The 69995-nt window shown below is 32.2% G+C and overlaps 7 protein-coding genes across 9 annotated transcripts in view; 2 read left to right on the top strand and 5 right to left on the bottom strand.

Annotated features, from left to right (window-relative positions):
• The window catches only part of LOC107922063 (serine decarboxylase), a 3112-nt gene extending 1731 nt beyond the window's left edge, over positions 1-1381 (bottom strand). Inside the window, exons 1-3 of the mRNA XM_016851893.2 lie at positions 626-1381; positions 148-379; positions 1-65 (exon numbers count right to left, since the gene is read on the bottom strand). The exon at positions 1-65 is cut by the window's left edge and continues 129 nt beyond it. Coding sequence (XP_016707382.2) covers positions 1-65; positions 148-379; positions 626-935 — 607 coding nt within the window. The 5' untranslated portion in view covers positions 936-1381. The remainder of the gene's footprint in view (positions 66-147; positions 380-625) is intronic.
• Positions 1382-12701: 11320 nt separating this feature from the next.
• On the bottom strand, positions 12702-17011 carry LOC121214010 (dihydrofolate reductase). The gene is made up of 4 exons (XM_041087593.1): positions 16701-17011; positions 16181-16414; positions 15849-16080; positions 12702-13222 (listed from the first exon to the last, which is right to left on the bottom strand). Exons 1-4 carry the CDS (start codon positions 16821-16823, stop codon positions 12882-12884), a joined length of 930 nt encoding a protein of 309 aa, XP_040943527.1. The 5' UTR covers positions 16824-17011; the 3' UTR covers positions 12702-12881.
• A 2858-nt stretch (positions 17012-19869) lies between these two features.
• Positions 19870-23765, bottom strand: LOC107922504 (5-formyltetrahydrofolate cyclo-ligase-like protein COG0212). The gene is made up of 6 exons (XM_016852577.2): positions 23238-23765; positions 23049-23139; positions 22239-22465; positions 21476-21551; positions 20507-20632; positions 19870-20168 (listed from the first exon to the last, which is right to left on the bottom strand). Exons 1-6 carry the CDS (start codon positions 23673-23675, stop codon positions 20011-20013), a joined length of 1116 nt encoding a protein of 371 aa, XP_016708066.2. The 5' UTR covers positions 23676-23765; the 3' UTR covers positions 19870-20010.
• Positions 23766-25766: 2001 nt separating this feature from the next.
• On the top strand, positions 25767-27694 carry LOC121214009 (uncharacterized). The gene is made up of 3 exons (XM_041087592.1): positions 25767-26279; positions 26399-26546; positions 26897-27694. Exons 1-3 carry the CDS (start codon positions 25893-25895, stop codon positions 27130-27132), a joined length of 771 nt encoding a protein of 256 aa, XP_040943526.1. The 5' UTR covers positions 25767-25892; the 3' UTR covers positions 27133-27694.
• LOC107920919 (cytochrome P450 98A2) lies at positions 27605-29611 on the bottom strand. Its single transcript, XM_016850749.2, has 3 exons — positions 29100-29611; positions 28496-28893; positions 27605-28414 (listed from the first exon to the last, which is right to left on the bottom strand). Exons 1-3 carry the CDS (start codon positions 29581-29583, stop codon positions 27770-27772), a joined length of 1527 nt encoding a protein of 508 aa, XP_016706238.2. The 5' UTR covers positions 29584-29611; the 3' UTR covers positions 27605-27769.
• Positions 29612-33815: 4204 nt separating this feature from the next.
• Positions 33816-37629, top strand: LOC121203048 (transcription factor MYBC1). 3 transcript variants are annotated; one of them, XM_016852147.2, is made up of 3 exons: positions 33827-33990; positions 34117-35159; positions 37282-37629. In XM_016852147.2, exon 2 carries the CDS (start codon positions 34209-34211, stop codon positions 35145-35147), a length of 939 nt encoding a protein of 312 aa, XP_016707636.1. In that variant the 5' UTR covers positions 33827-33990; positions 34117-34208; the 3' UTR covers positions 35148-35159; positions 37282-37629. The 3 variants fall into 3 exon arrangements, with proteins under 3 accessions (XP_040943525.1, XP_016707636.1, XP_016707637.1); XM_016852148.2 differs by lacking the exon at positions 37282-37629 and adding an exon at positions 35436-35930; XM_041087591.1 differs by lacking the exon at positions 37282-37629 and having other exon boundaries at positions 33816-33990; positions 34117-35930.
• A 3635-nt stretch (positions 37630-41264) lies between these two features.
• LOC107944032 (villin-3) lies at positions 41265-54692 on the bottom strand. Its single transcript, XM_016877844.2, has 24 exons — positions 54202-54692; positions 52170-52324; positions 51810-51909; positions 51578-51646; positions 51246-51482; positions 50928-51105; positions 50636-50768; positions 49704-49863; positions 49474-49624; positions 49292-49392; positions 49047-49205; positions 47755-47823; positions 47618-47686; positions 47372-47509; positions 46813-46941; positions 46134-46281; positions 45979-45989; positions 45760-45900; positions 45557-45682; positions 44824-44886; positions 44078-44176; positions 42339-42597; positions 41942-42171; positions 41265-41857 (listed from the first exon to the last, which is right to left on the bottom strand). The coding sequence occupies exons 2-24, from the start codon at positions 52223-52225 to the stop codon at positions 41744-41746; spliced, it is 2940 nt and encodes a 979-aa protein (XP_016733333.1). The 5' UTR covers positions 52226-52324; positions 54202-54692; the 3' UTR covers positions 41265-41743.
• Between the last annotated feature and the right edge of the window lie 15303 nt (positions 54693-69995).

Genomic DNA, 69995 nt, shown 5'->3' with positions numbered 1-69995 from the left:
CTTTAAAGACAGAGTAATGAGACTCTCGTGAAGCATACAAAATTCCATCGGGAAACACTTCCCTCCTACAAAATTCAATCATCAGTGATTTTTTTTTCAATTATAATAGTCAAAATGTAAATAACCAAGTTTTAAACAAACACTAACCCAACTAAAATTCCATGAAGATTGCCTTCTGTACCACAATTTGTAATGTAACCCCAGTATTCATCCTTTTCTATTTCCCACAAACGGGCAAACCAATCTAGCACACCAACTTCAAACTGCCTTGAATGAACTCCATAGTTGCTTTCAATGAATGGGTCTCCAAGATTGTTGATTGAGAAATGTTGCAACTGTGCTAATGCACCGTAATCGAAGTCCAGATTATAAGGATAACCTGCAAAATTCGCACTTCAATCACTAGCCCATAAAAAAATATAAGCTACGATCTGGTTGTAGACAAAAGCCGAATCTGATTATGGATGCAAAAAAACAAATAAAAATTTCGAAAAATTAACAGTTAAAAAAGATTTCTTCAATATTTTAGAACACAATACAAGATTTACATTTACCGGCGTCATATTGTATTAGTTTCTTCATTTTTAGTTAATAATCACAAGTTTTGCTTAGTTACACATCATACCTAAATGGTACTTTGTCCGCTCCATAAGGTTTTTGCGATATCGAGCCAAGACGCCAGCCATCTGAGCTTCCTTGTCACCAGTGACTTCATCATTAACTTCAGGCTCAGTTATGGTCAGACACGTGGAGTGCACGTTCCTCCCCAACACAATGTTCCTGCTTTTCTCCGACGGCTTCTCCACGCCATTCTCCGGTACAACGGGAGTCAACGGCTCCACTTTAATAGCGGTAGGTTCAAAGTTACCCTTCAAAATCTCTGCCTTCCCATTCACGTTAGGCGACGGTGCCTTGGTCTCGGCGCCCCCAGCCATGAATACTTAGATCGGAAATGAGAAGGGTTTGGTAGTTTCTACACTGATTATAGATCAGAAAAATATCAAAGACAATGGAGATTGAGATTGAGATGCAGATGGTGATGGCGAAGAGATTCTGCAAAGCTTCGATTACATTTATAGGCGGCAGCCATCGGCATTTGCCTAAATTTCCCATGCTTAATGGAGATTGGCTCGTCTACTGCCGAGTCGTGCCGAATCTGCTTTCTTCTTTTTTTTACAGGAACTATTCAATTTGTATTATTAGTAGTTACAGATTGAAAGCAAAAACAATAATAATATTAATAATATTTTAATCTAAAAAAACAGAAATTAAAATAAAGTAATGGTAGTGTCAGTGCCGCGTGAAGGTAGGTTTACAGATACTTTGGATTGGATGGCTGAAACTGATTTGTGGAGATCCATTAAATTTGGGGAACAGAACCCACTCTCCCTTTCAATTTGCATGTAATTATTACTTAATACGGGAGAATATGAGTTTTAGTGTATCGGAACACATTTATGCATAGCGTCAAAAAGAGTGTATATGATCAAAACATATAATAAGATTATATAAAAAAATTGTAATTAGTGGGTTTTAGTGTTGAGTGCTACAACTATTATTCCCGAATTTATCATTTCATTACTATTTAAAAGTTTATTTTGAATTTTTTAAGGTAGGACGAATGTTTTATAATATATAGTAAAATATTGAAATAAATATAACATCTGTCATACTTTTAATTGTTTAAAAATGTTCAAGAACGAGATAATTTTGAAACTATTATTTCTTGAATTTTTTAATTTTAGAAACGGGATTAATATATTATCATGTGTTTCATTTATTTTTTAAACATTAATTAAAGATACATGACAATATCTTAAACCCGCTTGTGTCTTCAATATATTAAATAATTCACCTTTCATTTAAATTCAATTAATTTATGATATTATCTAAGTAAATTTAAATAATTTTTTAAAGGGTAAATTACACCTACAGTCACTCAACTTTGGGGTAGCTAACAAAACAGTCATTTAGGTTTCATTTCAGTCACTCAACTTTTAAAAAATAACAAAACAGTAACTAACGTTATAAAAAAATGATAAAACAGTCATTGGTTAACAATTTCCGTTTGTGTCTTAAAGGTATCGCTGATGTGGCAAGTTAACTAGCTAATGTGGCCAGTTAACTTGCCACGTTGGATGTCCACAGTGAAACCCACCCAAATTAAGAAGAAATAAAAAAAAACCCTAATAATAGAGAAGAAGAAGAAGAAGAAAACATCGAATGATTTGCTAAGGTTTGAAATTTATACTTACAGGCGGCGTTCGACACCGGTGCCATGGTTACAAAAGGGACAACTGAAAACGGTATCAAGCTTATCCATTCGCTTCTTAGGAGCACGCTTTACTCTTGATTTCATCTTTCCCATCCTTAAATCCCTTCAACACATCAAATTACAACCAAAATCAGCATGAAATTTTCTAGAATTTTGCAACAAATTTAAAGTTCTTACTAGAAATCAGATTCAAATTTCAAACCCTAGAAAATCATTCGATGCTTTCTTTTTAAAGATAAATAATTAGATTAAGCAGCAAAAAAAATCAATTTTCTTAAATTTTCTTTCTCCGGAAAAAAACACAGCAGAAAAAATTGGGTTTTTCCTTCTTATTCTCTATTATTAAGGGTTTTTTTTCAACTTCTTCTTAAATTGGGTGGGTTTCCACTATGGACATCCAACGTGGCAAGTTAACTTGCCACATCAGCGGTCCCGTTAAGACACTAACGAAAACTGTTAATCAGTGACTGTTTTGTCACTTTTTTATAACGTTAATGACTGTTTTGTTATTTTTTAAAAGTTGAGTGACTGAAATAAAACTTAGGTGACTGTTTTGTTAGCTACCCCAAAGTTGAGTAGCTGTTGGTGTAATTTACCTTTTTTAAATGCATTCGTGTGTTATTTTAGATTAAGAAATTATTTTTATCCAATAATAATAGTATTTTTGTAGTCATTTTATTTTATTCGAGTCTACGATTTTAATCTTGAAGCTCAAGTTGATTTGATGTTTTATTATTTATTAATCTTTATTTGTTTTCTTGCTATGTAATTTGAAAAAATGTTTGATACATTGTTAGTGGAGATTTTAGACTCCACAAGCAGGTGGCAAATGTTTTACAAAGGTACGGTAAAATATTAAAAAAAAAGACACATAACAATTTTTTTACGATTGTTTGTAGAATAAAAAGAATAGTGTACCAAATACTATCTCATATATTTTTTATTTATTATATTCAAAAAGTTTAAAATTAAAAAGCATTAAAAATCTTGAATTTTGTATGCAGATAAATACACATAAATAACATTTGTAATACATATTATACTCCTACCTTTTAGAACGTGAACGAAAACAATTATGTAATAATTACATTAAAAATTAATTTAAAATTTAAATATAATTTTAATTAAAATGATAAAGATCAGAGAATGAATGCTTAAATGAGTTCTGTTTATTTTTATTTTCCTAATCTGAACACAAATTATTGTTCCTTAAAATATCAATGTTAATATATTTTATTATTAAAATTAAATAAAAATTTTAGTTATTAAATAGAAATTCAGATGAAGTCCACTCAGAATATTGTAGTAATAATTTGATGGTCGAAATTAAGTGGAGCATACTTACAAAGAAGCTTCTAGTTTCAAGAAACATTTCTTTAAGTGCATATATATTTCAAAACCTAAATCACCTGTCATTTCAGTCAATATTTACAACCACTCTAGTTACTTATTTTATTATTAGAAATATGTTACAATAAATATATTAAAAATTTCATCTATTTCTACCGTTAAATGATGGTATCTGGTTGTTTAGAATTAGTTCCTCCACGTCATAAAAATTCATTCATTTTTATTGTTAAGTGATGATATGTTATTGTCTCGTTCCTTGAATTAGTCCTTTTACGTTAAAATTTTATTTCCGTCATATTGCATCATCAACCACCACCTAACAATAAAAATAGATAGAATTTTTAATAGAATGATGAGTTTGCTCTAAATTTGTCCAAGGGTTGAGTAGCCCGCCTACGCCGGTAGATTCAACTCAATTTTAACAAGTATTTTTATCCCTTGGGTCTAGCCCGAATTCAAGTTAAATAATAAAAAAATATTTTTAAAATTTAAATTTAATTATATAATATAAAAACTAAAATACATTTATGATATTTGATTAATTTTTGAACAGTAAAATGAACTTTGGGTGGATTAAGTCTAAAATAGGCATGAGCTTTAAATTTTTTTTAAACCAAACTTCAATCCAACTCAAAATTTTTTTATACGATAATTAATTTACTTATTTTTTAATAAAAATAAAATAATCTAATTTTTAATATAAAAATATTATTATTATTATTGTTGTAGTATTGAACGTGATTTGAATAGAATAGAATAAAATTTGATTCAGCTAAGCTTTTGGGGATTCTGTATGACCCAAGAGTAGATTCTTTGAGATGTAAATGGTGTCACGTGGTGAGTGTGTCCCCCCCAACAAATAAGAACCACATTGTTATAATAATTATTTAGTTGCCACGTATTCTCCCAACTTTGCCTTCATTTGTGCTTTGATGCTCGGTGTCGGTTCTTACCTTCCTGCTTTTTGCCTCGTAAAATCTACAAAGGAGTGGATCACAACTAACGCGACGGCTCGGAAGGAAAACTCCTCATCCCCGCACCAAACACTTATCTCATTTTTCTTTTTCTTTATCATTACTCTATATTCACTATTCGGCTCTCAATTATTTTTTAAGTAATTCTTTTTTCTTTAAGGTTGAACACATACATAGCCAACCAATACTTTTTAATTTCTTTTTATAATATCACTTTAGTTTAACATATGAAAATAAAAAGATAGTGGTTGAATGTAATGATAAGTCATATTATATTTCTAAGAAGAGGACTTAGAGAGGACCTAGGTTTGAATCTTGGAAACAATATATTTTAGAGGGACAATCACGAACCCCGAACCCCGAACATGAACCGTAAAATGAACATGAAGAATATCAAAAAAAAAGTCAAAAGATAGTTGAAGTGGCAATTTTTCGTTTCCACTATCTTTACCCCTCACTTGACCTTTGCACTTGTTTTTCCTCTTGTTTCGGCCATGATACTTTAATTATACTTGTCAACAGTACGGTATCTTCAAGTGATGGTGCAACCAATAATTTTATTGTTCGACATTCTTAGGATTTCGAATTTGGCAATTAATATTTACAATTTTGATTGTTTCATCAGGTTGAGTTTTTCACGAGCAATCTCAAAAGATTAATCAAGTTTCATAGGCAATAGTGTATTTAGAAATCTTTTTAAACTCTAGACTATCAACACCATAAAAGATTGCATTAAGAGTCTTTGAGTTTGCAATTTGCAAGCCTTTATTCTTCGGTGGTCTAAGTAGTTTCAGCTTTGGGAGTTTTTTGACACCAACAACATAAAAAATGGGGGCTCCCAACATTGAGAATCGATTACCATACTTTCTGATCAACGGACTTTATGAAAGATTTGATTATTGCTTTCGAATAAGCATAATTTGCTTTGTCTAACATACGGTGTCGTATCAATGAAGAATGATCTTCTATCTCAAGCAAGTATCAACACTAGGAACAACACTAGCTACATTAAGTGGGAGGCTAATTTGATACCAATTGTTTGTCTCCACTGGTCTATGATTGCAAGAAATAAAGTATGAACAGAAGTGACAGCGGAAGTGGGCACTTCCGATAGCACTGTGAAAAACAAAATAAAAATAAGGGGACAAGAAATCATTTAAGCAATTCAGTTTCCCTACGACTGCGAAGCCTAGCTAAGTGAGTAAATCCACTATCTTTAACACCAAATACAACAAGTGATTCAAATTCTATCACTCTCCTAGTAAAGAAATCTCACTTTTGTATCTTAAAAACCTAGATCATTCACCTCTAAGTTCTCCCCCTTGAGAACTTAGGTTGTAAAGACAACTTGTTTAATCTCAATTGCACTCACAAATACGCTCCTTGATGAATAGTAAAATCCTCTCAATATTCACCATTGGGGTGAGCATTCAATTAAATCGAGTGAAAAAATTTTGAGTTAATTGAGTTGATGAGTCCTATTTTAGCATCCTAACTTGATTTGAAATTTTTTTGAATCGAGTCGAGTGAAATGAAAGTCAAGTTTAGTTGAATAAGTGAATTGTTTGAGTTAAATTAAAAAATTAAATATGTCAAATTAAAATCTTATTACAATATTAACTAATTCCATATTAAAGCACATAAATTTGAAACCATATATATGTAACTTATTCAAAGCAAAATAAAAAAAATACATTAGTATGATAAACCTGCATCATTAATTAACTTATTTAGGTCCCCAAAATTATTATTTTAGAAAATTTTTAACTTTCTCTATATATTCTTTAGATTTTTTTATAATTTTTAAAAATATAAATTTTGGAATTTTTATAAATATTTTGAATTTTTAAAATGATTTTGAATTATTTTGTATTTTTTGTTGAGAGAGAGACCAATTTGCTCGTTTTCAAAATTGACAGAGACCAAAAAGGTATTTACACCAATCTGTTATTTGAATTATTCGAGTTATTCGAATTTCAAAATTCAACTCGATTCGAACTCGAAACTCAAATTACTTAATTGAGTTGACTCAAAAAACTCGATTTGATTAACTTGAAATTAAAAAAAAATATTCAATATTTTTGAATCAAATTGGGTTTTGCTCACCCCTACTCGCCATACCTCAACCTATAGAAGTTTCTGAAATATATAGAAGTTCGAGCCTTGCTAATATATTAGAGATCAATTATAATCCTAATCTCTATTAAAGAGTCTCTAAAATAGCTAAATACAACATATTAATAAAGACCAAACTAAAGTGGACTTTTGAGAGATATGTCTTCAATGCTCCCGATTCGATCTCCATTAAGTAAGGGATTTAATTGCTTGATCCAATCCAAACTCCAAAGATTTGTTGTTCCGCAATAGTAGTCTTAATATATTGGCCAATAAATATCCACAAAATCATTGAAGCTATTGCCCAACTGATTTGATTGAAAAGATTTTCATCACCAGGGCTAGTTATGTTGCCTATCGAAATGCTAGTCGGAGTGGTCACTTTCATTGGCACTTCGACAGACAATTAAAAAAACTTACCTCAATAATAAAACCTCTATCGTGGTTGATCAAGCTTTCTATATTTAGAGCGTAAATTCATCTTCACAAAGTAACTTTTAATTTATTTTGATTTACTCAAATCTTATCAAATCAATTATCCTTAATAAAAGGATACAAAAAATCATAAAACCAACTCATATTTTCGTGAATTGCATATCTCAATATATAATAAATTATCCTTAATATAATGATACAGATGATCATAAAGTCAACTCATATATTCATGGATTGCATTTTCAATACATAAGGTAAGTAGATCATATAAGAATCCTTAAACAGTAATTTTGCTTGATTGGATATTTCTTTAATAATAAAGAAATCCTCAAAAAAATGCAAGCAAATCATCAACATATTTTAGTCAAATTACATGCTAATAAATAAGACAAGTTATGTATAGTGGAAGTGGCTACTTCCAATGGCACATAGACAACCACTTCAAAAACTTGCCTAATACTTGAGTTTAATTTTAATGTTTTATTTGGTACCTAGACCAAATGACCCAATGAGTGTCTAATATGTATACTCTGGTAAGAAATATATATAGATACAAAATCGAGACAAAGGAAAAGTTCATATATCAAATTGAACAATAAAAACAAATTAAAATATTAAACTGAGACAAAAAAATTTTAAATATTCAAATACCATATAAAAAATTTCTAATTTAGAAAAGCTACCCTCTATCAGACCCTCTAACTCCACCCCAATAAAGTGGCTAATCAAATACCTGAAACATCAAAAGGTGTAATAACTCTATTTAATCTATAGAGGGACAATCACATCAATTGTGTTTCACACAAAGTGGGATGCCCACAGCTGAGTCACTAAGAATTTGAAATGTACAAGTTTGTCCCTTTCTAACCATTGAAGTTTATCCTTAACTAATGGCCATAAGCATGGGTCCTAATAATTGGATGTTATGAATATGTGTTGTGCTATTGTTTTGATTTTATATTTATAATGAACAACAAACTTCCATATGAAGCAACTATCAACATGAGGAATAACACTAGTTACCTTAAGTGGGAGGTTTTTATACCAATTGTTGATTTGTATCCGTCTATAATTGTTAGAAATAAAGTATGAGCAAAAGTGATAGCGGAAGTGGGAACTTTTGATGGTACTTGGAAAACAAAATAAAAATAAGGGGACAAGAAATTGTTTAAGCAGTCCGTTTTCCTTACGACTGCGAAGCCTAATTAAGTGAGTAAATTCACTATCTTTAACACCAAATACAACAAGTGATTCAAATTCTATCACTCTCCTAGTATAGAAACCTCACTTTGTATCTCAAAAACCTAGATCATTTACCTCTAAGTTCTCCCCCCTAAGAACTTAGGTTGTAAAGACAACATGTTTAATCTCAATTGCACTCACAAATACGTTCCTCAATGAATAGTAAAATCTTCCCAATATTCACTATTAGGGGTGAGCATTCGATTGAATCGAGTGAAAAAATTTCGAGCTAATCAAGTTGACGAGCCTTGTTTTAGCATTCTAACTCGATTTGAATTTTTTTCAAATTGAGTTGAGTGAAATGAAATTCAAGTCGAGTCAAATCGAGTGAATTGTTTGAGTTAAATTAAAAGATTAAACATGTCAAATTAAAATCTTACTACAATATTAACTAATTCCATATTAGAGCACATAAATTTAAAAACATATATATTTGACAACTTTTTCAAAGAAAAATAACAAAAAAAAAGATACTTTAATATGATAAACTTAGATAATTAATTAACTTATTTAGGTTCTAAAATTATTATTTTAGAAAAAATTTAACTTTCTATATATACTCTTTAGAATTTTTTTGAACTTTTTTATAATTTTTAAAAATATAAATTTTGGAATTTTTATAAATATTTTGATTTTTAAAATTTATTTTATTATTGAAAATTATTTTGAATTATTTTGTATTTTTTTTAGAGAGAGACTAATTTGCTAATTTTCAAAATTGACAAGGACCAAAAGCATATTTACACCAATATGTTAATCGAATTATTCGAATTGTAAAATTCAACTCGATTCGAACTCGAAACTCGAATTACTTATTTGGGTTAACTCGAAAAACTCAATTTGATTAACTTGAAATTTTAAAAAAAATTGATTTTTTTAATCAAATCAAGTTTTGCTCACCCATACTCACCTTACTTCAACCCATACAAGTTTCTCAAATATATAGAAGTTCGAGCCTTACTAGCATATTAGAGATCAATTATAATCATAATCTCCATTAAAGAGTCGCTAAGACAGCTAAATACAATATACTAATAAAGACCAAAGTAAAGTGGACTTTTGAGAGATATGTCTTCAATGTTTCGGATTCGATCTCCATAAAGTAAGAAATTTAATTGCTTGATCCGATCCAAACTCCAAAGTTTTGTTCTCTACAATATTAATCTTTAGATATTGGCCAACACATGTCCACAAAATCATTTAAATTATTTCCCAATTGATTTGGTTGAAAAGATTTCCAACTCCAAGGCTAATTATGTTACCTATCAAAATGCCTAGTCGAAGTGATCACTTTCATTGGCATTTCGACAACAGTTAAAAAATTTTACCTCAATAAAAAAAAATTCTATCATGGTTGATCAAGCTTTCTATATTTAGAGCGTGAATTCATCTTCACAAAGTAACTTTTAATTTATTTTGATTTACCCAAATGTTATCAAATCAATTATCCTTAATATAATGATACAAAAGATCATAAAATCAACTCATATTTTCATAGATTGCGTATCTCAATATAATAAATTATCCTTAATATAATGATACAAAAGATCATAAAGTCAACCCATATATTTATGGATTACATTCTCAATATATAATGTAAGTAGATCATATAATAATCCTTAAACAGTAATTTTGCTTGATTCAATATCTTCTCTAATAATACAGATGAGATTGACTACACAAAATCCTCAAAAAGTTGCAAACAAATCATCAAAATATTTTGGTCAAACATGCCATTAAATAAAACAAGTTTTGTGTTTGGCGTAATGAAAGTGAAAGTGGCCATTTCCAATGACACATAGACAACCACTTCAAAAACTTGCCAGATACTTAAGTTTAATTTTAATATTCTATTTGGTAACTATACCAAATGACTCAATGCGTGTTTGATATGTGTACTCTAGAAAAAAAATATAGATACTAAATCGAGACCAAAAAAATTATATATCGAATTGAACAATAAAATCAAAATTAAATACCAAATTGAGACAAAAAAAATTCAAATATTCAAATACCAAATAATATATTAAACTTTTTAAATTAAAAAATTATTACTACTAATTTAATATTTTATAAATTATAAAAAGAAAACTTAAATAAAAAATTTTCTACTTTAATAACGATTATTAATTAAGGTATCTAATCAAATGCCTGAAACATCTAAAGGTGCAATAATATATCCTATTTAATCTACAAAGGGACAAACAATCATATCAATTGTGTTTCAGACAAAGTGGGGTGCCCACTGCTGAGTCACTAAGAACTTAAAATGTACAAATTTGTCCCTTAACTAATGGCTCTAAAGCATGGGGTCCTAATAATTGGATGTTATGAATATGTGCTGTCCTATTGTTTTGATTTTGGATTATAATGGTTTGTACATGTATTTATATTTATATTTATATTTATATTTAAGTGTAGTAGTAAAAGAATTGTGGAAAAAAATATCCTTCTTTTCAATAAAAAACAGAAAAAATTCATTAAAAAAATGGTTAAAAATAGGTTTAATAACTTTTTTGATCCTTCTATTTTAAGAAAATTATTTTAACTTTTCATTTAAATTTTCGTCTCTTTTATCCGTTGAACTTATATTTTTGTCAAATCACCTTAAAATGGATGGAAAATTTAATGTTTGTTAACTTTGCTGACGTAGTATACATGTAGATTGTCACGTAGATGACACATCGGCATTTACTTAATTTTTTAAAATATAAAAAATATTTAATATTTTTATAGTTTTATTTTTTATATTAATTAAATGCTGACATGTCATTCACATGGAAATCCACGTGTATGCAACGTCAGCAAAGTTAAAAACGTTAACTTTCTCATTCATTTTGAGGTGATTTGATGAAAAATGCAAGTTTAAGGGATAAAAAGGTAAAAAATTAAATGAAGGGCTAAAATGATATTTTTTACAAAATTAAAGAGCCAAATAAATTATTATGCCTTAAAAGCAAACAAATATTGTCCATTTATTGTGATATAGGGATGGATATATTTTTATTTTAGTTTGATTGAACTTTGTAGTTTGTATTGATTTGCTTCTACTTATTATTATTCGTAGGCCTGATCATGCTCACAATCTTTGTACTCGATTGTATATTTTGAAATTTAAAATTTTTATTTAATAATTAAAATTTAATTGTTAATAAGTTAGTGTAATTTTGCTAATTGGATTATGTGACATATTGAAAAAAAAAAGTTATTCACATTGCCACCTTAAAACATCGTGAAAGTTATGTAAGGAAAAAAATGTATTATTGATATAAGAATGTTGCAAAATTGGAGACGATTTACTTAATGAGCTAAGAGTTGCAAGTAGCTAAGTCGAGGTTAGGGGAGCTCCCATGGAGCTTAGTTGAGAGAAAGGTAGGAGTTCCCATTGTCCCATCTTCAAAGTGGGTATAAAAGGGGTCGTGGGAGCCGTGTAATGATATCCTATCATGTGTGGGCGGTTATAGGGTAAAGATAATTTGATATGGGTAAATATTTATGTATAGGATAAACTACATAGTTATACAATTTTAGTAAATTTTCATTTTGGTTACCGAAATAAAATCTAATACTATCTTTAGATGGTTTTCGTATTTTACCCAATTTTGGCAACGTTTCGTTTTGGCAATTCACCATTAATTTGGCTAACGGCAATGTTATTGTACGCTCATTTTGGTCACTCATTTTTTTTAGAATTATTGTTTTTTCAAATAAAGGGAAAAGCTTCAACTTTTACAAAGAATTGAGTTATTCATAGAACACATGTAATTCTGTATCAAAACCTAGGTAATTCCACGTAAAATCCAGCTATTTCCATTTTTATTGGAAAAGAAAACTAAAATTCATTTTTAAAAAAGAAAAAAATGGTTTTCCTATTTTTTTTACGTGAAAAAAAGTAAAATTAATTTTAAAAAGAAAAATAAGTGACCAAAATAAAAACATATTAAAGTTGGGTGAATAAAACTAGTATCTAATGGCAATACTATATTTGAGAATTTTTTTCATTTCAGTGACCAAAATAAAAATTTATTAAAATTGAATAACTAACTGTGTAATTTGCCCTTCTACAGATATAGTACTCTTTTCGCATTATTCCCCCCCCCCCGAAAATATCCCATTACTTAACTTTCTATAAAACATATTTAAAAAAAATATATATAAATTCTGAGACTAATTAATTAAATATAATTTATATTAAATGAAAAATCAGGAAAAATGATGCACAAAGTGAGGCTATAATAATAATTGATAGAGATAAAAAAAACAGATTAAATAAAAACAATTATTTAAATGAAAAATGAAAAATAGGTCGATTCAAGTCAAAAACTTATTATTCAATTCTTAATGAAAATTGGGTCGGTCCAATTCAAACAAATATACGTAAACAAGGAAGTAGACATAAAAAGAAAAAAGAAAAATAAGAAAGAAAGATTAAACTATTAATTTCAACATCCTAACCTTATCCTCCATAAGCAAAAAGAAATCGTAAGTGCTTACAATGCATCTTGGGAGGCATCAATTTGAGTGTTGATGCTCTTATCTTGAATCACCTCTTTAAGTTTGTTCCCTGCAAATTCCGAGGCATTTATTTGGTTGTTGCTGATGATGATCTTATTTTGCATTTCTTTTGGTATTTCCTCTTCAGTTGTTGCAATTTCCAAGGCATTGATTTGGTTGTTGTTGCCGTCGTCAATGATGTTATTTTGCAACTCTTTTGGTGTGTCGACCTTCAGTGTTTCTTGTTCATCATGTTCTTCCCCTTTGCTAATGCCATCGTTGTTATCAAAGAGAATATTTGCTATCCATTTGCGCAATTGCTCTATGGATACCTCATCTGTGGGAAGGGATGAATCGAATCCGGTTTAATATAATATTTGGTATCTGAACCTGACATTTTTTTAATTTGATACCTAATTTTTTTGGTCCAATTTGGTACCTAAATTTATTAAATGTTATATAAATTACACAAAACAATAATGGTGTTAATTTTTTTTAGTTATGCTACAAAAATATTGTCGGTATTAGAGGAAATTCAAATTTAAAAGATAGGTATTGAGTTATGATTAGCGAATTAACATTAAATAAGAAAAAAAGAGTTTTAAAAACTCGAATTAAAAGAAATTAATTATTTTTAATTAATAAAATAAATAAATAAAAAACGAAAAGTAGTTGAACATATAAAATACAAAAGAAATACCACATTATCTGTCACATGTTGGTTATACATTGATTATTTTTGTTATCTTATAAAAAAATAACTTTGTTAGTATATATTGGAGTAATTTGTAAAACGTTTGACCAGTTCAAGTACCAAATTAGAAAAAAGAGTCAAGTTTAGGTATCAAATTTGGCCCCAAAAAAGATTAAGTACTAACTTAAGAAAAGTGTCAAGTTTAGGTATCAAATTAAAAAAAAGTATCAAATTTAGATACCAAATGTTATATTAAACCATAAAATAAAATCGGTAATGTTACATGCTATCGCTAGAAGATTTTATGGGGGTCTAGTGCAATACACAGTGTTATATTTGAGACTTTAGTTCTGTAACACATTTGATAAAATATTATATGAATCGTGTTAATTAGAAGTGTTCATGAGTTAAGTCGAATCCATGCAATGTATTTAAATTAATTTTTTAAATTCGGTCTCGGTTTGGTTTGAAAAACAGACTTACTTTTTTTTCCGAGCCCTACTCAATTTAAGAAAGGCAAACTTGAGTCCTACCCGACCCACCCATATTTGATTTTTTTAGATTAATTTTTATTTAAAAATATTTTTTTAATAATACAATAAACTAAATGAACTAAAAAGACGTTAAAATAAAAGTTTTCTAATACATTAAAAATATTTATATTAAAAAATACTTCCATACATATAATAGATGTTTTATTATATTAAAAACACAAATAAATATAATAAATATTTTATTGTATTAAGTATAATTTTTAGACTTTTATATTTTGAGTTGGATTATTTAGTTTATTGGGTTAGTGACATTATAATTAATATAATTATTTTTATAACATAATATATTCGGGCCAGACCAAACTTGAACCAAAAGATCTTACTCAAGGCCCGACTTATATAGAAATCGAGACTTAAATTTTATCCAAACCCATTTTTTGATCATCGTATTTTGTCTAAACCCTCCCATTTTTCAAATTGCCCTGGACAGATGACCCGACTCAGGAGCAAGTCTAGTGTCAACTAGAGGTGCTCATGGGCTGGGCCGGGCCGGGTTCGGGCTGGGCCCATAAAAATTTTTGGCCCGGGTCCTAAGCCCGGGCCCTGCCCGGCCCGGCCCATTTTTATTTTAAAAAATTTAAAAAATTTAAAAAAGTATTTTAAAAATATTTTAAAATATTTTAAAATTAAAAAAAATTTAAAAAAATATTTTAAAAATATTTTAAAATTTAAAAAAATTAAAAAAAGTATGTAAAAAATATTTTAAAATTAAAAAATAAATATATTTATTATATCGGGCCGGGCCGGGCCGGGCCCGGGCCAAAAAAGTGGTGCTCGAGGCTCGGCCCGTTTTCTAAACGGGCCTCGTTTTTTTGCCCAAGCCCATATTTCAGGCCTATATTTTTACCCAAACCCTCTCATATTTCGGGCGGGCCGTCGGGCCGGGCCGGGCCGCCCGGCCCATGAGCACCTCTAGTGTCAACTAAGCTAAAACTCTACTGACAATGAAAATATAAAAATCAAGTTAAATATGGATGAGTTTAGAAATGGTTTTTTTAATAAAAATAATACTAAAAAATTAATTAAATACGAAAATGGGATGTTTACTATGGTGTTTCTTGGTGCAGTCGGTGTGTCAAGTGGACCACCCCACTTTTTGCCCAATCATGCAGTTATCATGACGTTTTTAAAAGAAAACATTTTTTTTTGTGTCGCCACTATGTTAGGCCGTATCGATATGTATATTTAAAAACACTCGTATTTTCATGGGTATACACATTGAAAAAACAAAAAAAAAATATTTTTTATTGGTGTCAGCCTAAAAAAAAAGAAAATGTGCCTCGGTACAACCAAGGCATGACCGATTGGTCACATTGGCAACAGGCGTCAGGCTGGTGCTGCCTGACTGTCGGGAATTTCTTTTTTAAATTTTGAGCGGTGCCATCGATGTGCCAGGCGGCACTAAAAATAATATATATTTTTTGTTTTTCCAACATGTATACCCGTGAAAATATGAATATTTTTAAAAATATATACCAATGCCGCTTGATATAGTGACGGCACAAGAAAAAACTTTTTTTTAAAAACGTTATGATTGCTGCATGATTGGGAGAAACACTATAACAAACACCTCATTTTCGTAATTAATCAGTTCCGACCTCATTTTTATATTTGATTAATTTTTTTAGTATTATTTTATAAAAAAACCCTTTAGAAATAGGAATCCAACACAGTGTATGAAAAGGCAAAACAGAAGCGAGCATTAAGGTACGTACCCAAACGTGGGACAGTATGACCTTGGGGGTGCCTTATGATAAGAGGATCATGGAAAGCAGTAGCCAAATCCTCCGAAGGCAACTTTAACCAATCCTTAGCTCCGATGAAGTGAACTGATTTCACATCGATTTTGTCTTTGTAAGCCACCTCGCATATGCTTGGCTCTCTGAATTTTGATCCTGATATTGATACAAACATTTTGAAAGGTGGATGCTCCTTTAACACCTTCCCCTGTTTTCGCCACAGAGATCATCATCATCATTTAAAAGGCTTAGAGTAGGCTTAGTGTTGGCTTTTGATCCATGTTTCTGGAACTAAAAACTTATATTACCTGTGCCTTGTAGCCCAATAGAAGAGCACCAAGAGTTGCACCCTGGGAAAAGCCGAGCAATCCATGAAAAGGGCCATTGTGGGTGATATATTGACACAAGTGAGAGATGCATTCCTCAAGGTTTGTGTACTCTGTGAATTCCTTGTTGAATTGGAACCATTCAAAGTATGGAGGAGGGAATATGCCTTCTATGTCTGACTTTCCTCCGGCACTAAATAACCCGTCAGGAAAATCCTGAATTTACAAAATACAAAACAAATATATATAACTATTCGAACAATTACAAATTAGAATCAAATCAAGACAAAGCACAAACTGATTACACACTAAAACCTATAATGGTAATTACAAATGATGAGATGTAAATTTGGGTATTCAAAAACTTAAGAACTCAAACTTTGCCAACAATGTCGAGATTTCATTCGCAACTCTTATTAATTATTTTGAACATTAATATATAGTCATAATATGAATTCAAACATTATATTACATGATTCAATTATCATACATACATACATACCATTTGAAAGTGATGAAGAAAAAGAGAAGGATCCCATTTGCTGATTTGCTTCTGCAGGAACTTCCCACTGGTTCTAAACCCGTGAAGGCATAGTATCTTCATATTTTGGTTTTGGCCTTCCATTTTTCTTTCTTCAATGTCTAAATTGGCCTTTCATTTTATGGTACTAGTAATTGCTCCTTAACTATGGCTACCTACCACCTTTCCCTGGTTAGGTACAGCTTGCATTGCCTTGGTTGGTGCTGCATGTGATATACTATAAAGTCTCTTTATGCACCTTTCTTCTCTTCATCAAGCTGGTAGCTAGCAAAAGGCTTTTTTCCCTTTTCAATTTAATTTTTATAGCTCAAAAACACATTTATTGATGTGACATCATTTAAGGTTTGTTTATTGCATACGTAATTAATTTTATTTTATTTAATATAAAAACAATTCAATTTATTTTTAAAATATGTATAATTGAATTAAAACTAATATTTCATATGTATACACTAAATCAAAATTCATATCTGATATTAAACATTGAATCAAAGCTCATGTGCAATTTTAAGAATTTTTTTTAAGTAGTAAGCTTTTCTTTTCTGGAACTCATACCCTTTTTCATCTTCTTTGATTGTTCTTCAGTTATCTCCAGCCACTTTCAATGTTACATCCATATCTTGATCATGTCGAGATCATGTCCCCTTTCTTTTTAAAATTTTTTTGGCCTGTCCCATACGTACCTAGGCATGTCAGAGATAGGGGAGAAGCCGAAAATTTTTGTAAGGGGAAGTCGAAATTAAATTGTAATTTTTACGATAATAAAAATATAATTTCACCATTTTAATAGTGAATACCTTTATAATTCTTAAAGGATTAAATCAAAATTTTATCATTTTTAGGGAGATAAAATACAATTTTATTTTTATTAATTTAAAATTTTAAAGGATTTAAATGAAAAAAATTAATTTTAGGGGAGCCAAGGCCCTACCAGCCCCCTAGCTATGCTTAGAAGAGTGTCCAACACCGAAATGAGGTGAATACCGCGGTGGCCGTGCTTCCTAGTTTGGCAGATATTCATTGATGGAAGCATTATAAGATTGAATTGTTTCAATTGGATTTTGTACAAGTGTACTTAGCATGGAAGAGTTGGGCTCGCAGAAGCTAGTGTTACGGGTTGAAGTTTTCTTGTTTATCTTAAATTGAGCATTAGATGTAGGTGCCTTTTTTTGCTTGTCACAAAGGTGAATAAATGAAAGTCTACCATTTTTTAACCTAAATAATATAATATTTACTTAGGCAATATACAATTTTTTACTGAAATAATATAGATTCGATTTAGAAATCTTAAATCTTCAGTTCAAATACCGATTTGGGATGAAAACGAGATCAATAATCGTATACTGACCCTGAATAAAAAAATCAGCACATTGAAAATCCAAATTGTGCACTGACCTGAAAATTTGGAAAGCCAATACTTAGCCATTAACAGTGACAATAATAATGGTTACGCAATACCAACCCCCGCTCGTCCCATTAAATCCCACCCTCATACACCACCTATTAACCCCCTTCCTCACCTCACATCCCTACCCCAATTCCCCCACTTCCAAACAAGAGGCAAAAGAAAAGAAAAACCCTCTAACCCTGGGTAAATTAGCAATATATGCTAATTTTGGAAGATAACGGGGAAATAAGCTAATTTTTATGATATTTAGGGAAATAGGCCGATTTTGGAGAGAGAAACAGAAAACACGTCCTGCAAGAAACGTTGCATTTTTTGCTGATGTGTCTAAAAACGCGTTCTACAAAATTCGTTTTCTTTAATAATTTAACACATTAGGTTATGTGGGTAAGTGGTTAAATGTTAGTAGTTTTGTTCTTGAGTATTGGGTTAAATTTCTCTTTCTACTCACATTTGTGTATTAGAATTAATTTTGATTATATAATATTAGACTTTACCATTCCCACAATGTAGATGAAAAAACAACAATAGAATTCTAGCATATTTAACATTAATTAGGACTTTTTAACTATACCCTAAGTTGATTGCTGCATTGAGGGAACAATGGCGACTTGAAACCCATAATTTCCACCTATAATGTGGGGAATGTACTTCATGCTACAAGGCGTCACACTCCTCCTTGGTGTATGGGTTTGTAATTTCTGAGGAGACGCACATGCCCATAACGATGTTTGTGGATGTTTGCTTGGAGCTATTCCTCGCCCGTAAAATTGTATGGAAAGTTCATCTTATATACATGACTGGATGAATTTCTTAAAGTATTACGGGAGGAGGCGTTGAATCTAGACGTTCAAAATGCCATCGGAGCACTTATACTGAAGCTCATTGGATCCAATGAAAATGGACAATATGCATAAATTCAATAATCAAAATAGAGGGGGGTTGACTGAAGCTGGTTCCATCAGGACTGGATTCAAAGTTGGGATAATTGGAATTTGTTGGTGGTGAATGGGTTTGATAGCCAAGGCAACTTCAAAGCCTCAGTTGAATATATGAACCAGTTCACTGAAAACGGAAAACCGTTTTTATTGAATGAAGCAGTTATCCCATTCTGGTCGGGCCATGGTCATCTAAGGCGGGTTGTGCACCCATCTCAACAGTCAACAAATGCACTTAATGTAGACAATTATTCGATGTCATTTGCCCAACCTTAGCAGACCCAACATTGGAGTCAACAATCATAGGTGAGCAATTACCACCCTAAGATGCCAGACTCCAGATTTCCAGGTCAGTTTGAGGGGGGTTCTAGCAATCTGGTGCAACCACAGATGGAGTAACCACCAACGCTTGGGACACAGATAGGAGGGCTTGATGATCCTCGTACGTGGTTTGGATTGGATGCAAGGTTAGCACATGATCCACCAGTACATGTGCCAACGGAGTATACTAAGGCGTTGCAACCTGATATATCTGAGATACATTTCATGCATGTGTTTATGGAGTCATTGTTTGGTCTTGACTACAGCCTCTCTCCAACTCCACAGCCGTTAAGAGTAGCAGTTGCCAGTTTATGTACGGCCATCTACTTCTGGATAATTCAGTCGAGTTCCTAGTTTTCTTATCAATTGACAACTGGGTTGCTCGCAGAGATTGATAAGAATATTTACCACCATATACACTCTTAATGTTGATTTCCATATGCAACAGAAAACAGTATTTGACTTATGTGCTAATAACAACATTCATTTTATTGAGTCATTCAAAGTCGAGACAACAAAAATTTTCTATTTTCGAAAAAGAAAAAAGAAGATTCAAGAAGCCAATCTCGGGAACTTTTTGTTATTCTTCATTTACCATATTCGGTATTTAAGAATGCCCGCGCCTTCTTTGAGCAGTCGGGGGTAATTTCTCAGATGGACCACAGGGGAGCTTCTGCCCAGTCTCCTGTTCAATTCTGCTTTTGAGCTCTCTTAGTATCCGAATTTGCCCCAGCTTTTCCGGAGACAATTTATTCCAGTAAATGCCTGCAAAGAGAAGAAAGGTTACATCCTAATCCTATTCCTATGACTGATGGTCATGGATGACTTGTGCATCAAGAAAGGTATTCTTCTTAAATTCAAGTTGGCAAAGCAGTAGAAGAAGCAAAATTACATTCATTAATGTAGTAATGGAATATAAGATGTATTTATCATAAGTGAATATCCAACCATAGAGGACCGTTCCATTTTTGTACTTGCAGTAACCAATGACTTTCTGGCCAAAAATGTAAGCTAGAGGTTGTTAAATTTATCCCCCGGGAAATAAATAATGGGGATGGTAAAGACCTGAAATCAACAATTAAAACAAGAGAGTTTTCACCAACCTTGAGGCTTTGGGATTGTTCTATTGGTGAAAATAACTTGAGTAGGAGTACAAATGATGTCAACAGGGACATCATGGACCAACAGTTTCTCAACTGGAATATCATCTACAATCTGACAGTCATGCACTGTAACAAAAGACAGAATCCAATTAATGAGATCAGAAAATTGTTAGACAACATCTAACAAATATATTAATGATGAAAACAGTTTCAAGAACAGAGGAATTATGGCTGATAACCACACTGCATTCTTCATTTTTCTGCTGTAGCAGTTGGGCAAAATCCCCATAACAAGGAGCTTTACTACTCTATAACTAGCCAAAGCTACATTTCACAAATTATAACAGATATCGTCTCGATTCAGTGTGTCTAGAAAATCCCATAATCTAAAAGTTAGTCGATAATAATTTATGGTGAAGTGATAGAAGCAAATGTCAGAAAAACGCTAAACAATTATGCTTCGTTTGGATACTAGTGTAACAACCAAGGAAAAAGCTTACTTAATACACATATGTTAATATAGTTAGACATAAAATAAAGAATAATTAGTATAAATTTAAACTTGAAATTAGAAGGTCTAGTAAAATTCTTATAAAAAATAAGGCCTCTTCAAAATAAGTGAAAACTTCTCCTTCTCTTTGCTAAAAATAAGTCATAACAGTGGCTAAATATTACCAATTGAAATTAGTTCATTGCTAACTTATGTACTAAAACTTTCAATAAATTTTGAGTGCCAAAGGGTAGAAAATATTTCTAAACGTTCAAATTATTATTATGTGGTTTGAGAATGTAAAGATCCACGACAAAAATAAAGATATTTGAGGTGTGGTCTAAAACATTTGCAATAGACTCCTGGCTTGCTGTTGCAAGTTCAACTTTTAACATTTTTGTATAAACCATAGCCAGTTTAAATGGAAAGGGATCTCTGTTAAAATTTCATCTTTAGTGAAAGATAGGTGACTGTCGTACCTGAGGTAACCACCGGAGTTGAATCATCAATGGCACCCATATACCGCAGCATGCCATACTCGAGTTCAGCAAATCCCTGTCGCCAAGTCCCAAATTTCTCTTAAAATAAGAAAAAATCATATGGCTTCTGAAAATCAAACATCTCAAACTCAGTATACCATACAACAAAACCAGAAATATCAATTCTAGACTGAAAATGTTTCCACATATTTATACACTAAAAGATTAGACCGAATTTCCAACACAGGCACATACACACACACACGCGGAGAAAGGTTTCCTTGATCTTCTGAGTTTCTAGGTTGGTAAATTGTAGAGTTCAATTAGTTATAGCAGTTTGTACAGAAATACACTAAAGAAGTCCTCTTAGTAAGTTAATGGAGATAAGTTTTCAGTCATACAATGGTACCGTGCCAATGAAATGTCGAAAAACAAGATAACAGGAAAATGTTGGTCAATGTGTTCAACTTTTGGATAAATAAATTGCGTTATAAGCAGCCAAGAAAATAAGCAACACATGTCAGTTTCTGCAAGTCATTAGTGCTCAAAAGTTAAAACTGATCGGAATGGTTCATTTATCCACTGATTACTGACTATCAGATGAGATAACAAGAGGACAAATATGGGCTGAAATTAGTAATTTGTAATCTTCAATGAGGTTGAAGACAAAATTATATGTTCTAGACCTGATTTTCCACCATCATCAACCATAGAATTACAGGATGACCAAAAAGTAATACAGCAAGATAGAATGAATCCTTACCTCTCCCTTGCCGAGTCGAGCCCCAGTCTTCGGATCTACAGCAACTGAACCAATGACAATTACATCAACCTTGATCTTTTCATCCAATCCAATTGGCCTTCCATACTTTGCAACCCCTACAGAAGTGCATGCCTCGTTGATGGTACTAGGAGTCAACATAGAGGACTCAAGTATTGAAAAGAAACCGGTTCTCAAGCGAGGTTGCGGAGTAAGCAACTTCTTGCCATCTGTACATATAAAGGGTTCATATATTACACCAAAAGTATAGCTACTCCGGTACCAGAACAGATGTCTCATAAACGTCATTAAGAGAACAAGGATTGATTTCAAAAGATTAAAATCCAAGAATATACACCCAAATAAAACTCTCTTGTATGATATCCTCAACAGTTACCTAGCAAATCAATGAAAAACATCACCACGCCAGTTAGGCAAAATCACTACCACACACACCACTAACACGCAATTCTTGTGGCTCGATCTCACAACGTGGGTATGGGTGAATCCCCTTGGCCAATGGGCCAAATACCGGGGTTCAATAACACTTCCCGTTACTGCAACTGTTAGAAGCATTTCATAGATCAACTGAAGACAAAAAAAAATATGATTTATATTCACAAATATCAAAAGCACATCTCTTAAAGCTACAGAATTTGCAGCATAATAACAAAATGAGGCATATTAGAATTCAGAATTACATGGAAAGACAGCCTGATCAAAATGAAAGTATTTAAAAAATTTAAAGGGAACACATTCATACAATCAGTATAGGCATCATTATACCAAACTGATTAATTGAATAAAACTAACCAGAAAGAGTGAGAAACCTGACTTGCTTTTGAGGTGAATCCGGGTTTACCTTCACACAGTTAGCCATCACAAATGCTGCCAGCTCACTCAACTGCGCAACAACAACACAAATAAAGGGTTTCCTTATTTCTTTCTTTTTTCTCGAAACCCAGAAAACTCAATAGATTAAAAGGTTAATGACTTTTATACTTTTTTGGCAGCAGATGAGGCACCGACGAAGTTTGGGATCCGATGATGAACGGGTCTTGGGTTCTGTGCAATATTCTGCGCCTCCATTAAATCCCAAATCCTTTTACGAATGACCCATTTCCAAGCTTTGGGATCAGCTTCGGCTTCTGCAGTCGTTTCCGTCATTGTTTTGGAAATCTGGGCCATTGATTCTCGAGCCTTTGCGTCCAGTCTCAACCTCTCAGCTTCAAATGCCGATTCGTCGAACTCCTTAGCATCAGAAGTAGAATTTTTCCTGCTTTGGAGCCTGAAATTGAATGACGTGAAATGACGGCTAAGTTTTTGATTGGCAAAAAGGTAGCATTTGTGATTGTAGGTAAATGGACTTGATAATCGGATCATATACGAGTCCATGGAATGGAATTTCGGGTAATAATGAAGCAATTCAGGTGAATGCATGTGTAATTTTTTTACTTGAAGTGATGAAGGTGATAAGGATTGAACGGCTCAGATTCGAGCTGATTAATCAACATCCTAAGAAGTTAATATTTAAATTAATTAATTTAAATGAAATAAATTTTGTTGCATTCAAAATAATTTATAGGGTGAATATGCATTTTGGCACCTGAACTTGGTTTCAGGGTTCAAATTGGTACTTAAAGTTTTTTTTCCAATTAGGTACTTAAACATGGATTTAACGTTTAATTTAATACCTAAAGTTTATATTGATCTATTTTAATACTTGAACTTGACTTCTTGGTTTAAGTTGATACTTGAACTTAGCTTTCTGGTTCAAATTGGTGCTTAATTATTTGAACCGATTTGAATTGTAAAACCAAATTTAGGTATCTAATTGAACTAAAAAAAACCTTTAAAGTACCAATTTAAACCTTGACGTCAAGTTCAAATACCAAAAGATCTCATCAGCAACCGGAAGAAATACGAGGATGTATTTATTATTATTTTGTAGGTTAAAATATGCCCTAAAAATATCCATACATTTAGAATTCAGTCCCTCTACTTTTTATTTTAAGGATTTTAGTCCCTCAACTTTTCAAATTTAAAAATTCAGGTCTAATTGTTAATACCGTCAAAACTTTTTTTTGTTAAATTTAAGTTCATTACAACGTCATTTTTTTGTTACATAGTTTACCAAGTAAATTTTTTTAATTTTAAAATGTCACATCAACAAATTTAGTAGAAAATTTTAGCTGGAGTTATCAATTGGACTTGAATTTTAAAATCTGAAAAGTTAGAAGACTAAATTTCTAAAAATAAAAGTAGAAAGACTAAACTTCAAATGTGCAAAGAGTACAGAGACTTGAAGCATATTTTAACCTTTTCTTATAAAGATATTTTATAAAGATATTTAAGTAGATATTTTTTATAAAGATATTTTTTAAGAAATTTATACATAAAAAAATTTAAATATTTTAAAAATATATTTATGTGAAACTCTGGTTTAAACAAAATTCGAAAGAGAAATTATAGATGAGTAGAAATTTTATCACATGGATATACGTATCAAAATTACGTATTTAAAATACATGGGTGCGTTTATAAATAACATATAAGAAATGTTACTTTAGTTGAAACGACAAAGTTGAGAGCATATATTTGGTATTTTGGGTTCAAGTCTCATTGTAAGCATGAATTTTTTTTTTCTAGATTTTGTATAAAAAGATAAAAATACTTTAAATTAATATTTATTACTTTGTTAAAATAAATGCATTTTAATAATTTAATATAGATGGTATAGATATTTAAAGTTACAAGTATAATAATAAGTATAATCATAGTAGACTTGATCATGGGTTGGGTCGGACTGGGCTGATACAAAATTTTAGGCCTATTTTCTAGGTCCTGTCTAAAAAATGGGACAAAAATTTTGTCTAAACTCGGCTCAAATAAAAAATGTTAAACTCAAGCTTAACCGGACCCGTCCGTATTAACATTTTTTATCTTATTTTTTTGTATAAAAATAAATTAAAAAATATAATACATCAAATACACATTCGAACAAATTGAAAATACATTAAAAAATATTTATACTTGAGTAACACTAATATAGTTGCAAATGTCTCTAAAATAGTAATAAAATTAATAATAAAATAGAAGTTATACAAGATTTACACAATAGCAACAAAGTGGTAGCAAAACAGAAGTTGGAAAATTTCTTTTAGCCAGATTTGGGTCGGGTTGAGTTAGGTTTAGCCTCAAAAAGATCTTACCCAAGACCTGGTCCATTAAGAAAACAACCTTATTTTTTATCTAAACTCATTTTTCGAGTTTATATTTTTGCCTAAAGCCTTCCACTTTTCGAACAAACCGAGTCTAGAAGAATGACTCGACTCATAATCAGGTCTAAATCACAATCATAATTAGAAACAATAGATTTGAATAATTTTAATTAAAATAAATCATTATAAACTATAATTCTATATATTTAAATTTATATCCGAATATAATATATTTGAAATTATTTTTTTTTAAAAATCTAGTTTGAGCTTAATCCTTATTAAGGAACAAATCCAAGTCTTATTCCGACCTGTATTATTACATAAAAGATTGACTACCACCCACCAGCCACCACCACACAAACAAAACAAAATCTAAAGAGGCAGAGATCAAGGCCACAAAGGAAAGGGCTTTCGTCTCCTATTTTCTCCTGGAGAGATGGTTCTTGCTTTCAAACCGCCATTGACATACTTCTCCCCATTTTCTTCGCCTCATCTACCTCCACGCTCAACTCCTTCTTGGCCCCTCCATCACTCTAACTCTACCTATAACCCCAACACTTGTCTTTCTCCACTTCCAATCTATGCACATTCCAAGTGGCCTACAAACACACACTCCTTCGCCATCTGGTATCGCTACTCCAGCAGTGAAGAAGAAGACGACAACCATAGCTTTGACGAGGCAGTTTCCCTTTTCAACCAAAGGGAATACTATAAGTGCCATGACTTGCTTGAAGCCTTATGGAACAAAGCCGAGGATCCCACTAGAACTCTCATTCATGGTATTCTACAATGTGCTGTTGGATTCCACCACCTTTTTAACCAGGTTGGAACCCAAATTTCACATCATCATCATCATCATCATCATCATCATGTCTTTATCTTAATTTTAACATCTACCAGTGTGTGAGGGAGCTATGATGGGAACTTGTTATATATATGCAGAACCATAAAGGAGCTATGATGGAGTTAGGTGAGGGGCTGTGTAAACTTAGAAAGATGGATTTCGACAGTGGACCTTTCTATGACTTTGAACAAGACATTTCTGCTGTTCTCAACTTCATTTACAACACTCAAATTGAGTTGGCTGCCTGTGAGTTTTTTTTTTACATAGTGGCAGTTAAATACACTTAGGTTATTCTAACTCAGTACATCTTTGGAAATTTAAAATTTCAATCTTAAACTGTAACTATTATCTATTAATTAAATTTTTAGTGAATAATATATGAGAATAACAAATTGATACGGTGTTACATATGATAATATGCTTGTTACATTAAATTTCGAAAATTGTAAAATTTAATGAATTTAATGATTATCGTTTAATCAGGATTAAAATTTTAAAATTTGAAAAGTAAAAAGGAATAAAATTTGAGACACTCTCCTGTAATAATCGTTTCATTTGATTCAATGATATACTAATTATAACATTTGGCTAACCAGGTGGTGATGATCTATGTGTGACAATGGAACAATCAGAGAAGTCATACCTTCTCCTCGGAGCCTATGCTGCCGGCCAGCACCTTTATCATCTAGAAATGGATTCTGATCAAGTTGTGTATATTGTATTTTGCCCTCAAAGACCTAATGGATCTACTGCTCATACTTCAGCTCCATCTCCAAGAGTAAGGCTTCCAATTCTGAAAGCTGCTGAGGACCATCTTTTGGTCTGTGAATAAAGTCATTGCAGGCATCCATCTTTTGTATATGGTATATATAGTGAATAATCGGTAAAAGTACTATGGAGGCCTCTGTATTAGGATTTAAATTGCATTTTGCCACCACTTACTCAAAAAATGAGTAAATTTGTCCTTGAACATTAGATCAAAGAGCAGATGAGTTCTTTCTGTTAAAACTTATGTGGCTGACAAAATAACTGCTATTGTACCTTATGCTGATGTATAAGGACTATTTTCTAACAGTAGGAATGGATGGAATGCTTAACAGAAAGGCCAATTTGCTCTTTGATCTAACTATAAGGATTACTGTGCTTATTTTTTAAGTAGAGGAGACAAAATACAATTCAACTCATAGTATAAAGATTTCCATGGTACTTTTACTTGAATAATCCAATCTATTCCTTCCAAAAGATTATGCATTAAAGACCCATATAATGTGTTTGGTGAAAACGAAGCTTTTTCATTACGGATGTATATAAATTTGTTTATTGATAATATGCCATATACAAACTATATAAATTTGTCAATGAAATTAAAGTTTATATAGTAATGAGATTTTTTATCTGGTCTTTTCTTCTTCCGACCAATCACAGATAAGATTTATCACTTAAAGACATAATAAAACAGATAAAACTTATTACATATCAACAGCAATGCGTTTGTAAAGATGATAAGGCAACCTAGGAGTTGCCATTGCCTGCAATGGAGTCCTCATGTAAGCAACCAAACCAGGATTTTCAAGCATGTCAATTTCCTCAACCTTCATTGCCTCAGGTGGTGTCCAACAAAAATGGTGTAATAAATGACCCAACATGGATGTTACTAGATTGATCCCAAGTTGTGCACCGGGGCAAACCCTTCTCCCCGCACCGAACGGAAGTAAACGAAAATCATGGCCTTTCATATCCACGTCCTCTTCAAGGAATCGTTCTGGTCGGAACGATTCAGGGTCTTTCCACACAACCGGATCATAGGCTATCGTCCATACGTTAACATGCACGTTTGATCCCTTCGGGATGTCGTAGCCACCGATTTTGACGTTAGCATTCGCACGGTGGGGTAGCATTAATGGTGTTGGGGGATGTAACCTTAGTGCTTCCTTGGCTACACTTAGAAGGTAAGGGAGATTCGAGAAATCAGTTTCGGACATCACCCTTTCGGATCCTATAACACGATCTAGCTCCTCTTGTGCCTTTTGTTGTACTCTTGGGTTTCTAATTAGTTCAGCCATTGCCCATTCTACTGAGATTGCTGTTGTGTCCATGCCTGCTGTGATCATGTCCTGCAGATTCGATTCAATTCAAATCATTAGTGTAACAACATATAATTAGGCTTACCTTAGCTTCCGCTTCAACATGCTTACCCAAAGTAGTCCAATAATTGTATCTTCACTAAGGTCATACTTGTCTTGCAATGTAAGCAAGGCATCAACGAAATGCTGCTTGGTATTGCCGCTTTTTTGGCGAGCAACGGTGTGTTCCTCCATTATAGCTCTGGTGAGACGATCTCTCCGTGCCCCGTGCTTGGCGAATGCTTCTTCTTCCAATGGAAACATCCAACGTAGCCATGGAATGTGTTCAGCCATGGCTAGAGATGCACCTAGCTTAAGTCCATTAGCCACAATGGCTTTGAATTCGTGGCCTTGCTCATCCATTATGTCCTCATGGTTCACAAAACGCTTCCCAAATGCTAGTCTCGTTATGTTGTTGAATGCTACTGCTCCCAAGTATTTCCTTACCACCAAACTCCTTCCCTGGTTTTCTGCATAGCAGGAGATTAATATTGATTATATATTCTGTTAATACAAGAGTTAGCTATTGATCTCATTTTAGCTTTTAGAAGGCATAACTTCATACATAAAACTAAGTAAAATGGGTGATTCTTAGAAATACATTATACTCTCAACATTATTATTGTTATATTGTAATTCAGAAAAACAAATGGAGGTTATAAGAAGAAGAGGATACCAGGATTGGAGCAGTGCAGGAAGATGGATTCAACCATAGCAGTAACCTCATCTTCTCTAATAGGTCTCAAAGCTTCAAGCCGCTTAGGAGAGAAAAGCTCCAGCGTACAAACTTTCCTTACCTTAACATAATGAGGTCCGTAATCAGCCCAAATAAGGTCTTTTCCATCTCTGCTAAACTTTGCTGCTGATCTAGTCCTGTGCCTATCAGCTAGCTGTTGATCACACTCTTTTAAAACTTCCCTTGCCAGCTCCGTATTCGACACGATCACGTTCAATGTTGAACCAAACCATACTGAAATTATCGGACCATAGGCCCTTGCCCATTCTGCATAGCACCGGAACCTAACCGGTTTTATGTCGTAAAGGTTCCCAACCACCGGCCACCGTCGTGGACCTGGTGGGAGCTTGAACCTTAGCCGTTGGTACAGCTTGTACGCTAAGATGATGGCGATGGTTGAGATGGCAAGTATAAAAGGACTCATTTTTTAATTTTTGTATTTAACTTGGATCGAACAATGGTCGGGAGGAGGTCATTATATATGAGGGAGTTGGTGAGTTGATTTTTCAAAGTTTTGTGACGTGAGATGATACAGTAACATGCACATTTGAGATGGATGGTAGAAGGGCCAATGGTAATAGGACACGTCAGAAAGATAAGGAGTGGGGTTCTGGTGGATAATGTTATGCAAGTATTGATTGGAGTGGTTGGTGAGGTGAGAAATTGGAAGAAAATGGGAGGCAGGAGTCAACCAATGGTTGGTGAGATGGTGGTGGGCTCTCCTAATCCTTAGCCCATGGTATTTACATACCATAATAATTGGTAAAAAGATCGTTCTGATCCTTTTCAATTTTGCTATTTAACAAATTGGTCATTCTTAAAAAATTCGAAGAAATTAAATCCTTATTAACTTTGAAATATTAATTGTACATTATATATATACGGGTGAGTATTTAGTATATTGACAATGCACTTTTTTAATTCCACAAGTAAAGTTGTAAATTAGTAAATTAGTCACGTATCCAATTTCTTTTTTATATATATTTAAAAAAAAACATTATCATACCCTATATACATTTGTCATCAACCTAACTCTGCTGATGGAATTTTTAAATTCCGTCACTAAATATTTTTCATATATATATAATTATTTAGCTCTTTTTGAATTTTTAAAATTTTATACTTTTTTTCAAGATCAAGATCAAATTGACAGAATGTATAAATATCGATGGCTTAGCTTGTTGTTATATCAATTAAAATTATGTACAATTAATGAAAAATGTTAATTTTCATAATTAATTGCCCTTACATGTTTACTTTCGAAATTATCAGAAATTAAATTGCTTCGATTTTTTTAAAAAGATCAATTTTCTCAATATTGAAATTGAGAAGGACCAAAGAAATGTTTTTACCCATAATAGTTAAGTCGTAGCAGTTCCTTTCTGTTGAAGTTAAAATCTCCAAACAACAATACAAGGGGCACTAGAGTCGAGCTTCTAAAGTGGTATGTGTTTGGTGCAACGAGAAATATATGTTACTAACATCTTTATGATAAAGTTAAGAGTTAGAATAATATATTTTCTCCCAAATATTTTTTAATTTTTTTTAGAAAAGGGAAAACAACGTGGGTTCAAGTGTGCGGAAGTATATTATCCTCTTATATAAGAGTTGAGAAGGGACTATGAATAGTTCTAAGTATTATATCAAAAAGAGCAGATATGATAAGAATTTATAAAGAGATTAAAGTTCAAAAAAAAAAAAGGAAAATAAATCTTTGCTTCAATTTCTCTTACCCAATGCTCAATTCGAGACTTAGGTAATATTCGGTATGATGAGAAGTAATAAATTTTTGAAGATTTTAATCGGTTGGAAATTGATTCAAATATTTGGTATGTCAAATTTCCTTGTGATAAAATATGAAAAAGTTATTTTACCATATAGATTGGAAAATTACAAAAATATCAAGACAAAAGTAACCTTATTTTATATTAGTTTTGGGTATTAATCTATTAATAAACATAAAGAAAAGAAGAAGAATAAGCAGCTATTGGCTCTTTCCTCGTACTTAATTTTCTCTTACATCAAAAGTTTTTTTTTAAAAGTAATTCTTTTACTAAATTTTAATTTTTATATGCATATTTAATCGTTTACATATTATACTTATTTTTATTTTTCCTCTTTCCTTTTCGTTATATTAATTAAAAATTCAATTTTATTATAGAATCTATGAATCTTTACGAGCAAACGAGAAAAAAATTAAGGCTTAGATTTAGCTCTAAAACTGATTTGATCATAACCTTAATTTTTTTTCCAACTTTTACAGGGTCTAAGCAGAGGCGAAGGCCTAAGGGGCTGACAGAGGCCCCGACCCCCCTAAAATATAAAAATTCTATATAGGCCCCTAAATTTTTTTAAAAAAATTTAAATTATTAAAGGTAAAATTATACTTTGCCCCCTTAAAATTATAAAAAAAATTATTTAATCCTTTACAAATTATAAAGATATAGACTAGAAAAAATTAACATTTCATCCGCCCCCTAAAAATTTGTTTTGACTTCGCCCCTAGGTCTAAGAAAATTTTTCTCCAACTTTTAAGGAACCTAAATTCCCATTTTATTGTTTTGCCTAAAGCCCCAAAAATATCAAGAACGGACTTGTTTGTTAGGGTTTATTCTACCTTTTTATCAACTCGGAGATGAAGTGCATGATAAACTTTATAGTGGACTTCATTGGAGGCTTATGATGGTTTTTATTTTATGGGATGGATGAGTGAGTATTAAGCGATGATTTTTAAATTAGACCAAATTGATTGGTTAGGTTGATATAGATTGAGGTATTAGTTTGGAGAATGATTTTGAATTAGTTAGATTAGGAATCGATATGAATCAATAGAATCAATTAAAAAACTAGTTAAATTAGCGGTTGAACTATTTTTTTCCTTTCTAAATTTTAATAATTTTTTAATCGAATTGATTGGATCAACGAACCAATGACTTGACCGGTTCAATCACTGATATAATTCTAAAAACATTATAATTGGAGTAAGTCAAAATTTATATAATTTGTGTTGACAATTTTTAGATCCAGAATCGTGTTGGGTTTTGTATTTGTGTCCCCTGAAAATTATGTATGGCTCATTTATAATGTTCAATTGTGTAGAATCAGATCACAAAGGATCTACTCAAAGTCTTTTAATGTAATCAAAGTTCTCTTGTTTAAGGTGATTGAATCATGATGACTTTGAAATATATTGAAGATCTCGGTTTTTATCTTAGTCTTTACTAGAATAACTTTTTTTTTTGGTGTGGCTACTTATATATAATTGTCTTGTACTAGATAGAAAACAACTAAGAGAGCACTTATCATTGCTCATAAAAGAAGCTTTATTCTAGTGCATTTTGTAAGTAAATTCAAGTGAGTCACTTGATTTACAATTAAGCTTTTAGAGAGAAAGCCTTAATGGAGAGTGATCTATATTAAAGACTATATGTGAGGCTGTTACATAGTGAATCTGTTGAACTTAAATCGTTGCTTGTATTTGTTAAAGTATAATGAATTAACTCTCTAAGTAAAATCCCATAGACATAGAAGTAATCTGAACTACGTAACCAAATTTTCTTTTTCCATCTAAGTTCTTACCTCCCTTGCAAGCTATGTGCCTCTCTCCCAATAGACAACGGGAGAAGTATGTGTTTGATGCATGAATCTTTAATCATTGTAATTTATTTACAATTCTTTCTTATTGTATCTGTATTTTTTTATACAATGCCTAAAATTACCCATAATCCCTCAAAATTACGTCTTACTGCATTGACAATAATACTCATGTCAATCGAGCTAAGACTCAATCGGCTAAGACAATTATATATTAATAATTTTAAATATATATATTAAAAAGTGAAAACTATTCCCGTTCTCTTAAAAAAGTTATCGAATGTAAATTATTATTTTTCCAAAAATGTAATTTTAATTCCTATAACATGATGATGGGTGTGCTAATTTTTACTAAAAAATAAATAAGATCTCACATCTTAGAGAGGTGAATAAATAATATCATCATTACTTTATATTTTGGGTGATTTATACATTGCATCAATTTAGTCATGATTCTAAAAAATAAAAAAATTATAATTATAATAAATATAAATATAAATATAAATATAAATAATTAAAATAATTCATTAAAAGTTATTAAAATTTGATATACCCATTCCAAGCCCTAATGGAAATTGTTCAAATTTATAATAGAAGAAGAAGAAAGAGGAGGAGGATGAAATTATCAACATTCAAATCCCTTTGTTAGTTGCTTTCACCAAAAAAAAAAAAATCTCTTTCTTAGTTCAAACTATTCATCCTTATTATAAAAAGGGAAAGTTCAATTTAAGCAGAAAATGATGGCTTAATAATTGAATAGTTACCTCTATATTATATATCATTGCATGCACTAAAATTCACTTTATTTATACCAAATTGACACTTTAAGAGTTTAATTTTTTTAAAATTGGGATTAATTTGACATAATTTATAAATATCGAAGCTAAATTTATTATTATACCAATTAAAAACGGCCCTATAGGTGACAAAAGAACAGTGATCCAAGTATAAGATTTTAAAGTTGGGTGATCAAAATGAAAAGGTAGGCATAATTAAGTGAGAAGGGTGCAGTTTATCCTTTTATTTTTTTTATATTTTAAAAATGGAAATAAAAAAGGGAATATGAAAAAATAAAAAAGGAAAGGAATTTTAAGAAAAGCATGAGAAACTGTAGGCATTGATAAAAGCTGAAAAGAAAGAAAACAAAGATCCACCTCGAACCTCCCTCCACTCTCTGTCTTTCGCTCTCAACCCTCGACCAAACCCCAATCTTCTTCTTCTTCCTTTGCTTGGCTACGTGAGTATTGCCTTCCTTAGTCTTGTTATTGTTTTTTATTTTAATTAGGCAATTGTGGTTTTAGCATTTCATAAATCCATAAATATGTAAGTTCTGAATTTTGTGATTGTTTGATTGTTGGTGCAGTGAGCAGAATTAGGAGGTTTTGATTTGTTGGTCTGAGTTTGGGTTTGGGTTAATTACTACAATTGTTTTCAAATTATAATTTGTGAATAATTATGAGGGAAGAGGATTCGAATTGGTTCTCTAGATGGGAGGAAGAGCTGCCATCTCCGGATGAGCTTATGCCTCTTTCCCAATCCCTAATTACTCCTGATCTTGCTATGGCCTTCGACATTCGTAACCCCAATCATCACCATGCTCAACAGCAACAGTCCTCAGTACAGCCTGCTCCTCCTCCACCTTCCGCCGCTGTTCAGCCTTCTTCTCAACCTACCTTAGCTGAATTCGCCGCTGATTCTGGGGACTTGGGATCCGGGGCTGCTGGGGATGAGCCGGCACGGACTCTCAAGCGGCCTCGTCTCGTGTGGACCCCACAGCTTCACAAGAGATTCGTTGATGCCGTGGCTCATTTGGGGATCAAGAACGCTGTCCCCAAGACTATCATGCAGTTGATGAGTGTTGATGGTTTGACAAGAGAGAACGTTGCTAGTCATTTGCAGAAGTATCGCCTTTATTTGAAGAGAATGCAAGGTTTATCTGGTGGTAGTGGTGGTGGTGCCAATGGTGGATCTGGGGGTGCCGGATTAGGTGCCTCGGCTGATCCAGCCACAGACCATTTGTTTGCAAGCTCACCTGTTCCACCACACTTTCTTCATCCAGGTAGGGGTAATTCAGAGCATTTCTTACCATTCGTGCCAGTGCCAGCACTGCAGCATCACCATCATCACCAGCAACAGCAGATAGTGGCAGCTGCAGTAGGACATCCGCATTTGCAGTCTCAGTATCATAGGCCACAAATGGGGCATTATGGGTCATCTCCAAATAGCCAATTCGAGCATCCCTTCTTAGGCAGGCAGACGCAGCAACCAATGCATAGGATCGGAGGGACACCCATGCATAATCAAGCTCCCAGTAGTTATGTGGAAGATTTGGAATCAGCCAATGGGAATGGTGGAAGGAAGGTTCTTACATTGTTTCCTACTGGGGATGATTGATTCAAAACTTTGGTAATCATTGACACCCCATTTTCATCATTCAACATTTCTGCTCTATTTTAATTAGCCCTTTTCTTCAAGTTTCATCATGTAGAGTCTTGGTTAGTAGTTATTTCTCTTTCTGGCTTTTTTTAAGTGATCCTGAGGGGGTGCTGGTAATTGGAAATGAAATTCAATTTCTGAGTTTCATCTTGAGCTTGTAGGTAGTTTACTTAGTCTGTTTCTTTTACTACACTCTGTTGAGTCACTGTTGCAGTGTCAGTTCTTTTATAATTGTCAGTTTTGCAGACTTCACGGCTGCAATTAAGTTGCCAGTGGCATTCTGTGTCCTCAGTCAGCTTCTGGTGATGGATATTAATCGTGATGTTTCTCTAAGTGAGAATATGTTCTTAGGCTTATCATGCTTGCAATTACATCAGTGTGCTGGTATCAAGTTAATCTGGTTTTCTTTGTGGCAATGGTTACTGGGAATTATCTCAGTTTACTTAAAATTTAGAGACTGCATGCTTGGGAGGTCATTCAGCCAATAAGGTGGTTTTTGAGGCTACATGACTAAATTTTGAGCTTGAGGTGGGGAAAAGAAGACATAATGTTGACAATCTTAGTTGGTGGTTCTGTTTGTTACATTTGGTATTGAGGTTCTCGAGCTTCCTATATTCTCTTCTGTGTTAATCATTTCTTCTTCTTATTTCAGTGTTATGTAGAGGTAAGTTGTACTTGTTGTACATTGTATGACTCCATAGAAGACTTTGGACCTATGATATGAAGGGCAACTTTCAGATATCTCTGACTTTCTTTTTTTCTTCTTTCTTATTTCTGGCTTTTGTTACTTTTTCCATGTTAAGTCTTATCCCCATACACATTAGCTGCTAAAATTTCACAGCATCTGCAACTTTTTCTTGTGTTGTTGAATTACACAAATCTGTTCTGCTAAGTAGAACACTCGGCATTTCTGATCAAAGAATGATGTAGAATTTGTTGGCATGCTGCTTAAACATACCATCTTTGGTCTTATTCTCGGTCATTTGTGGATGAAATCTTAAATCTAACAAACAAGAAGGCAGTCGATGAAATTCTAATCAGTTCTCATTTGTTGTAAAGCAAACTAGAGAAAGAATTTTGGTGCCAATGTTTGTTGCATTGAAAGTGAAGCATCTTTGTGATCTGAGTGCATAAGCCATGTTTATTGAGCCATTTTGTTACTCTTTCTCCGCACCATATCATTGTTTAAATTTTGGGGCTTCTTCATTTCTAGGCCAACTGTGCTTTCATTTCTGTAATAAATAGGATATTTATCTGGTACTAGTGACATTTTGGAATTCTGACTATAGGCAATTATTTATGCAAGTAAGCAGAGCATTAGACTGTATACATCCCCTTCATAATTTCTTTAAAATTTCAAAACTGGAGAGAGATTTTCAATAATGGATTCTAGAAATCAGCTTCCTTGTGGTCACAGTCCCTACCTGTAATCTCTAAATTGATTAGAGTAGTCACCTAAGTTGTTGATCACATTAAAAGTTAGCCTTGAGATTGATCATGATTGTTTACTTTAGTCTTTGAGTGGTGGCAGTGGTATAATTTGTTATGCGCATTCTAATTGCACTTGTGATCTGATTCTAATACATTGCTAGATTCTTATAGGCAGGGTGACTTTGATCAGTGTTTTCTTTTAATAAACTAGATAAGTAGGGGATTTAGTATTGCAAATGGGTTGGAATTGGATGTACTGTTTGCCTCTTCCATATCATACCTGATGTAGGTAACTTGGATAAATTCTGAGTGAAACTTTTATATTCTGGTGTACTTTTCTGTTTGATTATTAACTCTACTAACTGCAGCAGAGTAGAGTGGTCGATAACATTTGGGGCTAGTTTTACCGGAGATTAGGATTCCTAGAAGAAGCATTTTTTCCTTTTCTTGGTTCTAATTTCCTTGCCACATTAGTATTCTGTTGCTGTTAAAACAGAAAACAAATTTGGATGTTTTGGCTAAGAAATGTTGCCCCTGATTGTAATACCCGTAGGGGTTATTTGTTTAATCCACGAAAGTAACTCACAGATTAAAGATGGTATGAATATTTTTATGCTTAATCAAACTTTAGCACATTAAGAGACTCATGGCTTCTTTCTAGGTTCATGACTAGGAACATGGCAAGTTTACCACATCTCATTCACTCTCTCAATGGGTGAAATGGTGCATCCTGCCGAGTGCTAAGGACATAAATACCATTGGAGAACACATGAAACAGAGTAATGATAATCTCAGGGTTGAACTAGTATGCAAATAACCAGACATTTTATCTTTGCTTGGAATATTGGATAATGTAGGGCATTCCAAGTTATTCTGAAGTCGGTGTGTTAAATTTTAATTGATATTTGTCATTTTGGGAAAGTGTGTTGTTCATGGATGCAAAATATTATCTGGCGAAGAATAAAATTGATGAGCAATAGAATCTAGAGCTTAGCTCAATTGCTTTGTACAGGTGATATTCAGTAAGTTTGGTGTTTGAATTATAGTATTTTCAATTCCATTCCCTCCCATACTTGGGATTCGAATCAAGTTAATTCATGCCGACTACCTTTGACAGTAGCAGTGGATCATAAAGGATGAATGCTGAGAAATTCTATTAGACTTTCTGAGCTGAGAAAGTGTCATTAAATCGTGGTTAAAATGATAAAGTTGAGGTTCCAAGAACTTTGATATATTAAGTCATGTGTAGGTTGTCCCACACATAAATCCTTTTGTGTGTAAACTTTATTTAGATTTATTCCGGTTTAGGCATATATTTTTTGTGATTTTACTAGTAAATTAAAAAATAATTTGACAACCTAAAAGTTATGTTTTGCAATACAACCTTTAAATTATTATTATGACTAAGGGTATATTTGATTGAATAAAAAAGTGGAAATCCATCCAAAATATATATATTAATGAATTAATATTAGTGTTTAAACTTTAGCTACAATTTATAAGAAATTAGTTTCTCATTTAATCATAGGTTGGGTTGTTCATGGTCAATCTGAATTACCTATTTTATTATTCAAAAAATAATTTTTTTATGTTACGATTTATACATTTTTAAAAACAAAAGGTCAATTTTATTGTAAAAGTTTTTGGGTTGAAGTATAAAGAAAGTAAAATTTAGGGGCGTAAAAGATAATGGAGTTTATCTTGTTGGTCTAGAAGCAAAGAATTGCAATAGATTTGCTTGGAGAAAATGAAAGATAATAGAAGAAATATAAAAGATGAAAACAATCAAATAAATGATGCATGAAGATAAAAGGATGTACCATATTTAGTAATTTTTAAAATATTTTTGGATTCGATAAATCCATATTTTTATACCTTTCAAATATATGTTATATTGAATTCTAATTAATTTGTCCATTATATATGCATTTATCTAATGTTAAATTCATGTACCCAAGAGTATAAAAGAATTCATATCATTTTAACTGTGGGTATCGATACATAAGATGTAGGTCAAAGTTAACGATACTCAAAGCCTTGACATCGATACCATATCTTCTAAAATGTCCATTTAGATAGTATTTGAGAAAGTAACGATGCCTCTTAAATGGGTTCGATACATGCAACTTGCATACATTTCTAAGTTGATCTCTATTTTTATTATGTGTTTGATGTTTATGGTAGGAATTCCTCTTTAAAAGAAATGTAAAACAAATTAACTTGAAAGAAAACACGCAAAATTTGGAGAAAGTTATTCTTCAAGTCATATATCACACTATTACTTCTTTCTCGCAAAAGGTACTGAGCCTGGACCAAGTTTAGGGGTGGTGTAAGAAATGGAAGTGGATAATAGGAGGTTTAAAGAAAGGTGTTTGAGGAAATGCCGGGAAGAGTTGAGGAGGAAGGGGTGGTGGTGGAGGAAAAGATGAGAGAGGAAGAGATGGTTGTAGAGAAGGGACAGAATGTGACAGTGGAGGTGGAGAAGAGAATTTTCAATAATTTATTTATTTTTATCGAAAAATAAATTTGTTTTTTAATTTTTTTTATAGAATTAAGACTGATAGGACGCATAAAGTTGAGGTTTAATTTGTTAATTTTTTTAGAATTAAGATTAAACTGATAGAATCTGTAAATATAGAATGACTAAATTAGTTATTATGTCAATAAAAAGTTATGTTAATATTTCATTAATGATTTAACAGGGGCGTGATCAAAATATTAAATGTTGATAACATTAGTGACTAAAATAGAATTTTTTTAGACCTCAATGACCAAAACAAAAATAAATTAATAATCGAGTAGTTTACCCTAAAATAAATTATTTTCTTTATGACCACTAAACTTATTTGTTTAGTATTTAACACTTTTTTATTAATGCTTATTTCAAAAGATATTTAATGATTAAAAATAAATAAAGATATTTTTAAATTAAAAAATAAATTTGAATAAAGTTCATATTTTAAAAGTTTGTATCAACTTCTAAATTTAGATTAATATTCTTACTTATGAATGAGTTTTGCTGATGTAAGTGTCAAATAGACCTGTCCATGGGCCGGGCGGTCCGGCCCGGCCCGACGGCCCACCCGAAATATGGGAGGGTTCGGGTAAAAATATAGGCCCGAAATATGGGATTGGGCAAAAAAATGAGGCCCGTTTAAAAAATGGGCCGGGCTCGGGCTCAACTTTTTTGGCCTGAGCCCGGCCCGGCCCGAATATAATAAATATATATTTTTTATTTTTATTTTTTAATTTTAAAATACTTTTAAAATATTTTTTTTATTTTTTTATTTTTAAAATATTTGTGTTTATTAAAAATCGGGCCGGGCCGGGCTCGGGCTTACTCTTTTTTTTCGGGCCGGGCACGGGCAAAATTTCAGGCCCATATTTCGGGCCGGGCCGGGCTCGGGCCTAAGAGTCGGGCAAAAAATTTTTCTGGGCCCGACCCATGGGCAGCTCTAGTGTCAAACAAGGGAGGAGACAAAAAAGAAAAGGTAGTGTATAAGGAAAGTTGGTTTACTTAAATAGGCGGAGAGAGAAAGACAGGTAAAAAGAACTGAATGTTGTGTAATGCTTAGATTGTTGAAAGACTAAAAGGTTGATCCCTTTTTCGTCATCCTGGATGGTATTTATAGAGGGGAGGTCTCATGCTCAGTGATGCCACGTCACTGAACAAACCTGAAATATGGTGAGCGTGTGGTTAGTCAGGCAACAAGACTGTTGTATGTGAGGTTGTCTTCATGCATGGTACTGCCCTATCATTCCCTTCACTGTGGTAGTTCACGCCTTTGTAGTCTCTTAGTGGTCCCCCATGTAGATGAGTGCATTCCAACTAAAAGTGGGTGGCTTGGAGGACGAGGTGCTCGAGTGGCGATATAAGGTGGGAGACCATCTATCTAAGTGCTGTGAGGCTGAGGGCCGGCTATGAATGTCTCTCAATCACCTTCTTGTGGTGTTGCATGTCTAAACCGGGTGAGGGTATAACAAGCCTATTTCAAAAGTGAGGAGGTAAGGATTATTTTCCTAAGATTGTTTAGACTGTCTATGAGTATCTTCGCTTTTGAATTAACCTTCCCAACCGGTTCAGAGGCAATATTTGCTTTTGAATTAACCTTCCCAACCGGTTCAGAGGCAATATTTGGTGACTCAAAAGTGATAGATCAAAACATAAGTTGGATTATTGAATATAAATAAATTGTAAAAAATTATTATAAAAATATAACTTCCAAAGCGCAATTAAAAATTATATATAAAGGGGGAGGGGTTTATGTTACAATTTTTCCCTCCACAAACTTTCCTTACTACATGTCAATTTTTTTCAGTATAAACACATTAGAAACTTGTAATATATATAGATATTATCCTAACCAGATTACAACATCTTCCTAAGCTATTTACAGCTGATGTACACTGTGACCAAGGCAACAGACACTGCTCAACAAAAGGGTTATAGACACGTCATGTTAGATGGCGATGCCATGGCCATGCAACTGATAAAAGGGCTGCAGAAGTGATGATTGATCTCTCAAACTAGGAAAATTGCAGCATTACACAATTCAAACAGTCCCTCATTATTCATTAAGCCATTTGATTGTCTACTTCAATCATCTCCCACAGATCTGTAATAAAGAATATTAAAACATGTGGTTCTCAAACAATGAATTTTCTTTACTTATAATATTGTGGTTCATTACAAATGCAATACCATATACAGCACCTTTAACAAATTCAAACATTGGAAAATAAAATAAAGTTGAATAACCACAGATAATGGAGATACATGGCAATCAAATGAAAGAATGTTGGCATGCCATGCCAAGCTGTCCTTAACTACAATATGTGATCATTACAGTGTCCAGTGACACTATGAGAAGATAGGGGGGGAAACCAACCAAAAAGGAAAGGGGAAAAATCACTCTTTTGAAATCATCATATGATCAACCTTGAATACTAACCGCAACTACATTCATCAAGAAGGCAAAAGGCAAAAAGCTAGACATGGCAATCCAGAAATCATATTCCAACGAAACAATAATTTTTTGGCAGAATCAAAGATCAAAATGAATGACGGATTGCTAGTTGAATGGAGATGAAGCACATAATAACTTGTTTAAATCCCCTAACACTTAGAATAGACCAACTTTCTTCTTCTTCAGGTCTTGCTTCCACTTTGGTAATTTATAGAATGCTTCTTTTTCCATACCGAATACTGTCTGGAACTCATTATCCGACAAATAAGCCTGAGAAATTGAAGAGTGAGAATATTGATATGTTCAGGGAAAATGGAATAAGAATCAACTTAAAACATCGATGGCAGAACAAACCTCTCTCCGTTTGAGATCAATTCCGGTTGCAGCATTACCAGTTATGGCTTTCAGTTGCTCATAACTATATGCACTTTGAGTGCTTCCACTCCCATTCTCGTCCTGCAGTATCTTTTGCTTTGGTTCTGAATCATCCCCATTGGTTTGGGATGCTACACCAGCCTCCTTGGCTTCAGCAACCAATTGAGAATCCTCAGCTTCAGAAGGGTCTGCCTCACTCTGTGCTTCAGCTGTACAATATCAAGGCATCAGACAGTTTCAGAATTATATGAAGAAATGGGGTCAAATTCAATTAAAGAAGCTGGCGGGAGATTTAGCAAATTCTTGTGGATCAGCCTAAAGCAATGGTTCCTGTTTCTTAGATATCATACAGTTCAAAGTACAATGGGGTTCTTACAAAGTGGGCTGGATACAGCAGGAGTGCTGCTAGTGGATTTTATAGGAGATCCATCATGCGGTTGCTTCTTCTTTTCAGCAGTAAGAACCGACGAAAGAGCAGCTACAGCTGCTGCCCTTTGAGAACCCTGACCACTGCTTGAAGGCTTTGGAGCTGACGTTTTGCTTGCTGATAATGGATTGAATGCAGATGACAAAGCAGCTAAAGCTGAAGCTCTTTGTGTAGGTCCGCCATTATTTCCATTGGATCGAGCCTGGGCCTGCAACAATTACACATATCAAATCCTTAACTCATAAGCAATGTAATTAATGCCTTGAACTCTCAAAATAAAAGCACATAGAAGTTCAGCCATAATCACTATAGAACGAAAACAAATAATACACTAGAATGTATCAAGGAAAAGGCAGGAAAAGCCCAAGGGAAACAACAATAAACTGCATGCAGTAAAATACAAATAAACTAGGTAAAGTTAAAACATACATGATAGATGAAAGAAAGCAGCACTAATATTCAAACCAATTGAAAAAGGGAGAAATAAATGCATCATCAAGCTGAAATTATTTGGAAAAAGAGATGGGGAAAATAATACTAAATTTCCAAAAATAGAATACACAACAGGGGAATTTAAGGATTAAAACCAAAAAATAAATCTAACTCATCCTTCTCCTCTTTCAAAAAGATCCCTTTTCTTTTTTTTCCTTTGGAATCCTGCTTTCGTAGCAAGCATAGATGATAAACATCAATCTTAGGATGCATAAAGCGAGGAGGTAAGGATTATTTTCCTCCACAACTAAACATCTTGCTTAGGAGGCAAGGTTAATCAAATGCCTTAACTTTCTTTCTGGTTCCTGACAGTAAATGGTAAAATTATTTTCCTAAGTTCCTCATAATATGGTGGGTATGAAGTTCAGCAGTCTGTGATGTGCCAAATTTCAACACTAATGCATTAGCATATGCAAAATAAGGAAACTAGAATTATATAAGCCTTTGGGCCATACAGCGAGGAAGACAATTTTGGACAGGGAAAAAATGTAGGCAAAATAAGCAAAACGAAAAATACATTGCAGCAAACGATATTTGTCATAACTCGTAAGATAGGAAAAACAGTGTTACTAGTACATGGGATGACTAAAAATGGTTCATTTTGTGCACTGAAAAGCTAATGTCAGAACTGCTTCTAGCAGCAGGTACAAAAGCATGTCAAAGGAGAAAGGGTTGGAAAGATGGGGGCAGTTAGGGGCAACACAATTGTGATAACTTTCAATAAAAATTACCATTTGTACAGTAGGTGATATCTCTAAGTAAATGAAACTCTACATGTATTCTTAGAAGGCATTTATCTCCAGTTTCATAAGACCCCTTCCAAACCTTCTGGGAACTTCATCAGGTGGCTTGTCAGCAATGTTAGCAACTCACACTAAACCACCAATGCAAAGAACTAAATATAGGATCTAACTGACGTCATTTCAAAATTTGAAAGAAAGACTCATAAAACGGATGCTTTTCCCAGACTACAGCAGCTAATAGTATAACTGTTCCCCACTATAACTAGATGGAATTAACAATTCAACTTACTAGCTCCTTTTCAGGTTTATTAATGAGACTCCAAAGTAGAAACAGAAGGAAAAAAACAGAGAAGAGTTCAGAAAAAGTTAAGCAGCATATGTAATTGAAACTATATATACATGTGTGTGTGTGTGTGTAAAGAGAGAGAGAGGCTAAGATATGCAGATTATTACCAAAGGGGTTGATTTGGAAGATGGATTGAATGCAGAAGATAAGGCAGCTAAAGCTGAAGCCCTTTGAGTGGGACCCCCTTGGTTCCCGTTGGACTTGACCTGTCTCAGCAGCATGGAATCCATCAGTTAAGGAACTAGTTTAGTAAATATAATTGTTCAGAGCGAAAGAGAGAGCAAGAGATCATCATCTACAAATTAGATATACTATCACTGTTCTTAATTAACCAATAGGAATTGTTACCCTCCATGGAGACTACAACAAGGTCAGGATCAAAGGCTCCAACACAGGGGCAACCACTACTAAAGTTCTTTGTCATCAAGTGTAATTAGATGATCGCATAAATTCATCTGTAAATTTTGATTTATGCGTCACCCAAGACACATCCTCTTTCTCTATTTAACACTTAAAGAACAATTTGGTTAATACAAAAATGGTTCTAGATGTCCACAATGGATAAACAACTAAAAAGTTTTTAACACTTAAAGAAGACAGAATAAGATACAAAAGGAAGCCAAAAAGAACCCCTATTGAACAACAGCAAAAGATGAAATGTTATATCGCAATATTATCCAAGCTCTCCATCCATCAAAATTTCTTATATTGATAATAAGTTATTTTCCATGCAAGGAGCCATGAAAGTTAAATCCTACTAGATTTTTTTTTATGATCAAAATTCTTGGTACAGACAGAAACTTCATGTATATAACCTTTTTTACATTTCAAGATAATTAAAGAAAGAATTTACCTCTACAGCATGGCTAGCTCCAAAAAGCAATGCCACCTTTTTCTGGAACGAGTTTCCTTGCACCTGCATCAAACATAAATATTGAATGGTTACAGTTGAATGCAACATCCATGAAAGGACGAATCAGTCAGTCAAAAATCTATTAACTCTTATAAACAAAAAAGGGGAGTCATTGATTTCAGTGACTACAGAACTAATAGAGCTGTTTTTCCTCTGGGTACACCATGCGTAACATCAACAGTGTAATGCTGATATTATTCAAAATACAAGATCTCATCAGTGTGATCTTAAAATTCAAATTTTGGAAGAATCCAATGGTAGTTTATTAAAACACAGTGCACTATGCTAATCTATTCCATCTCTAGTCCATAAAATATCAATTCATCATTATAACGCCTATCCTGCTTTTCCATCATCGGGGCTCTCTCACTTCAATTTAAAGTTTAAAGTCTTATGCTTTGACTTCTCATCTCTTGAACCTCAAAGTATGTGCTTAAATGGTCACTTAATCTCATGCATGCTCTCCATCCAACTATTCGAACATTTCCTCATTACAAAAATATGCGCATTGGTTGAAACCATATGGATCGAATAGCCTCGATATTCTCCCATTTTGAATAGACAAGCTGAGAATAGAACTCATTTGTTGTTCATGAAGACAAAAATGATTTAACAATAATTGAAAGTGACAGTAACTCAAAGACAAAGTATAAATTCAGTCAAGGACGCATACAGTAGCTCGGGTGGAATCCCATGAAAAGAATGTTGTGAAGAAGCAGGGTTCATTTCCTTCAGAAACTTTATAAAGTGGAACATTTGGGGACAAACCATCTAGAGATGCAGCCAAGCCTATGTATTTCTGCAAAAAACTTCTAAAATGAATATCAAGCATATTGGAAAGATAAAAGTATGAAGGAATCAATATTTTATTTATACCTGGCCAATTTCAAAAACATTTTGCTTTTCTTTGGTGTCTACAGATTGACCAACCCAAACAAACACTTCAGCATGTGTGTCAAGTACCAAAATATCTTCTGTCAAGAGATCGTCCTGAGAGAAATTGTAAACTTCCTCAACCTGCACAAGAAAATGGAAACTTACATATAGAAGATACCTGTAGGAACAAGTTTCAATTACATTAACAGAAAAACTCACCTCAAACTTTCCTGAGGCATCCATGTGGAGAAAGACAAAATCAAGGAAAGAGAGTTAGAATGGTAATAAGCTTCATTAACAACTCAGGCAGGAGTGAGATATCTTAGAGCACAAATTTGAAAACAAAGTAGATCACATTCATGACTAAGAACCACCTTTATTAAAAGAGAAAGTGAACAAGTGGGGATCCCTGACAGTCTCTGTAGATGCTTTTTTGCTGGTATAACTTTGTTTTCCTCCAAGTGCAGACCAGAACGCATTGCTCTCTGTTCCTTCTTTAGCATATTTAAGAACAACTCCAGGCTGAGGGCAAAAGAAGATGAATGGATGATTGATTAACATGGATGCAGTTGCTTCAAAGAAATAGAAAGTGCTATCATTGACTTCTATTATTGAGCAAAAACCATGTAAAAGCCTTCTTGAAATATAAACTATACAAGAGACAAAATACAGCCAACTAAATATTTATTTCCAGTATATTTTATCTTGCCCCACAATGTATTCAGGAGGAATTCAAAGGGGGAAAAAATTGCAAATACCCAAACAAACTGCATCTCAAAATGCAGAAAATAGGCATAATCAGCTGAAGAATGTGATCAAATACTCAAAAAATACTGTAAACATTATAATAATTAAATCCTAACATTTTATTAGTACAGGCAATACCAAACATTCTTTTTATTTCAGTTGTATTGATTAGCTGGTCAACTCAACTTGTTGGAACTCAGATGCTTGACTGTAACTATATAAAATCATTACCAGGTTTCCCAAGAAAATAATGAGCTTTTATCTTGTCACAACAAAGCCCAAAAGTCGAACTATCTATGAGTGTACCTTCAAAAACTCAGCAACTTTTGCAGCTAATTGCTGCTGTTCATAAGTGCTTTGATTTCCATGCCAAGTAAAAATTGAGGATCCAGATTGCAAGAGGAAGCAGTCAGTTGAGTTCAATGATGTTGCCACCTAAACAAAAGTTTTACAAAAATAAGGGTATTGCTGTTAGGTTACAAAAGGAATGGATAATCATACTGCAGACATCATAACAAAAAAATGAAGGGACAGTCATAAAAAAAAAAATGGATGTCACCTAAATTAGCTTACATCTAACAAGAAGTAAAATAATGGGGAGATAATGAATATTTCAACTAACGCAATACAGTAACTAGTTCGGTTTGATTAGGCCAGTCTTGAGTTTGGGTTTTTTTCAAGTTCAGAGTTTTCAAGCTCAAGCTTTTTCAGTTTCAGGTTTCTTCGAGTTTGGGCATTTTTAGGTTCGAGTTTTAGACTTTTGATCAAATCGGGTATGAACAGGTTGGGGTTGCCTTTTTCTGGTCAGATTTCTGGGTTCGGGCTTATTTTGCCACCTCTAAAAAAATAACCAACTAATACATACCGCATCAACTTGCAATGTTTTATTATTGTGTACAGCTGTTCCTGAAATCTGAATTAGAGCAACACTCTCTGCAGTATAGGTTTCATCTGTCAAGCCTTTGTCTGCTATACTCTTCTTATAGCCAGTGCTTAAACCACCCTAGATAGGAATCAATCATAGGAAATTAGATGATACCCTCCAAATCAAAACCAAAGACTCTCAAGCAATTGGTAATGAAATTTTAAAACATTGAGTCAAATTGAATACCTTAAGGACAACCATGGGTTGGAATAGTGCAATGAACTGGGGTGGCTCTTTACCTTCAAATACTCGACCCTGCAAGAAACATCTATTAGAAACACAAGCATTAGAATCATTATATTCAGGCAAAGCTAATATAATACCTGAATAGGCCTCCCCTTGAGTGAGTTACACATTGTATTAGCCAACCGAGCAGCCATCTTTTGGTCCTCCTGAGTTAAGAAATATGACTACTTTTAGAAGAAAAAAAAAAGTCAAGTGGCAGGAATGACCATCACCAGGATGACGTCCATTAAGTTCACATGTGACTATCTAAGCATATCTATCTTCCATACAAAGAACATGAGGAACGCGAAAAGTAATTACAGATCTGATAAAAGAAAACAAGCCAAAAGAAAGACATTTGGCCCATTAAATGAGCAAGAAACCAATTCACCAAACAAAGAAAAGTACAGTACAAATAATTTCCTAAAATTTTCAAAATCGACAATGAGAATAAATCTGGAACTTGTTGCAAAGAAATTGGAAATGTAAAAATTATATTTCAAAAACAAAAGGTATCATAAGTAGAGATACACATGATGGTTAATGTAACATCATAATGGGAAAACATATAACAGCTATCAAGATCCTTTTTTGTTTTCAATTTCATAGCAAAGATTTTAGGTTTTGCTTTTTCCTTCAAATGTTTATGTTCAAGGTACCATTCTTAAGTTTTAATTTGACAAGTAAATCTTAATCCCAGCTACTGATTACTCTACTTTGTGCAAACCTCTCCCTAGCATTTATACCCATTCCAGTTGCATCCAGATTAGGAGTCTCTAAACAGATATATGTTTCCAGCAGCAATTATTGCAATTAGAATTAGCACAGGTTTCCTAAATTTTATAGATTTTCATATTTTACCAAATATTGTTAGTCCTTCATGATTTAAACTCCAGTGCTAAAGAACAGTTATATGTATAATTATATACACATATTCTTGTGTGCATTCACCATTCTGAACTTAAAATTAAGAATCTCATAGGTGCAATGGAAATTCTACCCTCCCAATGATAATGCAATTCAAAGTGATTTAAGATTGACAAGGGGCAAAAACTAATGATACCTATGAATGCCAAGATAGAGTTAGCTTGATGAAAAGGAAATGTATTGGCAGCTTAGTAATCCAAATTAGGTGGTGATCCAACTTTACAATGTGTACGAAATTAGGAAGGTAACATAGAAATTCCATATCAGTGGTAGGCATTCATATTGGAAGCATATATAGGTTATTTTAGTAATGACAAGCAGCTCATATTGGCAGCGCTGTAGTCCATATTATTTAACATCAAACTCCACTGTTTGACATTGCTCTATGGACATAAGTTCTATCAGGAACAACGGGCATATTTTTTAAATTATTTCATACCCAAGTAAGAATAATGTAAATTACCTCAATGCTATCCTTTCCAATCCAACAGCATAGAAAGTAATCTTCTTTCCTCTCACCCGAGTGGTAGGTATAAAGAACAATATAGCAGTCTCCACTATAGAATTTACCAACATCCTCTTTTTGCAATGGTGTCTTGGCACTGCCATTGATGCACCAGACCTGAAAAACAAGCAACACTGCATTTGAGTCAAGAGTTTGTGTCTGTCAAGTCAAATGGCAAAACCCAAGCAGACTATTAACTCGACCTCCATCTTTCCACTGCCTTCGAGCAAAGGAGGAACTTCTTCAATTACAGGAGCACTTTTAGTCATCCCCTTGATACCAACTCCTTGTTGCTTAAGCAAGGCTACCAGTAGAAAAAACACCATTCAACAATATTAACCACAAAATATAATAGTGTATTTTACAGCTTATTAGAGATCCGTACCAGCTACTTTTCCTCTTCCCTCCTCGCCACCAGGTGCTGTGGACCCTGCCGGCCAAGAATCAAAGTTGGCCTTGAATGAATTAGTTTCATATCCTTGGATGACACGGGTAATGCGTGTTGCTTTTGGTCTTTGCTGGCTGCCAACAAAGTCCTGGAGATAAAAAGGTTCAGAATTAGAATTCATGTTCTTGAAATACATGAAGAAATCAAAACCATTCCTCAAGCTCTACCTCAGCAGCTTGACTGGCAGCTTTTCTGTCCTCTACTTGTGTCACCCGTCCAACCCAAACAAAAACCTCAGCACCACAGTCTAGTAGATAGCATTTGTTGTTCTCCAAGAGGCCTTTTGATAGTTCCCCTTCTACGATCTTCACCTCACCATCAGTTATGCTACAGGAACCAATAATTCCAAATTAGCAATTGATAAGACATATAGCTTTAAAACCAATAGTAACAAAAATAGTATTGACTCAAAAAGATTATAATCAGGACTGCCTACTTACTTAAAATTGCCCCAAAATAGAGGCTCTACCTTAAAACAAACATCTAAAAAGATAATTCAGTTCACCTATATTATACATGATAATGGTGACCAAAAAAGTACTGTTAAAGCTGTCTGGCAGAACTCTAAATAAGCATAATGAGTTATCTATGTTCTCTCCAGAGAAATTGCCTATACCCAGGAAGGCTTTCTAAGGTCCACTCCAAATATCCTTTTCTCCTTTTCCTTTTTGATAACAAAAAAAGGAAATCATCACAAGGGAGTACGAAATAAATAAAGCTAACCTTAAACTATAAGGCAGCCTCATGACTTCATCCTAATAACAATATTCTTGATAACACATTAAAGAACTTGATTTCAGATTTCTTGCAGCATAAAAATAATCAAAATTCCATAACATATGAGAAACATCAGACATTGAACAAATTGGATAAACTAAAATGAATGGGCTTGGAGGTTGAAATGATAGGTAAAAGTTTCCATAACTCCATTAATTAAGACTAGGATTAATATTAGTCACATTAGAACAGCTAGAGTTTAAGAACTGTTATACTGAAGGAAATAAATTAAATGCAATATGGAAATATGTGGAAGCTTAAGCATTTCGAGTTGCATAAAAACAGCATTTGATGCATGCTTGCAAAGAGAAACATAAAGTACCTGTACAGTTTAGCAGGATAAGTCTCAGGAATAAGATCATCTTCATTATGAATCTTCTTTCCTATTGGAGCAAAACCACCAAAGAGAACCCAAAACTCACCAGAGTCGGACTCTGTGTCCAATTTTCCATCATCTGGCAGGGTGATTACATTAATCCATATATAAGTAAATATTCAAAAGGTACAGTGGAGTAAAATAAACAAACCTTTCAGGCAATTCAATCAGTACTTATAGATTACTAGAAGAACAGGAAAAACAGCATCATTGATACCGTAAATGCATGCACCCTTACCAACAATTGCAACATCACATGTCCCATCATGATACTTTTCCTTTAAAAACTGAATAACTTCTAATGCCTTTGCTCTTTCTTGAATATTAGAGTTTGCACCATTGAACTGATAAATCTTATTCTGAGTGTCTAGGATAAATACATCATCGTGATTCAGTGAAGATCGAGCAAAAGGAACCTGAAGAGAATAACACAAAATGATATTTACCTGATCCTCAGCAGTCTCATATTAAATAGCTTATAATTAGCAGATAGTAATTTGCTTTCTTGCTTCTTTCTATCCATACTCATCAAACATATGTAAAGAGCACCATATACCTGCTTCAATCTGACAACCCGCTTTCCTCTGCAGACATATAACCGTTTCTCAAACTCTTCTTCTTCTGGCTTTTTAAATCCTGTAGCAATACCACCTTCCAATGGTATAATGCAAGGTTTAAAATATGACAAAAATTTGTCAGATTCATGGCCTTGAAGTTCCCTGTGCTGCACAGCACGCCCTCCTAGTACTGCATCAAGCTCAATAGTTTTGATAGCAGCCGTTCCAGCCTCATCCTGCATGTGAAAAATGATCTCAAACGATGTCTTAATTTATTTTAACGCACATATAAATCCTGAACAAATTAAGACTAGAAAAAGTAGATGCACACCTGAGTAGTATCTTTACCAATCCAGAAGTGTATATCATATAGATACGAACCACCCTTGCTAGGTGTTGTCTACAAAGATAACATATTAAAAACAAAATGACTGAGACGTTAAAAAAAGCAGTGATTCACCTTGAATGATTTATCTTGTCCCAGAAAAAGGATAAAAAATGCATGTTCTGGCAATGTGCATCCATACAAGATACAGCAAGCAAGAGAGAAATAGAGTGTTCACCTGTAAGACAATATAAGAATCCCCCATGTAGAATTTTCCATAGTCGGACTTTGGCAACGGAACTGGCTGAAAATTCTCAATACGCCAGATTTCAGTCCCACTGTAAGATGTCAAGTGCAACAGCCCTTGCGTAGAAAAACTATCGGGATATATATGGAACATAAGCACACATCTTAAAACAAGCAAAAAGCTTGACTATTTTTGTTTTCATGGCGATGTTGGAAAAATAGTTTATTCTTGTTTCTCTTATCAAAAGTTAAATACACACACATATATACACTCTTATATAAAAGAAAAGGTCAAAAAAATGTCAAGTCCATAAATTCACAACTTATTATATGCCCTTCATTTTAAGGATACGGTTTTTGACCCACTCCTTGAAATGCAGGGTCTAGAACTTTTGCAGGGCTAGACATTTCTCGGAGTTCTTCTTTATTGATGTTTTGCCAAGAAAATATATAATAGCTCAACTCGAGAATCCAACCTTCACCAGTGTGGAAGTTGGCCAAAACTTACTGGAGAAATACAGGTATTAGATCATGCAAGGAAAAATTAAGTTACAGTACAAAATAAATTCTAAAGAAAATATTAAAAAAGAAAAAAAAATCAATGCTTACGATAATTTAAGCTGTCTAAAATTATGTTCCTAATTCACAGTGCACTATATAAGCAGAAAATAAGATATAACAGTGTAATAATCGGGGCGAAAGCAAAACTCAATTTCGCTTTTTATAACAGCACCAATCAAAAAGAAGTCACAACTTTCACAATTTTCAGCAACAAGCCCATGTTGCAGCACCTGTACTGTTAAGAAATTTGAGAAAGTCTTTATATGTCCTAGCATGCAACCCAGCTGACTTAAGATGTATTGCTTCTAACTAAAATACTTGTAAATAACATTAACAATCTTAGTCGCTGAACCCTTTCTTCCCCATGACCTCCTTTCAAGGTGAGCTTGATAACCAACTTCCCATTAGAAACAAGAAACTACCGTTTATTTCAATACATGGAAATTTGAACAATGAAGCCCCATCATGATTTCATAAGAAGTTCGGAAACCAACCATCACAAAAGCATGCATTTGGTTGTGAGAATGATTATTTTCTTAAAAGAATCCTTGAACACTTAGACAGCTGATTAGCATAAAAACTTCTCCCCTCTCTACATTAATGCATGGAATTTGATCCACACGAGAAGGAAACTCCCCCCAGGATTAATGCCCTAAGAACTTATATCTTCCTTTCAAAATCAAATCTACCTGTCCACTCAAAATGCCCCATGGATTAATTAGGCTACTACAGTAATTACATTTTTAGTACCTAAAGACAGTTATCCATGTCAAGAGTAACACTTGCCTGATCCTGGTTTGGTAAAAGATAGAATAAGAGTGAAGCCTTCCATAAAGTTAATATTTTATTACGTATTTTATATTCAGCACCACTATATGAAGGACTAGGAGCAACTTTTCAGCTAATATAAACATGAACAATGTGTCCTGTCCATGCATCACTCATCGCCAAATTCAGCACATCAAGATAAAGTTCACATAATAAACAGGGGATCACCAACCAGCATTCTACCTCTAACTAAAAATAGTCATATTTCCATATAGACACAGATGTGCCAACTTCACATGATACTGAAATTAATAAGAGAAACGGCCATTCTTTAAACCAATCATCCATCATTTTGATTATATTATAACAAAAGACCACTTATCACACACACACACACACAAAGTTCCAAACACATGCTTTCAGTTGTTTCACGCTCTTAGGAGAATATCCTAATCAGTCTTGTTCGAATCTTGTCATCCGTAGAAAAATCAAAATCAACAATTAACACAAATAATCAGAAGATTGCAAGGCAGCAAAGAATTTTTAGCATTAGTGCCATTGATAAGCAATCCAAGCAGCAATTAACATAATCAATCACGGGACCGGAAAGCAAGAAAAAACAGAATAAGACGAATTCAACAACCGTTCAGAAAATTTGCTCAGAGCTAAGATCTTTTAAGCTCTAATGCTTAGTTACCAATAACAAATTAAATCATTCCTATAGCCCCTGCCATAAAACTAAATTATTAAATTCCCTTGCACTTAAAATAGGAGAATAAAGATTTAACAAGCAGATAGAACCATCATGATCTAGCAGCTTAAAGATAAAATAGAAATTCGAGAACAATCTAAAAAAAATGACATTCGCATCAGGCAATTAGATCAAAACAAGAATTAAGGAAAAAAATAAACAAAACCCATTAAAACTAACAAAATCAAGCATACCCAGATCAACAAATGAAATCAAACACGAAAAAATGGAGATCCAAACGAGTTATAACCCAAAAAACTGATAAAATCAAGTAAAACAATAACAAAAAAAAAAAAGAAGTTACCTTGAAAGAGAGATCTCTCCCTCTTTGACTTGGAACAAGGGAAGGGTAAGCAGAGTTGGCAAGTAAATACTAAAGAAAAAGGGAAGGGAAGATATATTGAGCAAGAAAAAAAAGTGAATTATTGCAATGGTATTGTCATGTGTTGGGTGAGTGTTTCTCTCTCCAACTTTATCTATTCATTATTTTTCAGTCTTTTTCGAGATTTGCAAATTCAGAGACTGAGAAATATGAATGTAAGGAACTATGATGATTGAAAGCCGAAAGAAAAAAGAAGAAGCCGATAGAGCAGAGGACAGAGAGAGAGAGAGAGGGAGAGAAATATATATAATCTTTGTTGGCTTTGTTTTGTATATCCAAGGAAAAGAAATGAAAAGAAAAGATTTGAAAAAGGAAAAAAATATATCTTTGAGACTGAATTTTGGGCAAACAAAAATCGTTACTTTGTAAAAATATCCGGTCACCATGCCATTGCTTACATAGATTTTTTCTTTTCTTTTTCTTATTTCCAGTCAAGGATAAATATATTGGTAATTATCTTTTTTTATATCTATTATGGGCAAAACAAAAAATAATAATATTGGGATTAGGTTAAAGATTATTATATATATTATTATTTTTTAGAGAAAATAACTTTTTTATTTTTATATATAAAAATTCCAAAATTTTTAAATAGACTAATGACATGTAAAGTAACAAATTGTTTTTATTCAAATATTTAATTCATATCAATCTCAAATTTGGTTAATTTAGTCATATATGTCGTTATTTTTCTTAATAGGCCATTTTTTTTTTAAGCTTTAAGGAAATAGGCCGATTTTAAAGAGAGAGTATAAAAAACGTGTCTAACTGGGCAAGCTTTCCGCACAGCTATCAGACGAGCTTTTGCTGACATGTTAGGAAAAGTATGCCCAACTGGACGCATTTTCTTTGGAATTTTCAAAAAACGCTTTCAGTTAGGCGCGCTTTCCTGACATGTCAGCAAAAACTCGTCTAACTGGACGCGCTTTCACAAACTCTCTCTAAAATTGACTTATTTCCATAAATCTTGAAAAAAATGCCTATTTAGCCAAATAACCAAAAAACCGACATATAATACACAATTTAGTCCTCAAGTTTAATCTTTGGGTAACCTCTACCCATTCTTATAAAAAAATAAAAAAAAATACAAAGAGAGAAATTGTACTTTTAGCACTTTAAAACTTGTAAAATTTGAAGTTAGTATACAATAAAATTATATTTTAAACTTTAAAATGATAAAATTTTAATTTAATTTTTTTTAAAATTAAATATATAATATATCTCTCATAAAATATATAATTTATTTCACTCTCTATCCCTCAAAAAAAATTTAGCTTCACCCTTATTTACATCTTACATATTATAAAACTTAGTTTATTAAAACTTAAGAGTATATAAAAAAAAACCTTCAAACATTTTCACACAAAAAAGTCAATCAAACACCTTTGCAATATATATATATTGAGTACTAAAACTCGAAAATTACATCAATTAAACCTTTGACTAATAAAAATCGTTATTCGTTGTTACTAGTTGTTATTGTACTAGCGAGACTATTAACAAAGATTGACTCAACTGTTATAATGTTGATGTTACATTCTACATCAATAAAAAATTCAAAATTTTATAAAATTTATAAAACAAAATTTCAAAAAAATTGTTTTAAAAATTTGTAACAAAATTCAAAAAATTATTTTAAATATTAAAAATAAAAAGTTTTAAAAAATTATAATTATTTCAAAAAAATTAAATAAAAATAGAATATTTAAAAATTGAAAAAAAAATCTTAATAATTTTAATAAAATTTTATAAAAATTCAAAAAAATATTATGAAAATTATAAATTATTTTAAAAACTCAAATATTAAAAAAATTATAAGCTTTTTATAATTAACAGCCATGTGCTCTGCCATTTATGTTGCTCTACCATTTATGTTAGACAAACTTATTACTAGAAATCTGGTTTCTTTTCATCTATATGGTTTTTTTTTTCTTCTTCTTCTTCTCTTCCATTTATGGAATGGAAAAATAAATCATTTGAGTTGGGCTTAAGAGCTTTGCGGTCTGTTGATTAGAGGTGCTCATGGGCCGGGCGGCTCGGCCCGGCCTATTGGTCCGCCCGAAATATGGGAGTGTTTGGGTAAAAATATAGGCTCGAAATATAGGCTTGGACAAAAAAATGAGGCCCGTTTAGAAAATGGACCGGACCTTGGGCACTACTTTTATATTTTTATTTTTTTTAATTTTAAGATATTTTTAAAATACTTTTTTTTAAAATTTTTATTTTAAAATAAATTTTTAGTGTTTTATTAAAAATGAGTCGGGCTCGGGCTTAAGAATTTTTCCCGGGCCAGGCCTGGACAAAATCTCAGTCCCATATTTCAGGCCGGGCTGGGCCCGAACCTAGGATGTAGGCTGACTTTTTTTCTGGGCCCGGCCCGGCCCATGAGCACCTCTACTGCTGATTGAGTTATTTTAATTTATAAGATGACTTAAAATTTTTAAAATAAGCTTTTCAATCAACTTTTTAAAGTGTTTTATGTTAATTTAATTACAAGTATTAAAGTTAAGGGTAAACTATATTAATGGTCTCCTAATTATTAGCATGTTTTTGTTTTAGTCACCCAATTTTAATTTTTATTTATTTATTTTAGTGAGTAATGTTATCGGAATTTAATATTTTGGTTACTCATTTGTTAAATCATTAATAGAATATTGACGTGGTGTTTTGTCATATCAGCATGACAACAAATTCAGCCCTCTAATGTCTACAAGTTCTATCCATTTGGTCCTAGTTCTACAAATTTTAACAAATTTAAACATCAACTTTACAAATTCTATCAATTTAGTCTCGATTCTTAAAATTTCAAAAATAAAAAATATTTAAACGTTAGGCATTGTCTACCTATTTTTCGATAAAAATACATACAAAATTATAATTAAATGTCTACCCATTTTTCTCTTTTCTAACATGGAATTTATTTATTAAAATAATAATTTTCTCCAAAAAATTTCACAAACAAGACTTAAAACATATTCAAACTTTTCCTCTCTTTTCTTTTCTTTTTAGTCCTCGCGAAATTTGCCAAGCATTAGGCATTGTCTTCACCCATAACCACAAGCACCAATAACCATTATTTTGACCTCCTCGGTTTTCACATCCTTCTTCACCTTGTCATCATACTAGGAATTGATTGTGGAGCTACTGGCATGGCCTTCCACCTACTAGGTCTCTAAGATCTCATTCTCACCTATATATCCCTATTCCCCAGTCATGTCTACCAGCATTAGTGACAATTTAAACTCCTAGATTCCACATCCTTCGTCATCTTGCCATTATACTAGGAATTGATTGTGGAGCTACCTGCATGGCCTTCCACCTACTGGTCTCTGAGATCCTATCCTCACCTATATATCCCCAACCTTATCCACTCTCAAGCGCAACCTCAAAAACTACAAACTTATTGTGAGCAACAATCTAAAGGCATTGATTCTTATCCTTTTTTACTTCAGGCTAAAGTTTTTTTACCTAACCTAAACATGGTAGTCGTTAATGTTGAAAAAAAAAAAGAAGGAAAAAGATGGATCTGCTTAAATCTTCTTCATGATTTTTCTCCCTTAAATTTTTTTATTTGTAAAATTATTGTTTAAATAAACAAATGTCATGTTAGAAAATGATAAAATAGATGTTCATTTATTTACAAATATATAATTTTTTTAATTTTTTATGTACTTTTATAAATTCTTATGTTTTTCGAGAAAAATGAACTTTTAAATAGTTTTTTTTAACATTTTTAAAATTTTTAAGAATTAAGACTAAATTAATAGAATGTGTAAAGTTGAGGTTAAATTTATTGAATTTTTTAGAATTAAGACCAAATTGATAGATCTATAAATATTGGAGGGCTAATTTTCTTATTATGCCAATAAAAAAGGTCATACCAACTTTCCATTAGTGATTTAATGGGACCGACCAAAATGTTAAATTTAGATAATATTAATGACTAAAATAAAAAATTTTAAACTTAAGTGATCAAAATAAAAACACACTAATAATTGGGTGACCATTATATTAATATTAATATGATATATCTAATATATCTAGCACGAGAGACTAAACTTTTCGTAAAAATATGCATTTTAAAATTTTCAAATATTTATATTGTAAAATTATTGTTTTAGAAAAGCAAACTCGTACAATTTTTCTTGACGTGCCTAAACATTTCTGCATCAGAAACATGACTTTTTACTTTGCCAACTGATACATTTTTCTGCACTTGAGTCTTCTTCTTTGTTCTGGATATATTCTTCTTGTTTGGCTTCAATTTCAAGAAGAAAACAATATCATGTTCAAAAAATTTTGCCATCAATTTTGCCAAAGCTTCTTGATTAGAGAGTAAATTCTTTAATTTTTCTACAGAAAGTTGCGTTGACTATCTTTAAATAGAAGTGGCAAAAGGCCCGTACTTCTTTCTCAATCCACAAATTAGATAACAACATAAATAGGCTTTGCTAATTTTCTCATTCGCATTTATCTTTGAAATTTCAGCCCAAATGTTTTTAACTCATAAAATATTATGAAATTGGCATACCTCCTTACTTTAACATTCTTAGCTCTTTCTCCAACAATTGCAATATTTTTCTTAGTAAACAATCTTTCTAGTGTTCCTAATCTTCCTTTAAAGAACTAACATCACGAACATGATCATGAAGTCTTTGCTAATAGATGTCCTCAAAGCAAAGGGAGTCTTGCCACACTTGATCTTCTACTTCCTTCATGACTCGACATTCTTAGGAACATTAGGAGGAATTGTTTCATTTGTACCAGCAATCAATCCCCACAAGTCCTAACATTGAAGATATGCCTCCATGCACATCTTCCAATACTTGTTGTTAATGCTTGCAAGTTTCTTCATACCATTTTTAGTATTTCCGGTAAACACAAAAGCTCCTTTATAAACTTTCAAATTTTTCCAAAATTGATAGATTTGAAGAATGGAACAATTGAAGAATTTGAATCTGATACCTTAAAACAAAGAAAATAGTAAGTAAAGAGAGAGAAAAAAGAATGAAAATAAGCAAATGTGTTTGATAAATAAACTTGTGAAAATGAATGCATACATTGACAACTCTACTTAGCTCTCTATTTAAAGAATTAAGTCTACTAAGTCAGTTTTCATATATTTCTCCAACAAATAAATAACTAAAATTAGACATGTTTATCACTACTAACAATTATATAAAATTAACTAAAAATAGACATAAGAACATGGGCGGAGCCAGGGGGCTGACAGGGGCCATGACCCCTTTAAAATAAAAAAATTTTCCATTTAGGCCCGTTTATAATTTATAAAATTTTAAATTAGTAATTGTAAAATTATACTTTGACCCCCCAAAAATGATAAATTTCGATTTAATTATTTAAAAATTATAAAGATATAGGCTATTAAAATGATGGAATTACATTTTTACTATCGTAAAATTATAAAATTTAATTTCGACCTCTTAAAAAAATTTTCTGGCTTCGCCCCTGCATAAAACCATACCACTAAAAAATGTATGAAATTGCACTAAATTTTTTACATGGTTTTAAGTAAAATTACTAAGTTTAGTGTTTAGTTAGATTTGTTTATTTTTTGGTTAATTGTGTGTCTATGTACTTAAACATTTTTATTCTCGTTTGAGTTTAATTAATGTAGGTGAATAAAGCTAAAAATTTAAAATGTTGCAATTCGCAGTAAGTTGCATCCCAACGCTTATTAAAGGATACCGTGATTTTCGCCTCAAATGATTTTTAATGGCATTTCCTATGCATGCTCAACAAAACAACCTTAAGCAATATAGTCCAATGATCAATTAAGTTACTTTGCATCATACATGTACAATTAATCTTATCTTTAATTTTAACCTCTTAAGCATTTGGCCATGGTTTTATACTATTAAAGTTTTAATTATTTAGAGGCTATATCCATTTTACCATTACTCTTTAAGGGTGAGTTTAGATGGGTGATACATTTACCTGTGGTTAGTGTAAAAACAGCAGTGGCGGTGAGATTAGATATTGTAGCGATACTGTAGCATGAGACAAAAAGTAAGTTAAATGCACCGCACCGCACCGCTCATCCAAACCCTCACTAAACCTTAAATCTATTATTTAATCCTTTAAGAAACAAATTGACTTATTATCACCATCACCTACCAATGCTCTTTTCTTTCTATATTATTACTCTTTGAGCTATTTTAGACCTTTTAAGCTTGTACTCAATTCTTTTAGCATGTTAACTTTTACTACTTAGAAACATTTTATCTTTTGGTTTAAATATGTCAAAGGTTCTAAAATTTAAATTTTAGTCTCTATACTTTAATCTTGAGATATTAGATCCCAATATTTTTTTGAATTTTAAAATATTGGTCCTTCCATCAATTTTGTCGTTAAAATTGTTGTTATGGCTATTATCAAAAGGTAAAATAACTTTTTTAGTCCTCAACATTTACAAATTTTTTGTAATTTTGGTTCTTACTCTTTAAAAGCACGGGAACAATTACAAAAATGTTTTAAAAGTAAAAGTTTTTTTTATTTTCAATAAAGTATAAAATACTATAAAATAAAAAAACAAAAATATTTTTAAATAATCATTTTAAATAATTTAAAAATGAAAAATATAAAAAAAATTCAAAAAAAACTTATTCTTTACTCTATGAATGGTAACTTTGAGCTATTCGTTCAGTCCATGTTAAATCAAAATTGAACAAATTTTATTATTATTTTAAATTAGATTAATTAAAAATATATTTTTATGTAAATTTAATTAGAAAGTATATAAAATATTATTATAAAATAACTTGTAAATAATGATACAAACTTTGAATCGATTCATATTAAATTTAATATATATTTTTGTTCAAAATACACTAGATTTTTTTTATATAGTGTATTTTGAACAAAATCTGTATACTATATTTTAATTTAATTTGAATTTATTTAGATTTTGTATCATTTGCACTAATATTTCATATACTTTATAATTAAATTTAATTTAAAATATTTTTTATATATAAATTAATGGAATTAAATTTTAAAAAATACTTATTCAAATATGATTTAATATGAACTGAAAGAATAGTTTAGATTTTGGAGAGACTTATTACCATTAGAGGTGATCAAGGGCAAGACTTGCCAAGGACCGATTTAAAAAACTTTTTCAGTTTCAAGCTCGTTTCGCGCAAATGGACCATATCACTATTTAAAAATAATAAAAATATTTTATATTTAAATTTAATTAAAAATTAATATCAATATAAACTTTTATATTTTTTTTATTATTTCAAACAGTAAGAGAAGCCAAGCCAAGTCAAATCAAAGTTAAAAATATAAGTCCATGCCCATCCTTCCGCCCTAAAATGAGTCAAATCGATCGGGCTAGTTAGGTTATACAACCCATAAACACCTTTTATTACCATTCAAGGAGTAGATAACACTTTTTTTTTTCATTTTGGAATTTTTTATATTTTTAGTAACTCTAAAAATATTTAAATATTTTTTTGATGATGTGGTTTTGTTATGTTAACAACATAACGATTGACTCAACATTTGTTAACAATCATGTCGTCAGCAAATTAATGTTCAACGACAGAAACTATAAGTTAAAAGACTCAATTGATTAATTTTTAGCGTTTTAGAACTTAATTGAATACGTTTTTTTTTTTGCAAAAAAAGCTTAATTAACTTTTTAACAAAAAATCATGGGCTTATATATTGGGGAAATTAGGCATAAATGCTGATTTTAAAGAATAATAGGGAAATAGACCATTTTTTTAAAAATTTAGGAAAATAGATCAATTTCGAGCATGAGTGGCAAAAACACGCCGTGCAATAAGTGTTTTTGCTAATGTGAGAAAATAGGTCCTACAAGATACACTTTTCCCCTCTCTCCAGCCTCATCAGCAAAAAAACACTATTAAAAAAAAGTTACTACTTTGAAATAAAATAACCGCTTGATTAAATTTGAAAGAAAAATAAAGAAAAAATTAGTCGTTTGATTGAAATTTGAAAATTTTGAGAAAAGTTCAATAATTTTTTGAAACCCCAAGAATCTCGAGATAAAATTTACAGTTCATCTCGTCTTTTCCATGGTTGAATTTTCAGGTCACAAGAATACACAAAAATCTTGGGAAAGAAAAACTTTTGATAAAAATACTTCTAACAGGAAGTGTTTTTCAAATTTGTGAGTCATGTCCGATCTTTTCTAACTTTTTTGAAAAATGTTCTATATCTGGTGGTAGAGTTATCTATAAAATGAAAATTGATATGGAGAGATTTTCATAGTTAAACTTCAAGTAGAAGTTTTGCATGTTGAGGAGAACATTGTTAATGTTAAAAATTTGAAGTTGGAAAATTGACCCTTCAAAATAAATTAGGTTAAGTATATTTGGTGTCGTTGTTTGAATTTGGTTAATGAGTATTTATTTTTCTGTATAATATTTTTATTTTAATTTTTTTATAAAATATGTGAAACAGGCTTTTTTAAAGAAGATGAGTAAACAAATTAAAATCGTTATTTATTACAACGGTCAAATTTGTGACATTGAAATTGAGGTCTTTTTGTATCAGTCCAATCTACAAAATTGGCTTTCAACCGGAGTATCAAACTGAATAAGTTGTTGTCAAGAAATAGAAAGAAAGTCTCAGCTTCAAGCCGGAGGAGAATTTCGAGCTTGAAATATAGATATTTAACGTCAATGATGTTGAAAAAAATCTTATTCGAAAACGATTTTCTTGCACAATGGAAAAATAAAATTTTGAAAATTGAGTCGGTTTGTGATATTTACAGCAACAAGCTTTTTCCTAAAATATTAGTACCTGTGTTTTGGGCTATACAAATCTTAGACGTTCTCGACTTTCAACCAAACGATTTTCTTTGCTATTCTCGTACCACAAAATATTTCGAGTGTGGGCTCGAACAATTTCGAATCAAACACAAAACCATAAATAAATTTATTTACTTTCAGTTGGAAAATAAATCTCTCTTTCTCTCTCTTATAGAAACCAGTAGAATTGTCATTCCTAGAAAATATAATTTATATTTAGTAATAAATTCTCACTATTTTCGGGCAGAATAATAATATCTCAAAAGTTGTGTATAACTTCTTGTATTTTTAGCCTTATTGGTGCCTTCTATTTATGAAGAGATGAAGTGTCATAGTTGAATTAGTAGAATGCATTGAATACCTATTTAATAAAAAAAATTAATCCCCTAGTTGAACTAGGAGAGAGAAGGGCTAATGGGTGTGCTTCTCATCATATGTATTATGATGAAGATTCGAGTCTCTCTTGTATTGAGTCCAATTATATGTGTTTTTTGAACTTTTAACCCAACACTTTATAATTTAATCCAACTCAATACATGCTTTTCTATTTCCCAAAATAGACATTAATTATTAAATAAGTTTAAATCAATTTATTTTCTAATTAAATAATTTTCACAACTCATCTCTAATTTCGTTAAAATAATGACAACTTTACCTAAAAAATATCTATGAAAAAATATATTTAATTTCTACATTTAACGGATTCACGATGTCCAATTAATTTAATTTTATTTTCGAACTTCAATTATTTAATTAAATGATAATTTGAAAAGCTTAAATTAATTCTCAGGTTATTTCCATATTTAGTGAGAAACCACATTCATTTTCTAATGTAACTCATTTCTCTAACTTTATCATTTCTATCTATTTTTGTTCATTTAATTTAACATGCAATTCATTTCTAATTTCAACCAACTAGCGAAGGGATTGATTGAACATATGTAATTAGGGTTCAAGTGATTTGCAATTAAGTTCCAGCTTTTTGTCTATTAATTATAAACTCATTTAGTCACAAAGTCATTCCACTATAGTATCGTGACTGAGCTCTCCCCAATTTTATACAATTACGAAAGCTAATCGATCAGTGCTTGTCCAATGAACTTGTCATAAGTGTATTACCCTCATAGGATATCTTTAATCTCTTTGAGATAAATTTATTCTCCTAATATGATCATATTTTTAGCTCATGATAACAATTATATCTTTTTTCATGAAAAGTCAATTACTATCAAATAGTAATTCAATCATTCATCACAAAGAAAAACAACTCGTGACCACGTTACTTTTCATCTATCATGTAATGCCAATGAGAGGATATTATTTATCCATGTCTTGGGGTATGAATTTCACTATTGTGAATTGTAATACCCCGAAAATTTTTACAGTAAGATGTTATCTTTGATATAGTAAGGAAATAAAGTGGCAAAAAGGAGAATTTTGAGTTATGACAACATTGGGAAGTATATTATGACATATTAATTAAAGAAAGGATTAAATTGCAAAAGTGAGAAAAGTTTTGTTACCCTAGAGTAAATACTCAAAATTTGAGGGGTTAAAGTGTAAATATGAAAAAGTTGAAGGACCAATAATGTAAATATTTTAAGGGTGGAAAAATCTAGAAACCAAGGAAATTGGATGGATTGGGACTAAATTGAATAGATAAAGAATTATGAGGGACTAAATCGTAATTTTACCAAATTAAGTGATGCCTTAAGGATGAAATTTTAAAAGATCTAAAGGGAAAAATGATCAATTAGAAGAAAGAGAAATCTAGAAAATAATGATGATGTTGGAGATATTTTAGATTAAATAAATAAATATTAGTTTATTAATATTTTAATTTGATTTTTAAATGATATTTTATCATTATTTTATTTAGTATATATATATGGAAGAAAAGATGAAGAATCATCATCTTCTCCCATGCATTCCAACATATGAAGAGAAAAGAAAGAAACAAACTTTCTTTTCTTTACAATTTGGTCCTCTCACTAAAAATTCACCATTTTCACTTAAAAATTAAAGAAATTTTCATAGCCACCAAGAGAGAAAATTGATAAGGAGACCATGGGGAGCTAGAATATCAAGTGAGATTCAAGAAATAGAGGCTGGAGGAGAGATAAAATCAAGGTAAAGATTGAAATCAATAGAGCAAGATAAGAACAACAAGATTTCAATATATTTTTGAGTTTGATATTATTGAAAAAGTATGAAATTGATGTTAATGTAGGGTTTTATTATATAAGGTTCTATGTTCTTGAAGGGAAACAAGAGGAATTGATAGAAAATATTGTAGAGAAAGGAAGGGAGGGTGTTATAAATTTGATTATCAACATCTTGCACTAAAACAGTTTTGAACTGCAGCGGTAGGTTAAATTTGAAAAATCATCATAAATCGTAGAAATTGAATTAGAGGATAAAAAATATGGAATTAAAGCTTATTGAGACTAGTTTCTCATAGAAGAAACGGTGTAAGCAATGGAATTGTAAATCATGAGTTATAATAAATTTTGTTAGATAAGGTCTGAATGATTTTGGTTTCCCTTGTTATGACTTTGGAAAATCATAAAAAAAATTGGATAAAAATGATTAGGGGCTTAAATTTATATTTTTAAAATCTTGAATAAGTCTATTTTCAATAGAAACATATAGGAACATTATCCGAATCATGTACGATGAGATAATTAATTTTTAGTAAAGAAAGCTCAAAACTGTCAGACAGCAGAATAGGGATGAATTTAAAGAATAAACTTTACTTATTGGTTAAAGAAAAAATTCTAAAAATTTTATAGTAAGAATATATGTGAGTATAGTTTCATATAAAATTAACGGATCTCAATTTGGAGTTATGTAGCTCAAGATATAAATAATTTTGTGACTATGACTCAAGTGGACAGATAAATAAATAATGAAATTATAGATAATGTTACATATAAGCATGTTATATACATTTAAGGATGTGGAATGGAGAGGAGAAGGAGGAAAACATATGATTATTCAACTAGCATGAGTTTTCATTAAAAATGGCTAATTTGCATGTTTTAGGTTCAGGGACTAAATTGAATAAAAGTAAAATTTTAAGGGTAAATTTGTAAAAATGTCAAAAAGTGACCAAATTGCATGAAATGAATTGTTTTATTATTTAAATTAATAAATTGAATGAAATATTAATTTATATCAAGATTGGGTGGAAATTCGAGGAAAATAGAAAATTATCAAAATGTCCCTAAATTTTGGTATTTCTGCAATTTAGCCTAGTAAGTTCGTATGAACTATATTTTGTATAATTTTAATTAAAGTGAATTTTATTTGGTGATGAATATTATATAAATATGTATTTTATTATTGCAATTGAATTATTATTGGTAATAAATATAATTATTAGATGCATTGAAATGATTATTGGAAGCTCGATTGGATTGGAAGCTTGTCGGGGATATATCACACTATCCATTGGTTCTATCAGTAATTTTGGATGATTTGATTTTGGTTATAATGGCATGAATAAGTTAAATTGGCCAACGTTAGCTCATTAATGTTTTGATTTTGATTGGTTATAAATATGAATGCTTGATGAAATAATAAAATGTTTGTAAATTAATTTGTAAACTCCGGTAATGCCCTATAACCCTATTCTGGCAATGGATATGGGTTAGGGGTGTTACATGAATGATGCTACATACTGTAGAAGTCATATGGCCAATGCACCATCTTTCGGTTCCTTATATATTCGAACTCGGGCTTTTACTTATATCAAAGTAACGAGTCACACATATATAGCTCATCATCCACTTAGGATTAATGTATGTCATACTATGAACGTCACAAGTGAAAAAATCCATTAACAGATTTAAGATATATTCTATTTGGGTCATATCTAATGTACTATTAGTCCAGTCAGTCACATCTATGTTTCTATCTTTTGGGAGTCATCCGGTCCGATGCCCAAGACAAAACATCTCCCCAATTGGACTTGATAGGCTGCATATTAGTCTTTCAATTGGTTTGCTCATTTCCAATTAGACTACTGACATGTTTATGTTTGTCTATTAATATAAGTTGTCTTTCTGTATTACGATCCGACCACGTAATACCGCTTAAGATTAGTTAAACATTAAACAACTAGTGAGTTAATATTTGCTTCTATTTTTCTTGGCATGCAAAAAGCATTAATAACAGTGTAATTTTATCAATCAATTTATTTAAAAAATTACAAGTGTACATAGACAAAAATACTACACTTAGGGCACCAGATCCAACAAATGAATCCTATAAGATATAATACATTTGAGCTCAAAGGTGATATGGATGTCGAGTTAATGCTTGATACGCATTGCTTAATTGGAAATGCTATACTAGAGTTATATGTCTAGTTTGTCAATGTAGAGGAAGGTGGTTTGAGTTGAAGGGAACGCGTCATTTGCTGATAACGTCAGTGGTGAAAGAAACATATTTTCACTTATTAGTTCTGTTTTCGAAGCAAGCAGAAAAATTTATTGGATAGATAAAGGGCGGACAAATTTGGTGCAAGGAAGGGAGGAAAGATATGGCAGAAAATAAAACAAGAGTGAACTCAATGATAGTAGTGTGTCACTCACATCCAAATGAAATATTTTGGATTACGGAGTTCCATAGACCAAATGAGGGCATCATATGGGGATTGTATCGTGTATACCTGAAACAAAATACCTATAACGATGGGAGATTCCAAACACTTCATTTTCTATGCGCACATGCAATTGTTGCATATGCCTTGGTACATTTGAATTGTATGAAGTATGTTGATGAAGTGTACAAACTAAAACGAATATATAAAGTACAGAAGTCTAAATTCCCACCAGTCCCAAATAAAAGGTATATGATCACCTATTCCGAGCGCTTCGTTCGAATTGCTACCGAATATAGAATTGCGTTGCAAGCCAAAAGGTCAACCAAAATCTAGCTGGATACGCAACAATATGGATATTCAGGAGAAGATAGACCAACAATTTGGAAGTCTAGTTATTGTGGGAACCCAGGACATAGTAAGAAAACATGTCCACATTTAGTGGAAACGTTGAGGCGAGGATCGTAGATATTTTAATTTCTAAATTTTATTGCTACAAAAGCCACATTTTAAATTAGTCAATAGTCGATGTAAGTTCTAATGAATTGATGAAAATTTTAGTAGTTATCAAACCAAATTAAAATTTTAATTAAGTTAGCTATATATTTTAAAATTTTTACAAAAAAATAACAAATAAAGTCATTAATTATGTAATCTACTCTAATATTATGTTGACTACATGGAAGCATTAAATATATAAATTAAAAAAAATTAAAACTTAACAAACTAAATGATGATGTACATGAAAAAAACTAATATGAAAAAAAATCATCTTTGTTGTCGGGCCAATGCGCGCCATAACCCGATGGGTGTCAATTACGAGGAGGATTTCATTATGGTTGAGGTTCTGACTCATTATCGTTATCTTCATTGTCTTCATCTTTGTCATCATCATTATTATCATCTTCACCTCTATCTCCATCTTCATCTTCAACGTTATCTTCATCTTCATCCTGTTCTTCTATGTTAGACTGTATTTGCATGTACAAAGCCCAAATTTGCCACAGCCCAACAATCTAAATTAAACCCCAATACAAGCCCACAACATAAAGTTTTCAGAAACCCTAATGCCCCTTTGCGCCGTTGCCCCCATGTGCGGTGTCAGCACGCCCATCGCTCGAGGTCTGCTCTCCTGGTACTGCCTTGCACCAAGATGGAAAATCCTTCCATTGACCTCACCCCACCTGCAAAAAAGGAAGCAATAGCAGTGCAAAGAAACAGTAATATGAACAGTAGTATAACTAGTGCAAATCGACTATAAGAGCCGGATGAAATGTAATCAAAAGGAGGGGGATTTTATTTTTTTGTTTTCAGTATAAAAACCGATTGAAAACCTTTGTAACAAAAAAAAGAGAGGGTTGAATAAAAATGAGATTCAATCAAAAATAAAAAAAGGTCACCTTTTTTATTATTTTTGTTTTTGTTTCATTTTCTTTTTATTTTTATTATTCGAAATACAAAATAAAACAAAAAAAAGGAAGCCTTTTTACCCTTTTGGTTGCCGCCGAAGTGTTTAGGAGGCCGAGGAGAAGCATCGGAGAGAAAAAGGGGAACTTTTGGTCTCCCACGGCGGCGCCGGCACCGACACCGGCACCGGCTATCGGCGGTCGATGCGGTGGCTCTCGGTTGGCCCTTGGCCGGAGAGAGGAGCAGAGAAAGAGAGGGGGAGAGCATATCAGATTTTTTTGGGGTGTGAGAAGGATTAAATGATTTTTTTGGAAAAAAATTGGCTTTTATAGCCAAACAAAACGACGCCATTTTGGTCGGCGTCCTTAAGCCTCAAAACGACGTCGTTTTGACCCTGGATCGAGTCGACCCGACCCACTCCGCCAAGGATCCGCGTGTTTTCTAGGGAGGGATTATTTCCGCGCGCAATCCTTCTGCTTTTGCAACGTTTCGCAATTTAGTCATTTTCCCTTCTTTTCTTTTATTTTAATTTAGCCGTATAATTTTATTTCCGTTTCATTTTAGTCCTGCGCAAAGTGATGTGTTTTGGAGGCGGGGTATTTACTGTTTTGGTCCCCTTATTTTGGGCGCATGTTGCAATTTAATCCCTTTTATTTTGGAATTCGCCCAGTATTTTCATTTTTATTTCGATTTAGTTCGTGTTTTAGCACTTTTATTATTTAGCTAATTAATTAATTATTATTATTGTATTTATTATTACTTACCTTATTATTATTTTTATTTACCCATTTATTCCCTTTTAGATTTTGTTATATATATACATACTTATATATTTTTTAGACTTTATAATTTATATATGTATGCATATTTTTTATAATATATATACGAACATATTT

The sequence above is a fragment of the Gossypium hirsutum genome, chromosome D01 (genome assembly GCF_007990345.1).
Source record: "Gossypium hirsutum isolate 1008001.06 chromosome D01, Gossypium_hirsutum_v2.1, whole genome shotgun sequence".
Classification (NCBI taxonomy): Eukaryota; Viridiplantae; Streptophyta; class Magnoliopsida; order Malvales; family Malvaceae; genus Gossypium; species Gossypium hirsutum.
This window is presented reverse-complemented; position numbering and strand designations above follow the sequence as displayed.

Bases quoted from the DNA above. Each gene is read 5' to 3' on its own strand.
- LOC121214010 (XM_041087593.1), bottom strand. From the start codon at position 16,823: ATGGAAGGCCAAAACCAAAATATGAAGATACTATGCCTTCACGGGTTT. The intron at 16,415-16,700 runs GTATGTATGTAT...TTGTAAATTCAG, and splicing joins TTCTTCATCACTTTCAAATG to GATTTTCCTGACGGGTTATT. The intron at 16,081-16,180 runs GTAATATAAGTT...TGGCGAAAACAG, and splicing joins TATTGGGCTACAAGGCACAG to GGGAAGGTGTTAAAGGAGCA.
- LOC107922504 (XM_016852577.2), bottom strand. From the start codon at position 23,675: ATGCATTCACCTGAATTGCTTCATTATTACCCGAAATTCCATTCCATG. The intron at 23,140-23,237 runs GTATAAAAGTCA...GTTGTTGCGCAG, and splicing joins CCTCATCTGCTGCCAAAAAA to TTGAGTGAGCTGGCAGCATT. The intron at 20,633-21,475 runs GTACGACAGTCA...CTTTTGTTACAG, and splicing joins AACTCCGGTGGTTACCTCAG to TGCATGACTGTCAGATTGTA.
- LOC121214009 (XM_041087592.1), top strand. From the start codon at position 25,893: ATGGTTCTTGCTTTCAAACCGCCATTGACATACTTCTCCCCATTTTCT. The intron at 26,280-26,398 runs GTTGGAACCCAA...ATATATATGCAG, and splicing joins TCCACCACCTTTTTAACCAG to AACCATAAAGGAGCTATGAT. The intron at 26,547-26,896 runs GTGAGTTTTTTT...TTGGCTAACCAG, and splicing joins TCAAATTGAGTTGGCTGCCT to GTGGTGATGATCTATGTGTG.
- LOC107920919 (XM_016850749.2), bottom strand. From the start codon at position 29,583: ATGAGTCCTTTTATACTTGCCATCTCAACCATCGCCATCATCTTAGCG. The intron at 28,894-29,099 runs GTATCCTCTTCT...CCTGCTATGCAG, and splicing joins CCTGCACTGCTCCAATCCTG to AAAACCAGGGAAGGAGTTTG. The intron at 28,415-28,495 runs GTAAGCATGTTG...TCGAATCTGCAG, and splicing joins CAATTATTGGACTACTTTGG to GACATGATCACAGCAGGCAT.
- LOC121203048 (XM_016852147.2), top strand. From the start codon at position 34,209: ATGAGGGAAGAGGATTCGAATTGGTTCTCTAGATGGGAGGAAGAGCTG.
- LOC107944032 (XM_016877844.2), bottom strand. From the start codon at position 52,225: ATGTCTAGCCCTGCAAAAGTTCTAGACCCTGCATTTCAAGGAGTGGGT. The intron at 51,106-51,245 runs GTATATGGTGCT...TATTCTCTTCAG, and splicing joins GGGTTGTCAGATTGAAGCAG to GTTCCTTTTGCTCGATCTTC. The intron at 42,172-42,338 runs GTAAGAACCCCA...GATATTGTACAG, and splicing joins TGCTGTATCCAGCCCACTTT to CTGAAGCACAGAGTGAGGCA.